The 63,141-nt window shown below is 36.8% G+C and overlaps 2 protein-coding genes and 1 long non-coding RNA gene across 3 annotated transcripts; 1 reads left to right on the top strand and 2 right to left on the bottom strand.

Annotated features, from left to right (window-relative positions):
- Positions 1-37,834: 37,834 nt before the first annotated feature.
- On the bottom strand, positions 37,835-38,668 carry LOC134332501 (claudin-23-like). The gene has a single exon (XM_063014170.1). The coding sequence runs from the start codon at positions 38,666-38,668 to the stop codon at positions 37,835-37,837; it is 834 nt and encodes a 277-aa protein (XP_062870240.1).
- Positions 38,669-43,616: 4,948 nt separating this feature from the next.
- LOC134332503 (uncharacterized) lies at positions 43,617-44,273 on the top strand. The gene is made up of 3 exons (XR_010015257.1): positions 43,617-43,664; positions 43,885-43,963; positions 44,242-44,273. It is a non-coding gene; the product is annotated as an uncharacterized LOC134332503 (long non-coding RNA).
- An 8,714-nt stretch (positions 44,274-52,987) lies between these two features.
- Positions 52,988-58,033, bottom strand: spp1 (secreted phosphoprotein 1). The gene is made up of 7 exons (XM_063014172.1): positions 57,930-58,033; positions 56,732-56,802; positions 56,131-56,187; positions 55,742-55,789; positions 55,560-55,634; positions 54,517-54,768; positions 52,988-53,516 (listed from the first exon to the last, which is right to left on the bottom strand). Exons 2-7 carry the CDS (start codon positions 56,783-56,785, stop codon positions 53,235-53,237), a joined length of 768 nt encoding a protein of 255 aa, XP_062870242.1. The 5' UTR covers positions 56,786-56,802; positions 57,930-58,033; the 3' UTR covers positions 52,988-53,234.
- Positions 58,034-63,141: the final 5,108 nt, after the last annotated feature.

The raw sequence follows: 63,141 nt of genomic DNA, 5'->3' as shown, positions 1-63,141 counted from the left end.
TTTTGAGTGTTTTGATGGCACAATGTGCGTAATTAGTGCTGCAGTGTGTGATGGCCGAGCCCAGTGTCCAGATGGGTCTGACGAACTTAATTGCAACCAAACTGTGGGCTGTCTGTCTGGTGATTGGAAGTGCGATAACCGCATCTGCATCCCGTTGAGGCTTCGATGCAATGGTTTCAATGATTGTGGAGACAGTTCAGATGAAGTGGGCTGTGGTGAGTGACCTTATTCTTTATGAAATATATTTTTTTATTTAAACATCCTGTTTTATTTGACAATTATGGTGCTATTAATCTTTCTGTTAGGGTCTTGTGGCGATCTGAATGTGCGATGTCCAAATGGAACGTGTCTGATGTTAAGAGACCGGTGTGATGGAGTTGCTCAGTGCTCTGATGGAAGAGATGAACCTGTTACATGTGGTAAGGCTGCAATGTGACATTACATGTTATACACTTGGCTGGGAGTTTGGCTTTGTATGTATTCTGAGTCTTCCATAAACAGTAGCAAAGATGATATCTTATTGTCCTATTTAGGTCAGACTTGTCGAAAGAAAAATGGTGGCTGCAGTCACACCTGCACAGACCAGCTTTGGGGTGCATTGTGTTCTTGCCCTAGTGGACTGAAGCTTGCAGCTAATGGAGCAAAGTGTGAAGGTGGGTTACTTTTAAATTGGCCTTAACAAACCAAAAGCATTAAGTGGAAGCCTTCATGATGTGGATATGTTTTTTATGTTGCATAGATGTTAATGAGTGTTCCCAGCCCTATGGACCCTGCATGCAAATGTGCATTAACACTAAAGGATCTTTTCAGTGTCGGTGTCAACCAGGATTTAAACTCCAGGGTGGAAATATTTGTCAAGCCCAAGGTACTTGTGAAGAGTTAAATGTTTGGTTTGTTTAAATTAGTTTGTTACATAGTTTTAACTGTTTTAATTTTGTCATTTTAAGGAAATTACACCAAACTTCTTACCACCAAGAAGGGCATCATTGGATTGGTCAACGTAAAGGACAGAGGTTTCAAGAACCTTTTTTCGATCAACACTGACTCAGTGGCTCTGGCTCTGGATTTTGCTAGGAACCTTATATACTGGGTTGATGGAAATGGTAACATCTATAAAGCTCAGGTTCAAAAGAGTAAACTCATTTTTTCAGGTGAGCACATTATGGTTTGTCCTGCAAGGGAGTGCGTTCATATTCTGCAGTGGCAGAGGTTTATAGACAGTTAAACTGACAGACAGAAATAGATTAGCATTAGTAAAAAGCAGTCTTATTTGTATCTTTGTTTAAATTTATATATTGGTTTTACTTTTTATATGTAGACAACATATAGGGTTTGTACTAGATTTTGAAACATGGCTGGCCGTTTACCATTAGCATTAGTAAAGTTGGGCAACTGATGTTGGCTAATAAGGCTTGGTTCGCACTTGACATTTTAATCTGTCATTCATGCAGTGTGTTTACGCAGTACAATACCCAACTGCTATCTATTACTTTGGACAATTCATGGCACATTATGCTATAACCTTAGTGTATTCTCTAAATTATTTGCAGGTTTATACTGGTTAGGATTATGGTCGGTCTGACATAAGGCAGTAACACACCCTTGGTTTGTGTTGCAGAGCAAAACTTTTCACTTCTTTCATTTTACATATGTCTGGACATTTAGTATGCATGGATAATTTAATTTTAAACATTCTGTACTCTTATCGATGCTAAGCTTGTGCATGTGACAAAGTACAAATGTCATATTGCTCACAATTGAATTGCTCTATTAAACATTACATCTAATGTCCATTACATTTTTAATGTATTTTTATTCTATGACTGGGTGATATTTTAATGTTTTTGCTTTGCTTTGTTTTTAGGGGAAAGTGGAATTAATTCTTTAGCTGTTGACTGGCTCACTGAACAATTATACTGGACGAACTCAAAGCTGAAAGGAATTTACACAGGAGCATCTGATGGCAGTGCTGTGGGTTTAGTCATGTCAAAAGACACTGATCCAACAGATTTGGTCCTTCTTCCCAATGAAAGGTGTGTTCTTGTATATATTGTATGCCTAGAACCTGTGTCTAGAACTAACAATTAATGCTTTGTGTTTTTTTGTAGCACCATGTTTTGGATTAATAAAGGAGTGAATGATGCAATGACTATAGAAAGAGCTGGGATGGATGGTTCTTTACGGACTTCACTGGTTGTAGTCACTGCACAGAGACCAAGAGGCCTTACACTGGATGTGGCAGCTCGAAGACTGTATTGGATAAGTGACTTTAAAATGGTAGGGATTAATTACTCAATTAAACCCAAACCACTATGTGGTGATAAAGCTATAGTTATGTGACCTATTTACTCTGAGCATTACATTTTAAACACTAAGGTAATTGTTTTTTGTTTTGATGTCTTCCTGTCAGCGTTGTCAAGCCGCATGTATTATGTAGTTGTATGGTCTGTGTAGCATTTAGGAAGGTAACCATAAAGTTACCTCAGTGAGGCTTGACCACTTGTATTGGTGGGAGCCCCAATTGCTGTTTTGGAGATACTGCAACTTACTTATCTGGCCATAGCAATTTGGACCTTATCACTTGGGTATTTATGCCAGATCAGTTTTGCATGCAACATGTGAGCTATGAGTGGGTAAATACAACCTTTTTTTTATTTTTTTTTATTCCATTTATGTTTTTGTTTACCCCTCTAGTTGTATCCAATTACCCAGTTGTATCTTTTCTACTCCTGCAGTCCCCTACCCTGATTGAAGAGGACACACAGCCCCTCTGATGTGTGTCAACTGCCCCCCTATTTTTTTATTTTTGTTTTACATCTGCATGGATCAGGTTCACACAGTAATCAGTATCTTATATGGAGTCACACACTTATTGCCCTTATTTCCTGTCTGTGTGTGACCATCTGTTGACCAGTCAGCAGAGGCATTAAAATAAAGAATACACTTTCTAAAACCAAATGGTTAAAAAAAGACAAACTAAAAGTATTACTTTACCGATTTCAAACAGTTGTAAAAGCAATAGTTTTGTTCAAGATTCCTGTCTATTGTGTGTTTTGTTGTCTTTAAATGGTACTAAGAGATTTTTTTAATGTTAATTGCAGTTAGTTGAGACTGTTAAGGTGGATGGCACTGGACGGCACACCTTGCAGGACTTCTTTAAAGGAAGGATGGCCCAGAGTCTGGCTGTATTTAATGACTGGTTCTACTGGGCTGATGACCGACGTCTATGGCAAGCCCCTCTAAATCATTCTGGTGACAAGAGGTTTGTTTTGAAAGCAGCATTGCCAATTCTAACCGTGTATCATGAGCTACAGCAGCCTAGTGGTAAGTCTACTTCAGCTATTTGACTTTTTACAGACAGAACCTATTATTCATTCATGATAATGACCATAGCAGCTGATATGGTGTTTAGTAATCAATCAAACATCAGCTGTTATAGATTTTTGCACAGCTGGTCTAGATGTACAGTCGAGTTAAATAGTTGTTTTTTCTCTTTAGGTGTGTCTCCATGTAGGAAATCTGGCTGCAAGCTCTGCTTGCCTTCAACAATAAATGCTGTTGGTTTCACTTGCTCTTGTCCCAAGGGAAAGATTCCTGTATCAAGTGGCTCATGTGAAAGTATGTGGTTGTTTATAAGGGCCAACCTGACCCAGTACTGAGTATCTACACCACTGGACCAAATATTCATAAAAATTTATATTTCATCAAAATACTTTGATTAATAGTCTTTTGCGTTTGCATTTCTCCAATTTAATAGATTTTAAGCTTGCCTATGCAACATCCAAAAGGGTTTTCACACTGGAGTATACATCAGATGGTCCTGTAAAGTCTTTGCTCTTTTCCTCGAATGAGGACATTCAGTCTTTCGACATCTCCTGGAAAAGAGGATGGGTGATCTGGACTAATGGTACAGGCCATGTGAAGGCAAAACTGCCCAATCAGGATCGTTCAGAATATGTTCCAACCTCGAAGCCTGGTATGCAACAAAGTTTGATTTATTTATTTGTCAAATGCATTCTTGTATTTTTTTTTAAATTGATTGTCTGACTTTTTTAAGCATGCATCATTAAAGTTGACCAGAGGACTGGCAATTTGTACTGGGTGTCTTGTGATGGACTTTCTATTGGTGCCACTCATGTTAGCCTACCTGATCAGAGCATTTCGCAGCAGTTGTACCAGGCAAGGGAAGAGATCAACGGCTTATTTGTGGATTGGAAGCAAGGCCAGTTTTACTGGATGGAAGATGGTCAGATCATCAAGATGAAACTAGGTCTACTGGGTGGAGATGCAAAAGCCATATACAGCTTCAGTGAGAACCGCGTTAGTCGGCTTGTATTGGACAGGAGGGCAAACAGCTTCCTCTGGAAGTCACAAAATGGTTTGTATTCAGATTTCTTTAGTTATCTGTAAACTGTGGGACTGATTTTAATCTTTATTCGATGGTTTAGAATTGCAGGTATTGAGCCTTCTGAAGATGAAAAACTACTCAGCTGGAGGAAAATGGAGTAGTCCAGGCTTAATTGTAGATGCCTATGAGCCCTTTATGGTGACCCTGCACAATGATGTCATCACGCTTTGGAAACGGCAGGATGGTACTCTTGTAAGGGCAGTTGCTGTGGAAAGTGGAATTGTTGATGTTGCTGTAGCTATAAATGAATTTCAGCAAGGTTGGTATTGCTCTTTCATTAGTTTCAGTTAATGCACTTTACAGAATGAGTCAGTCTTGAAGAAACTAAAGAACAATTACTTTGAGTTCGTGATTTTTTTTTTTTTGGCCAAGTGAATTTCTAAAACATTATGTTGGTAAGCATAGATATAGTAAGCTTTGGTAAGCTGCTTATTTAAAAGACTATTTGATGGTGTCATTTGAGTTTTTCCCCTTAGAAATTTCCAAAATTGACTTAGGAAGTTGAGTCCTAAGTCTCCCAAGATTTGACGCTCTAAGCACATGCAGTTTTTACTGAACACTAAATGGGTTAATTTTGCAAAACCTATTTCTGGAATATTTAAGACATTGTGTAAAACAATAAAACAAGAATATGCAATTGAACTTTGATGTCTTCCACTGTTTTTGCCTTATCCCAACTTTTTGTGTGTGCAGGCATCAAATTCAGAGGTTATTTAAATTTTACAAAAATACAATCAAATTGGTCACTCAAGACTTTGTACTTTTGTCAGTTAAATTAAATGTTAAAGAAAACGAACAAATTGCAGATTCTGACGAATCACAGTTTTATTGCATTTAAAAAAACATTTTTCTGGAACTTTCCTAAATCCTTTAGGAAACAGGACAAAACTTTTTGGGAAAACATTTGCATTACAATTTAATAACAATTATTTTAGTAATCAGACATTGGGGGTATATTTATTAAAAAAGAAATTCTAATTTTCTCTTTTTTACCCCTCCATCAGAAGCACTTGTTTCTGCTACCCAAACAAGCTGCAGAAATCCCTCTTTCTTGTGTAGTGGGACAACATTGTGCATATCACAGGCTCAGCTATGTGATGGAAAGAGAGATTGTCCTGATGGATCAGACGAGTCATCGTGTACACAGCTGTGTACAAAACCAGGTACATCAAAAACAACAATCTAGAGCCTGGCAATAGTTAAAGCTTTCACCTATATATTAAAGCTTTCACCTATATCACCTATATATATTTATGACATATAACATTACTTACTGTAGAACTTGATTTGTGATGAATTACACACTAAGTTTAGCTGCTACAAAGTATTTTCACATTTTTCCAGATTGCCATTATGCTGTTAAACTTCTGGGCTTATTCTTGGGAATTAGTCTCCACTGGTTGCTGAACACAAGCTCCTCCTTGTTGTAAATTCATATAAAACCTGTAATGCCTGTAAGAGAGGGTTTGCTCAAGGTTAAACATTTATGAATTCTTTAATGCAAACACATACATATTTAACTTGGTTAAGTATACCTTGTTTTCTTATTACTCAGCATAGTCATTGTGGTTGCATGCATCAGTGCACTCATAGCTTCGGTTCCAAGAAAGAAGTGTTCAGGTGGTTAGTGTGACAGATGATGTTCAGGACAGGGAAAGTTAAAGATTCATGATCTGCTGTGGTGACCCCTAATGGGGAAACAGAGATTTCTGCAGTTGATCAGAGAGCAGTACTGATTTGAGACTGATTTCTTGGTATAAATAATAAAGCTAAATCTTTACTGGAGTACACTTTGCTAACATCAGATGTCAAATTACCCACTACTGGCTTGTGTGACCTGTGCTCTTCTTCCCCCTATTTAGATGATGTACAATGTAAGGACAGGGCGACGTGTATTAAAAGATATCAGATGTGTGATGGCCATCTAGATTGTAATGATGGCTCTGATGAAGTGGATTGTCCAGTTTCTACAGTGTCTATAAGTACAGGTCCTCTGAAGTGCCGTTTGGGCTCAAAGCCCTGTAACGATGGAAGTGAATGTATTCTGTACAGTCATGTGTGTGATGGAGAGGTCGACTGTAAGGATGGATCTGATGAGCAAGGTTGTGAACATCAGTGCCAAACATGTAAGTAGTCATTTTGTAGTAACATTGTTAAATCCTGTCTGATGTCTACATGCGCAGTTAGATGTGGTGTTTCTTCAGACCAGTTTCAGTGTGCACATGGAAAAATGTGTATAGACAGAAAGCAGGTTTGTGATGGGACTCCTGACTGTCAGGATCGCTCTGATGAAATGGATTGTTTTACACGCACCAAGAGCTGCAGCCATCGCTGTGACAATAAAACTCGCTGCATCCCAGAAAGCTTCCTGTGTGATGGGGAGAGAGACTGTACAGACGGAACTGATGAAGCAAACTGTCGACAGAGACGTAATATTTTTTTCATTTTTAAATGTTTTACTTTCTGCCACATTTTAGTTTAACTTTATTTGGCTACATACTGTTATGTTTTGTATTGAACTATATTTTGATACTTTGCAGGTTTTGGGCAGTATGTTTTTTGATCTACAGAACCATAGTTCTTGGTGGCAGGATTCTTCTCTTCAAAGTTTCCTTTCTTTTTAAAATTCTGGTCTATGTTAAAATGATTACAATATAATTGCCTCAGATTTGTTGGCTGCTCCATGATTCTGCAATTGAACATGGTATTAGGAAACCCAACGTGTGACGATCTTTACACACACAAGTTATATACAATAGATGTAGAATAGGCCATTCCAGATTAACACACAAACACTTAATACTAGAAGACCCCAGACTTTGCATAGAACGTCACATACCACCACCATAAAACATGTCCTTAACGAATGCCCAAAATACAACAGTAAATGACAAAGTACATATGGCCAATACATTAAGAAATCTTCTTCAGAAATAATCCTTAATTTCCTTAATAATATAAAATTATGATGACGTCATTATAAAAACAAACATTGCACACTCCAGCACCTTAATTGTTTGGCACAAAGCAAGCTGAACCCGAATCCATGGGTTCATGCTTCATACATCCAATTCTAACCCTTTTATTTTCAGATTATGATGTTTTTCCCATTGTATAGTCCTAGAACTGATTGTAAGTTCTAGGATGGCTTTCAAAAATGCTCACCACAATTGTAGTGTGGTTATTTAGCTTTAACCTTTATGCTAGCTTGAACCAGTCTGTCCATTCTCATCAATGCTTTTTTTTATCTGAAATTCTGTTATTTGATGTAAACGTGTGTCTGTGATTTTATGTATTGTGCTGCTGCTAGATGGCTGACTAAACAACTGCATGTGGGTCCAAGTGTTTTTAATAAAGTTGCTAGTAAGTGTCAAAACAATCTTGTTCATGTTCAGATTCTATTTTTTTTCTTCAGCCTCTGGTGCTGTGGCTCCTACAGAAAAACCCTCTGCTGCACCAAGCTGTGAAAGTCCCCTTGTACTGTGTGAGGGCACATCTTTGTGTATTAGTCAGTCTCAGCTGTGTGACGGGATCTTGGACTGTCCTGATGGGTTTGATGAGCTCCATTGTTTACATGCTTGCTTTGTTCCAGGTGAGGAGTAAATAAGGTGCAAATCAAAAACACTGATTTAACTTTGAACACAAAATTAAACTGGTTTATTTCTGCTCGGTAGGCCACTTCATGTGTAAGAATCGGAGAAAGTGTCTTGAGCGGGTGTTGGTGTGTGATGGTCGTGCGGACTGTCCTGATGGTTCAGATGAGTTGCAGTGTCCCACCTGTCCTCTGCACTGTGATGAAGGGACGGTGTGTCTTATCAAAGAACAGTTCTGTGATGGCCAAGTAGACTGTGGAGATGGCTCAGATGAGATCAACTGCTGTACGTTCTGCTTCAGTTTGAAGTGTTTATTTTAATGTGTTTAATTTGTGGTGCATAATTTTAAATTTGTGAATATTTTTTTACAGACCTTAATGGTGAGAAACCTACAGAAACATCACCCCTTAAATGCCCCCTGGGATCTAAACCATGTGAAGATGTCAGTGAATGCATCCTCTACAGTCACTTTTGTGATGGAGAGAAGGATTGTAAGGATGGATCGGATGAAAAGTACTGTGAGCGTAAATGTAATAAAGGTAATGACTTGATTTTGTCCATTTAGTTGTAACTTACACTTTTGTGCTTCAGAAATGCATTTTCCTTAATCGACTGTTGACGAATGAGTAATTGAGTGGCATTGCTGATGACATCCTGATCAGTTGAGTCCTATGTCAAATGTTCTACAGGAACACTGCATTTCATAAATGTTCATTTAAGTTTAATCAACCGCCTTATCATTGTCAGGGTTGTGGCCTGACTGTTCCACTTGGAAACACTGGGTGCAAGTGCCTGGCTGGCCTATAGCACTCCTGAAACCTGGCTCTCTGTGCTGGTGGGCTAACATAATACCACTGCAGCATCGGAGTGCATGCTCATATATCTGATTTATGTTGGGGGTTTTATTTTTATTTTTTTTTATTTTATTTTTTTTATCCAGTTTGTGTCTGATTTTTACTACTTAAGTGGTGTTTAAAGTAGCTATGGTTAAATGGGTATTTCCTAAACAGTAAAAGGTAAGAGTTCCACCAAATTCTTTTGACTAATAACCAACAGTTAAGTCAGTTGTTATCCAAAAAACAAGGGATTCATTGCCAATTAAAATATTTCACATTTATGACATGGCTTTTGGATCTAAAAGGAAAAATGGCCAGATATAGTTAATGTGGCAGCAATTTAGAAAACATACATGCCATAACTAAAGCTATTTTAGCATCTGTAGTGTCAAAAGGAGGTTATGGATGGGTGCAGCTTTATGTTGAGACTTTTTCTGATACTTTTTCTGATATCATTACATCCTTGGTGGATTTTTAAACATTTATTACAATAGACAGGAAGTTGGTAATGTTATAACATGGTTTTTGTATGAATTTTCCCTTTCTAGGGCAGTTCCAGTGTTCTCATGGGATGATGTGTATAGATAAGAAGCAGGTGTGTGATGGGACACCTGATTGTCAGGATCGCTCTGATGAAATGGACTGCTTTACACGCACCAAGAGCTGCAGCCATCGCTGTGACAATAAAACCCGCTGCATTCCAGAAAACTTCCTGTGTGATGGGGAGAGAGACTGTGCAGATGGCTCTGATGAAGCAGTGTGTCAAAGCATTAATAAAGGTTAGTTTTCCAAAAGTGCTAGGGCTTATTACTGGTAAAGTGATACTGACTGAATTTTCATTACACATCTTTGTCTCATCAGTGTCCGCTACTGCAGCCCCTACTGAAGAAATCAAACTTTCTACTGCAGCAGACTGTAGAAGTCCTGCTGTACAGTGTGAGGGCACGTCTGTGTGTATCAATCCGTCTCAGCTGTGTGATGGGAAGATGGATTGTCCTGATGGGTTTGATGAGCTCTACTGTTTACATACATGCTCAGATCCAGGTTGTGTGTAAATATCGACCTTCTGGAGAAGATTATCTCTAGATATGTCTTAACTGATTTATTTCTGGGTTTCATGTGTAGGACACTTCTTGTGTACAAACAAAAGGAAGTGTATTGAGCGTGTGCAGGTGTGTGATGGCCGCTCCGACTGTCCTGATGGTTCGGATGAACTGCAGTGTTCTACTTGTTTTCAGCGTTGTGATGAAGGGACAGTGTGTCTCACTAAAGAGCAGCTTTGTGATGGACGCATGGACTGTAAAGATACCTTAGATGAACAAAACTGCTGTATGTCAGCCTTAGACATGGAACTTTTTTATTGAAGCAATGTCTCAATAAGCATGCAAATTTAATTTCTGAGTGTCTTACAGACTCTGACAAGAAACCTGCAGAGGCTTCATCATTAAAGTGTCGCCTAGGATTCAAACCGTGCAGTGATGGGAGTGAGTGTTTTCTTAATAGTCATTTTTGTGATGGCGAGAGGGACTGTAATGATGGATCTGATGAGCAGGACTGTGAACACAAATGTAAAACAGGTATATTGATGTGGCTTTTCTACCTAACTAGTTAGTGTTTTTACAAATTAAATGTTTTAAGATGTATATTGAATAGAATGCCTTTGTCATTTATACATATACAGTTCAACTAAATTCTTTCTTCGCATATCCCAGCTTGTTTGAAAGCTGGTGTCAGAGCGCTGGGTCAGCCATTGTACGGCGCCCCTGGAGCAGAGAGGGTTAAGGGCCTTGCTCAAGGGCCCAACAGTGGCAGCATGGCAGGGACAGGATTCAAACTCTTAACCTTTCAATTGATAGCCCAAAGCTCTACTCACTAGGCAACCACTGTCCCTGTTTATATGCTGACAAGCCTTTAAACATACTATTTATCATTTCTTTAAATAACTTTCTGCAGTGTTCACAGAGTTGCATGCTTTCATTGTCTATTTACAAATATGAATTGCCTCAAACAGACTTGTGTATCTTGGCCTACTGGTTTATTTTTTAGAGAGGCTCAAATAGGTTGTACATTAGCAGTGATGGTACAAATGCATAGATACCAGTAATTTGTTTTTATTTTATCAAGCAAGTAGGGATACTCATCAGTACTGGAAAATATTTTTTCCCAATGGGCAGTGGTCTAGTGCACCAAAGGGTGCATTTTTAGTTTTCTGGTTCCAGTATTTCTTAGTAAAGTTTTTGGTTCTTGATGCCTGTTTTTTTTTTTTTTTTTTTTAAAGATCAGTTCCAATGTGCTCATGGAAAGATGTGTATTAGCAAGACCCAGATGTGTGATGGGACTCCAGATTGTCAGGATCGCTCGGATGAAATGGACTGCTTTACACGCACCCAGAGCTGCAGCCATCGCTGTGACAATAAAACCCGCTGCATCCCTGAAAACTTCCTGTGTGATGGAGAGAGAGACTGTGCAGACGGCACTGATGAAACTGGCTGTTGTAAGTTAAAGAAATTGTTTCATTAATTTGCAAATAGTAATTGCTGGTTTCAGAAATGCAATTTGTTTTTTTTTTTGTTTTTTTTTACAGTTACCAATCATGGTGTTAAAGCGGGCAGTAATGTGTCTTCTGCAAGAGCATCAACAATTTTATCAGTGAGTCTAGACTGTCAAGGCCAATATGTGTTGTGTAAAGGCACAACATTGTGCATTTCTCAGGGTCAGGTGTGTGATGGAAAGTTGGATTGTCCTGATGGTTTTGATGAGCTCTCCTGTTCGGGATTATGTCAGAAAAGAGGTAATGTGCGTAAACATTGATTTTAAGACTAGTTTGTCATAAAGCATTATAGGGTATTTAGGTAAAAGTTCACTTTTTTTGTTTTAAGGTGACTTCCTGTGTAAAGATAGAAAGTGTATTAAGAAATATCAAGTGTGTGATGGTCAGCTTGATTGCACGGATGGTTCTGATGAGAGAGACTGTGCCACTGCTGTATCAACCTCAAAAGTAGGGCCCCTGACTTGCCGTTGGGGCTCGAAGCTTTGTAATGATGGGAGTGACTGTGTGATGTACAGTCACATCTGTGATGGAGAGGTTGATTGTAAGGATAAATCTGATGAGGAGGGCTGTGACCTTCAGTGTAATCCAGGTAGATTTTGATAAAATAACATATCTTCATTAGAGTGTAATAAAAATGTTATGGACATGTATAAAACATCTTAATGTAATGGTACTCAAAATATTAAATTACAAAACAAAAAGCTTGATTTAGGTAGGATGCTACTGTCCACATAGTCAAAGTCTACAAAGTCAAAATCTTCAATATGGATTGACTACTATAGATTGGGATTCTGGACCTGTGCTCATTATATTGACACTTGAGCTTAATTTAATCTTGTATATATTAATTTTTTTAATTTTTTACATATTTAAGTCACTGACCTTTACATTCAGGTCAGTTTCAGTGTAGCCTGGGCAGAAAATGCATTGACGAGAAGCAGGTGTGTGATGGGACTTCTCAGTGTCCAGATAACTCTGATGAAGCTACATGCTGGAAACCCACAAGGAGCTGTGCACTGCGCTGTGATAAAACTAATACATGTATCCCTGAGGTTTTTGTGTGCAATGGAATCAGGGACTGCTGGGATGGATCTGATGAAACTGACTGTGGTGAGTCTTCTCTGATATTAGTATTACTCTGTCTAATTAGTTGAATGAATTTGCTCATTCAAGACCCCACTGTGGAGTAAATGGTCTTGAATGCAAGTGTACCTGATCTTGTATTTTGAAGTTGCTTGGTTTTGGATAAGCATACCAGTTATTATATAAGTTATTATATAAGATGGGCTAGAATTAAAATTCCTAAGAGGATTTTGCATTGGTGATGGCCATTTGTGAAACATGCTTGTACTAGATTAAAGACTTAAGACCTAAGTTTATAAAAGCTTTATAAAACCTGTTTAAATATTTTACAAAGCTAACACATCCTAAGCTATACGTGTTTTCACACTTTAGCATCTTGCTCTTTTTAGGAGGTAATTCTGCACCAAATTCCTGGTGCAAAAGCCCATTTATACCCTGCCTTGCAACATCACAGTGTATCCTTCAAAGGCAGCTCTGTGATGGACGAAAAGACTGTGGCGATGGTTCTGATGAAAGACCTTGTCTTCAAAACTGCACCTATAATGGTATGAGAGATTTTTAGATAGATTGGATATAAAAATAATCAATATGTGTAGATAATCACATCCACAGTATTTTCAGCCAATGCTTTTCTAATTGTTTTTCTCTAGATGACTTTCTGTGTAAGGATAGGAGGAGGTGTATTGGAAAGAATTTGGTGTGTGATGGTCGTTTGCACTGTACTGATGGCTCTGACGAAGTAAACTGTCCCACTGAAGCCCCTTCTACCTCAGAAGCAGCTCCACTGAAGTGCCGTTTGGGTTTAAAGTCCTGTAAGGATGGCAGTGATTGTATCATGTACAGTCATGTTTGTGATGGAGAAGTTGATTGTAAGGATGGATCTGATGAAGAGGACTGTGATGTTAATTGCAAAGCTGGTAAGAAAACATTACAGACTAAGCAGTGTTACGTGCCGTGTTTCATTTTAGGAAATCTGGGGGTTTATTGTTGTTTATTGTTTTATACACAGGGCAGTTTCTGTGTGCTCATGGGAAGAAATGCATTGATGCTAAACTTGTGTGTGATGGTAAGCCACATTGTCAGGATCGCTCTGATGAAATGGACTGTTTCACTCGCACCAAGAGCTGCAGCCATCGATGTGATAATAAAACCCACTGCATCCCTGAGGGCTTCCTGTGTGATGGAGAGAGAGACTGTGCTGACGGTACTGATGAAGCAGACTGTGGTTAGTCATTCCTGTGCTTTCAAGACAGTGATTTGAATTAATTTGTCCATTTTAGTTTTAGTTTATTTAATTCCTGTGATGCTATAAAAAGTTGTAACAGGTAACATTAGATACATTATTTTACTTTGTTTGATTAAAAATAATACAAACGATTCATATTGTGCACTATATGAAAAGCAGCTAGTCTGTAACAATTAATATCAGCACCTTTGGTTACAGTTGGATTGTTGTGCATATGCTCAGTAAAAAAAGTTCAACAATATTAATTAAGTTTTTAGCTTTAAGGCCACTTAACTCTGGCATGGGCATGTATAAACTAGCACATCTCTTCAAAGTGGTGTGCTAGTGAGTTAGACTGCTGCACCACCTGAACATTGTGTTTACCTATTATACGTTTAAGATTATTTAACAACATAAGAAGAATAGGACACTCAAACCTTACACACGGACACTTATTAAAAGGAGAACAGGCCCCAAAGTGCTCTCATTGCTCAATTACTTTAACAATTAAACATATACTATGTGAATGCAAGCTTTTTACCCAGGACAGAAATCTGTACCTAACTGGATCAGATATAAAAGACATTTTTAGAAAAACAGCTCCTTCTAAGATTTTAAAATTTCTTAAAAGCATAAAGCTAAAACATCTTTTATAACCTAAACCTCTGTAAACATTTTTTATGTAGTTAAAGTACTCTGAAAAATATAAAAATGGCATGCCATAGAGATGGCTCTAAATATAGAGCTTATAATGGCGTTAAAACCCAAACCAAACAACATAAGATAAACAAGGACAGCATCTAGTTTAAGACACTTAAGTTTGAGGCAGATAGTTTGGTACAGAAATTAATGAATACCATCAGTAATGTGAAAAATATTGTGACGGCTTGGCATCAGTTACAGCTAAAGCTGGGCAAAACTTCCAAAAGTGGTTTCTTTAGTTTTAACTGGTTTACTCTCCCAAGCACTGTCACACTTGTATTTTACAGCTTGCTGGTATTGTTATTAAATGCAAAGATTTAGGTATTTTTGTGGAAGGCCTACATTTATTTAAAAATATGCAATTCTGTCCTTTTACTATTTAGAAGTAATTGTGATTAATGTAGAAATCCAGGTGTTCAAAACATTTTGCCCAGAACTGTAAGATGGAAATGTTTGTATCAGGCTTAAACTACTTCAACTTTTTGCAGGATACCCAACACAGTCCCGGAGCTGTGAAAGCCCCTCAGTGTTGTGTCGTGGGGAAAAATTGTGCATCTCTAGTACTCAACTTTGTGATGGAAAGCGTGATTGTCCAGATGGTTTTGATGAAGAATCTTGCATTAAAAGATGTCCAAAAAAAGGTACTGGTATTTCTGAAAAGATTTTTGTAATAGTGTATAGCTCTAAATATCTTTTTATGAATTGTAGGAGACTTCCTGTGTAAGGATAGCAGCAAGTGTGTTGAGTGGCGTCTGGTCTGTAATGGACGAACAGACTGCGCTGATGGCTCTGATGAGAAGACTTGCCCCACTGTTCCTGCAAAAACAAATGTAGCAGCTCCACTGAAGTGCCTTTTAGGTTGGAAACCCTGTAAAGATGAAACAGAATGTGTGCTGTATAGCCATGTGTGTGATGGAGAGGTGGACTGTAAGGACCGATCTGATGAAGAGGAGTGTCAGAACCAGTGTCCACCAGGTAACATGCACCTATCTCTAAATTTATGTTAAGTGATTAAAAAGCTTAAGAACTTGTTTAACATCAGACTGTTTTCTTCAGGTCATTTTCAATGTGCGCATGGAAGAATGTGTATAGAAAAGAAGCAGGTCTGTGATGGGACTCCTGATTGTCAGGATCGATCTGATGAAATGGACTGCTTTACACAGACCTCGAGCTGTAGCCATCGCTGTGATAATAAAACTCGCTGCATCCCAGAAAACTTCCTGTGCGATGGTGAAAGAGACTGTGTAGATGGCTCTGATGAAGTAAGATGCAGTAAGTACTTTTGTAATTAATTAGCATTTTGGACAAAAAGAGTTATTATCAAATAACACAGTAGCTCTCAATCTTTATTAAGTATTGTGTGTAAAGTTTGCTAACAAGACAAACTCATTTGTGGTCTTAGCAAAGGAGCAGTGTTTGCATGGGCAGATTCAGTGTGCCAGTGGGCAGTGCGTACCCCTAGGTCTTCGCTGTGATGGTCATGCTGACTGTCGTGATCACTCTGATGAAAAGAACTGTCGCAAACCTCCACACTGCCCTCTGAAGCAGCGCTGCCCCAACAGTCACATGTGTCTACTAAAGGAGTGGTTCTGTGATGGAGACAAGGACTGCAGTGATGGATATGATGAACAGGTCTGAGTAGATTTTGTCTTGTATTCTTTATAGAAACCATCAACTTTAAAATTGATTAAATGGCTTCAGTGGTGAAAGTATAAATGAACCTTATTAATGAAGTGTATCATCTTGTCGACTTTAATTTCTGTATTTTATCATGTTTAAGCCTTTAAGATTTACAGTGTTACAGTGCATTACATTGTCATGGTTGCAGATGAATACTGGTTGGTTTAAAACTAAAGACACAAACTTACAATTCTTTGAATAATTTTAGAACTGCAAGGCGTCGTCTTTGCAGTGTGGACCCTTTCAGTGGTCTTGTGCATCTAAAAATCAGTGTATTCCCAAATCTTGGAGGTGTGATGGTGAAAAGGACTGTACAGATCAGAGTGATGAAAGTGGATGTAAGTATATCTTGATTTCAGGATGATTACATTATCTGTAAGGCATGATGGTAAAGATTGTTTTTCTTTATTTAAGGTAACCCTAAAAAATGTTCAAAGGATCTGTTTGAATGTGGCAGTAAGGAGTGTGTGGACCACTGGCTGTTGTGTAATGGTGTATCTAACTGTACGGACGGCTCTGATGAGGGTCCGGGGTGTTTAGAGAACAATTGCACCAGCATACACAGACCACCATGTGAGCACTACTGTGTCAACACTCCACAAGGATCGGTTAGTCCTACATTTTGTGTCTCTTGATGCGTAAATTGTGGCTGAAACTGCATTTTATCATGGCTTTAAGTATTTTTTATTAAGTTTAGGTTAAACCTGGTCTTAAGTTGTAGGCTACAGTTAATAATAATTCCTACGTTTTAGATCATTTAACATTTAGTTTTAAATTGTGAAGTAGAAGTCGAGATGGTTATTAGACCATTTGTCTTTTTAAGAGTCGAACATCTGTTTATCTGATGCATATTTCACTTAAGGCTGTTTAGCGTTGCTATTTTAATAATCTTATCCAGTCTTATCCAACTATTTTGTGTTAATCTGGACAGATGTTTTAGATCATTGTTCTGCTGGAAGATCCAGTGATGACTCATTTTTTGTTTCTAGGCAAAAGCAAACAGATTTGAATTTAAAATGTACCTAACCCTAACAGACCGTTGGAGGAAAAACGGCACCACAACATTACAGACCCTCCGCAATTCTTAACAGTGGGCATCAGGTTTTGTTACCCACCTTGAGATTAACTTCAGTGTTGATTTATTTCCACTCCTCTTTACTAGGGACTTTTTCATTTAATTAAAATGAAAGACCAATTTACACTTTCCAAACCTTTTCCCCTACAGGACAAAATGGATCACATTTTGCCCAGTGAGTTATGAATAGCATTAACAGTAAAGCATTATTCCTATTCCATCTCAGTAATGCAACTATACTTAAACTGCCTGTCAATACTGTGGAGGTATGTTGAAGAGAAGGTAAAATAAGCTAGTTCAGCTTGCTTTGAGCTTACCTGCGTATTTGCTCAGATATCTTAATATTGCCACCTTAACTCATTCAAGTTAAAAAGAACCTGATGGTAAGTTTGTATGAGTGTAAACACAATGGCCTTAAATTTAAAATGCCAGTAAAAACCTTGTAGCATTAAATATGCCAGCAAGTTTACTGTTGGGCATTTAAATACCCTTAATTTAAATGTGGTGTTCCACAACTTTTCCATAATTTATAGATGAAAATAAAAGGCCAATGGGGGAAGATTAGATCACTTATCTATTGTGTGTAATCCAGGCTTGACCAGGATCTTTTATCTAAGTAAATGACTGTCTCAGGATTTCAGCCCCAAAACAACATTGAATTTTAGTTGATGTTTAGTTTTGCTCTTTGTTTAGTTTTTTTAATGTATTTGTAACCCACATACTTTTTAGAGGTGTGGTTGTCGTGAAGGCTTTGAGCTCCAGGCAGATGGGTTAACCTGTGCGGATATAGATGAGTGTAAAGATGTTCAGCCTGACGTATGTAGCCATAATTGCAGAAACACGCATGGTTCGTATGTGTGCCAATGCCACCCGGGCTTTATTCTAGAACCAGACAGACGCACCTGCAAAACCCAAGGTATGTGCAGTAAGCTTTCACAGACTTCAGAAGAAAATTGATTATTATTAGAAATGTTAATAATTAACCAACTAACCGATAACCAACAAACATATTGTTTGATTTGCAGTTTCTCTTTTTAAATTCATTTCCAACAGCCTACACTTGATTTCATATGAGATTGCAGCTACAGAGTATTTACAATGATTTGAAACACAGCCCTCCCCAACCTCAGTGTGCTTGTGTGATATTACTTTTGAAACGTAATATAATCAAACATCTAAATGCTGTGCATCAGAAAATATCTTAAATTTCATTACAGATGAGCCCCATCTTTTGGCTTCAGTGTGGTATGAGGTTCTAGCAATGGGTTTGCGAAGCCACAATCTCCATGTGCTTATTTCTCCTAACAAAAAGCCAGTCTTCACTCTGGATTATGACTTGAGGGAACAGAAGGTGTTTTGGGTCAGTCTGCAGGAGGAAAGCATCAGATATGCTGTCTATGGAGAAAAGGCCAATGTCAGGACATTTGCTAAAGGTGAGCTGGAAACAAGATGGTCCTTGTAGCAATAAATGTATTAACTAAACAATGATTTTTTTTTTTTCTTTTTTTTTTTTTTTTCTGTCAATCTATTTCTCTGCCATCCCTAAACAGGTGTGATGTCAGACTCGATTGCTGTAGACTGGGTTGTGGGGAATCTGTACTGGATTGATGGCATTGCGGGGCAGATTTTGGCTGTAAAGATTAGTGACAGTGTTGTGAGGCCTCAGAATTTCATTGTAGTTTTGGATGAGGACTTAGAGAAGCCTCGATCTCTGGTGCTCCTTCCTCTGAAAAGGTGAGAAGGATGTTTAAATGAACAGATAACTGATACCAAAGATTTGAAACAATTAACATCAAACTCTTGATGCTTGGCTTAGTGATGCATTAACTAAACAAATAGCAAAATCAATGTTTTTGAAATTACTGACATTAAGATACTGACATTTTCTTAGTGTTTTCATTTTAGGGCACACATGTAAAGGTAACTGTTTTATTTTGTTTAAGGACAATAAAATACAGATTATTACTGTTACTCATTTATTTCAGGTTGATGCTGTGGTCAGAGGTTGGTAGTGAGCCTAAGATCAAACTAGCTGGCATGGATGGTTCAGCAATAAAGGTGGTGCTTGCCCATGGTCTAAAATGGCCTGTTGCTTTAGCTGTGGATATGGTGACTGACAGAATCTATTGGGCTGATGAGAAGCTCAAATGCATCGGTTCAGCCACTATGAATGGAGACGACATCAGGGTAAATGGAAACTATAAGGAGCTAAAATGACAAAAATAATTACAAAATATAACATTACAGTGATTTTATAAAAGCTATTGCTATTGCAAAGAGCAGTCTTATACAAAAGCCAGGTCACATCTGCTCAAGTTACCTATACAGGAAGTGACTGCACATTTATGTACACTTAATAGCAAATTTATATGTACTATAATTTTTGGGTGTACAAATCAGGCCATAGACGTTAACCTATGGGGCTACTACAGTTTTAACATTTGTCACTGTTTACAGGCTTGTTTTAATAGTATTAAATGTACCAATGTGTAATAAATTAAAATTATTTAGCTCATATTACTCGTTTCTTATTCAAACTAATGATTTTTCGAACGTTGTTCTTCAACCCTCTGTTATTTGAAGCTGCTGCAGCTTACTGAGACATCAAGGCCTTTCTCCGTGGCAGTGTTCAATGACATGTTGTACTGGTCCGACACCCAAAATATGGCCATCCATGGGTCTAAAATATCTGGCAAGAATCACAAGATAATTCTCAAGCGACTTGGTCAGCCATTTGGGCTCAAAGTAAGCTACATGGAATAATCCTTCAAACCTTTGAATATTGATAATGTTCTAAAATTATTGGCTTTTTTTCTCCCCCAGGTTGTCCACCCCATCTTGCAGCCCAAAGTGTCTAACCCATGTGACAAGCTCAGATGTTCCCACATCTGTTTGCTTTCACCAGAAATCCAGGCAGTATGCCGCTGCCCAGCAAGACTGCTATTGGCCGAGGATGGACTCACCTGTAACCCACCCAAAGACTCTTCTGACTCGTTCCTGCTTCTGCTTTCTCCAACTAGGCTCACACAGGTATTTACAGCTGATTTAGGAAGAAGACAGTGTGTTATAATGGTCTGCTTAGTGGTAGCCAGTCAGTGATAAACTATTATGTAGCAAACAGCATTAATCAGTGTAGTAATAAACAGGACTTTGTTAAGTAGGGCATCTCACCTGATGCTGTTGTTCCTCTCATTTCCTGATGTATATAAGTCCCTCCAGAACCTACCTGGTTAGTTTAGAGCAGAGGAAGCTATAGTATAGCTCTGCCATTCTGTTCAGAAACAAGTACTTTTGGATTAACTTATTTAGTTTATTTGATCATTTGACTGATATATAAGAGGACAAACATGCTCTCAAAATTCTCAGCCTTCGTTATTGCTACTGGCAAGATGGGAAATCTGATCAATAGCTTAACAATTAACACTTCTGAGAAAAGTAGAGTCATCAGAAAGTGAGGGTACATTTTATGCTTTGACTACTGTAATAACACTCAGTTAAAAGTCACACTCACTGACACTGCTTCAAAGGAATTTCTAAAAGCATTCACCAAATAGCTGAATACTAAATGCTGTTTTTGCTCTGCATAGATCTTCACTGGAAGTTTGCGTGCTAAGGACGGTCTCAAACGTTGGCCTGACCACAGTGCCCTTGCACTTCCTGGCATCAATGAAGCCTCTATTCTAGATCTGGTTGTGGGTGATAGCTTGCTGTATGTGGCAGATGCCAGTCAAACTGCTGTGGCTCAGATTAAAGTGGGTAACTCCAACTTGATGTCAGATGGTTACCCACTGCACCTCCCAGGAGACATGGTGACTGCACTGGCTGTAGACTGGATAACGCACAATTTGTACTGGAGCAGCAGCAAAAAGCCCCAGATCTATGTCACCTCAGCAGGGGAAAAATATACCGTTATGGTGTTGGATCCTGGGTTTCAGGACACCACATCCATCACACTGCACCCGCCTACAGGTAGACTGTGCTTTACTGCTATGGCACTGTCAGGAAACGAGGCCCTGCCCCAGGTGGACTGTGCAGCTATGGATGGCCGGAATCGCGTGGTGGTTTGGAAAAAAATGCAGATGCCCAGGTTTTTGACCTTCTCCAGCCAGGGAACAACACTGTACTGGGCAGATATTTGTAAGTTTTAGCCATGTTTAACTTCCTTACTAATAGACAGGGGTGGAGTGTTGTTAGTAGCTGGCTGCTGATTGACTACCTGCTTTTTCTTCCAAATTAATCTGAAGTGTGTGGGACCAGTGACTTCAAAAATTGGAGTTTAATCTTATGCAGATCAGAAAAGGCAGACTAAGTTCTAACAATTACTGTCAAAATATATGCAAGGATGGTGCACTGTCTGATGCATTGTGTAGAGAAATCAAGATGCATACATACTGCTGTACTAATGTGTGTCAGATTAGTGCACCATATTGTCCTTAACAATGATGGCATACTCAACAGTAAAGCAGTATGTGATTTAGGAGGCAGGTCATGTGAATGTCAGTGATGCGTTGCTTAGTAAGCCTCCTACTTTCTTTTTGACTACTTTATCTTTATATTAGGCACTGTATGACTTAATCTTTCTGGACAGAAAAGGGAGTTTATGCTGTAGCTGGGCATCACTCATCTGAATTAGAGTTTGTTTCTGATTAAATAAAAATGTACTAGTGACTAGGGTTTTATGTTGTGAAAAGGTGCACATGGAGGGTAGCGGCTTTGTTATTTAGTATGCTGCTCTGGCATTGTATTGTGTTCAAACTTTGCTAACTGATCTGCCCCCTTTCTCTTCCTTTTAGCTGCTGAAATGATTTGCTCTGTGGATATTGATGGCTCAAATTACAGGGAGTATAAAACTGGAGTAGGATCTTCCTTAATTGTGTCTTTAGCCAGAAGTGAAGGTATCCTTTTCTGGTCCACCTGCTACAATGGTAATTACAGTATCAGCGACTTTAATGTCTATAGTGAGCAGTTCTTTGGTCCCACTAGAATGTTATAGTGACTTGTAGCTATTCCTGTACACATGCAAATACATACAGCTATATATATTTGTGAAGGTGTTTGGATGCTAAGATTACTGTTATTCCAAGACTTAATTTTTGAGGATGTGCTGATCTAGTGTCTAATTTTTTATTTTTTTTTACTATTTGGATTTCTTGCAGGCACAAGCAAAGTGTGGTACAGCGATGGCATCCAGCCCAAACGACTGTGGTTTGAGGTGCCAACCAACATTGTGGCACTAAAAGCTTACAGCAAATACAGCCAGAAAGGTATGCACAAGGTGTACAGTACTGTTGGCATGTAAAAACTTAATTTTCTATTTTTTCCCTTATTTTTAGGCCTATTGGTAATTAAAAGAAAAAGTGCACTTTTGTTATTTAAATATTAATATACACAAATTTCTTTATGACCTTGTTCAGTGATGGGCTATATACCAGAGATTGGGTGGTATCTCAGTCTTCGGAATAAAGCAGCTTTAGCAGTAAAAAGTTCTCTATTATTTAAATACTGTCTAAACTCTAGATTCAAGTGCAACTTCAAAAATGTGACGTGAGAAATTAGATTACTAAAATTCAGCATGATTTTTCCCCCAGCAGTACACTTGTGTAAAAACTTAATCACAGAAAATGAGGGTACCTTAGACTTTCAAACAATACTGTGCTTCAAATCAGGCCTTTTATGTTTCACTTTGTTTGCTGCGCCTTTTTCTACCTTTTTTCATCTGGGTAAAACCCGAAAAGAGGACAGGTGATGTTATCTGTTGGGAGAAAACATTTGGGATGCAAAACTAGTTCACTCTTACAAAACAGCCATTAAGAAAGCAGCCTCTTTTACCCAGCCTCTCCTGCTCCTGAATAAGTCCCTGCATAAGTGGTTGGACTAGTTGTACAGCTGTATGCACACTTTGCATGCACTTTTGAATACTCTTGTTAACTTATCCAGCTAAATGCTAAAATATTTTTTTCTCTGTACAAAATAAAAAACAAACCATCATGGTGTCATCGATATTTGTCTCATTATGTCTTGTAACCAGGATCCAACCTGTGTGCTGAGAATAATGGGGGCTGTGACCACCTGTGTCTGCCGTATCCTGGAGGGCGTACATGCCGCTGTACTCAAGGCTACATTGCTGTTAACAATGTTCAGTGTATGTCAGACATGCAATGTCCAGCAGGCACAAAGCCTTGCAATGACAGATTCAACTGTGTCTCCAGCACCAAGTTTTGTGACAAAATCCTAGACTGCCAGGATGGTTCAGATGAAGAAAACTGTGTTCCTCAAAGCGAAGTGTTCAAAAGCACAATGGGTAGCCAGACCTGTGACTCAGAACTCTGTAATGGTCGTGGCCAATGTGTTATGCAGGACGGGAAACCAAGCTGCGAATGTGTGAATGGTTACAGTGGGCAGTTTTGTCAGGACGGTGGATTCAGAAGCATTCCTGTGGTCTTTGCCGTCATCGTCATCATTGGTCTGATCATCATGGCTGCTGTGTTCCTGAAGTTGAGGTATGGCATCTGTGTTAAAGGGTTTTTATTTGCCACATTATATGCTTTGTCCCTTGTGTGTTTACAAGAGCCAGTTTTCCAGCTCAAGGGATTTGGCGTGATATTAAATGTTATTTATGAATTTTCCCAATTACCTAATCTAATTTTGCTGCTAATGCTGCATGCCTCCACTCCTGACTAAGGAAGGCCATTATTAACTATTCCCCCTTTGATGTGTGCTGTAGCGCTTCTTTTTACCTGCATGAGGCAGGTTCATATGGGGATCTGTAGCATGCACAAAGTCATGCACCAACCTCCATTTTCCACTGTATCAATATGCGGGCACCATCAACCAGCCATCAGAGGCCATAATAGCAGTGCTAATAACAGCAAAGCTGGGATTTGAACTTGCAAGTTCAAAATGTCAACACTGGAGGGCCACCGTGTTTTATGGCTGTGCCACCTAACCACCCATATATAAAAATTCCATTAAAAATTGTTTTTGCAGACATAATATTTAAGACAACCTATTTTAGATACATTCCGAACATGGCAAAAAGACCTTCTGGTGTGCACTGAAGCATTGCCTATGTTTGCAGGTCAAACACAGTAGAAATGGAATAAGAACAGCAAACTTCATCAGAAACATCAGTCTGGCTGTAAAGTTCACATTTGTAGACCTTTTTTCCTTTATCTGGTGCAATTGGGCTTGTATATGTGCACCAAATTTAGTTTTTTACAATTAATTCTGCACATGCATAACTTATAAGAGATGCTTGTCTAGTCAAAAAAAACATACTACTTGTACTACACTCAGTTTAAAGGCACTCTAAACAAATGTTTTTCAAGTCACAATAACTTGCATATTTACCTCAAAAATCTATAGCATTCAGTTAGTAAAAAGCATCCTCTAGTCAGGCAGTATTGTATGTGACACAATACAACCATCTATTATACTTTGGACTATATCTACGTGCTTGTTTTGTTATTTGGATGGATGATTACTTGCCCTTATGGACATATCTTGGTTCATCTGTGCAGAAGAGAAAAAGTAGCAAGAGGCCGATCCATTGATAAGGAAACGCTCATGAAGGATCTGGAGGAGCAGGAGACCCATCCTGAGAATTTTTCCAATGAACTTTACAACCCAGAGAGAGAGGAGGTGTATTTAGTTTTTTTTTTTTCCCTCAAGCAGTGGTGATGTCATGTTAGAAATGCTTAGTCTAATCTAAATCATGAATTAGAGTGGTCAAATATTTGAGCTGTGTTGTACTAACTCTTTTGTCTCTCTTCCACAGGAACAAGCCACATCGATCAGCTGATCATTTTAAATAAATATGTATTGTGCAGAAAATGTGTGGAGTTTTTATTTCTGCATACTATCAGTGTGCAAACAGTAAAAGCATAAGATTGTAATAAAAATGCACAGGTTTTAATTTTTATTTGTGGTATTTGGCAGATGCTTTTATCCAAAGTGACTCAGACCAAATGGTGGCAAATTGGCAGTGCTGGGGCTTGACCTAGCAACCCCCTGTTTACTAGTCTAGTAACCTAACCCCGCCCATAGCTTTTCCACACTTGACCTGAGTCATGAGTTTAAGGTCCCTACTTATGTAGTGCAAAAAACAATATTTAAAGCAGGGCAGTAATCAAGGTAAAATACAGTGCAAGTAGCTGAAGGTTAGGGGCCTTATTCAAAGGACCAACAGTGGCCAACTGGCAGTGCTGGGGCTTGAACCAGTGACCTGATCAGTTATTTGGAGTAAATGTAATACTTGTGGCTTTACAATGCTATGCATTTGACTTGGTGTGTGTAAGTGTATTTGACAAGACTGTTTTGTATATACTGTTAGAGACGGTTTCAAATTTACTTAATCTTGATTTACAGTATACACAATACATGTACTGTATTGTGCTGCTCTGCTGCTGACTCATAAAACCTTTACACAAGTTTTAAACATACTTTGTGCAGCATGTATGGTACTCGGTCTAACCAACTTGTAGTGCAGTTTAACACAAGTTTTGTCTGGTCATGCAATGTGAGACCTGCATTTATTAGTGTTGCAGCAGAGGTGTGTAAACTGAGAATTAGGTCACCTTGAGTAATTACTGGTTTGTGTGCATAGCCTAGAAATAGTAAACTCAGTAAAGACGTTACATGTAAATGTCCCCTTTCTGCAAAATGATTTCTTTGTTTTAAATAGCAAATGTTATAAACCAGGTTTGATTTGCCAGTACTGTAGATAGATGAGCCAAATGTGCTAAACAATATTATAAAATGTCAGTATGGGTAGTAGACATTAATTGCAAAGCAGGTCATTCTAGATGCAATATTCAGGTCGATTATAACTGTTTGATCCAATCTGTCAGATCTCCTTAACCTCCTTCATTGATCTAGCATTATCATTTCAGACAATGTGATAATAATATTGTTTTTATAATGATGCGGCGTCAGTACATCTGATGTGTAGCTTGGATTTTCAAATGCTCATGTTCATTTAGCATTCTGTTGTCAGAAACTAGCAGGGAAGTAGAGGATGATTAACACTACCTGCATGGAAATAGAAAAATGGCAACAATATGATCACTTATCTACAACCTGTAGGTGTGTCTAAAGTACATAAGTGCTCACACTGTTCACAAATGGCAGACACATTGCTGTGCTTATCATTTGTAACAACGGCCACTATATCCACAACTGTTTGATGGACTACTGTGTAAAAGAAATGGCATGTCACCCAAGTAAATATAAGGTCATTTGTGGTACGTGCATTCCTGCACTGAAAAGGCATTTTATTCCTGCTCATAACTAATGTGGTAAGAGTTAAGATAACATTTTCTTGAATTTATATAAAATTCTTTTTGAGTTGATGTTGAGTTAATGTACTTCATGAGCAATACCAACTATGCAACCATTTGTAACCAGAGTATGTTCTATTTATTTCTTATTGTGTCATCTTCTTTAGGATTGTGGTTGGTGTGGTGCCACCTGAAAATGCAGATGGGGTCAGAGCAGGAATATGATCTGGTTAGGGCACAAAGTACTGATTTGGACATTTACTTTCTATTTAAACAAACCATACAAACAGGTTGTGCTGCCAGCCTCTTCACACATGACTGAGAAACTGTGTGCTAGCCATACTGTGTTTGTTGTGCAATAGGCAGAGATTGCCTTTGTGCACATGTACACCGAGGCTATCCAAATGGAGATGATGCACAAAGAAGAAAATAATTGTGAAAAATTTTAAAGGAAGTGATGATGGTGGTAAACATGCTACTGTCCCAACTTTTAAAAATAAAGGTTATAAGGTAAAACTGCAAATGTGTTTCTTTTTTGTATTGTGTTTATTTTATGAATGTAAATAATATACAGGTCCTTCTCAAAAAATTAGCATATTGTGATAAAGTTCATTATTTTCCATAATGTAATGATAAAAATTAAACTTTCATATATTTTAGATTCATTGCACACCAACTGAAATATTTCAGGTCTTTTATTGTTTTAATACTGATGATTTTGGCATACAGCTCATGAAAACCCAAAATTCCTATCTCAAAAAATTAGCATATTTCATCCGACCAATAAAAGAAAAGTGTTTTTAATACAAAAAAAAGTCAACCTCCAAATAATTATGTTCAGTTATGCACTCAATACTTGGTCGGGAATCCTTTTGCAGAAATGACTGCTTCAATGCGGCGTGGCATGGAGGCAATCAGCCTGTGGCACTGCTGAGGTGTTATGGAGGCCCAGGATGCTTCGATAGCGGCCTTAAGCTCATCCAGAGTGTTGGGTCTTGTGTCTCTCAACTTTCTCTTCACAATATCCCACAGATTCTCTATGGGGTTCAGGTCAGGAGAGTTGGCAGGCCAATTGAGCACAGTAATACCATGGTCAGTAAACCATTCACCAGTGGTTTTGGCACTGTGAGCAGGTGCCAGGTCGTGCTGAAAAATGAAATCTTCATCTCCATAAAGCTTTTCAGCAGATGGAAGCATGAAGTGCTCCAAAATCTCCTGATAGCTAGCTGCATTGACCCTGCCCTTGATAAAACACAGTGGACCAACACCAGCAGCTGACATGGCACCCCAGACCATCACTGACTGTGGGTACTTGACACTGGACTTCAGGCATTTTGGCATTTCCTTCTCCCCAGTCTTCCTCCAGACTCTGGCACCTTGATTTCCGAAAACAGTACTTTGGACCACTGAGCAACAGTCCAGTGCTGCTTCTCTGTAGCCCAGGTCAGGCGCTTCTGCCGCTGTTTCTGGTTCAAAAGTGGCTTGACCTGGGGAATGCGGCACCTGTAGCCCATTTCCTGCACACGCCTGTGCACGGTGGCTCTGGATGTTTCTACTCCAGACTCAGTCCACTGCTTCCGCAGGTCCCCCAAGGTCTGGAATCGGCCCTTCTCCACAATCTTCCTCAGGGTCCGGTCACCTCTTCTCGTTGTGCAGCGTTTTCTGCCACACTTTTTCCTTCCCACAGACTTCCCACTGAGGTGCCTTGATACAGCACTCTGGGAACAGCCTATTCGTTCAGAAATGTCTTTCTGTGTCTTACCCTCTTGCTTGAGGGTGTCAATGATGGCCTTCTGGACAGCAGTCAGGTCGGCAGTCTTACCCATGATTGCAGTTTTGAGTAATGAACCAGGCTGGGAGTTTTTAAAAGCCTCAGGAATCTTTTGCAGGTGTTTAGAGTTAATTCGTTGATTCAGATGATTAGGTTAATAGCTCGTTTAGAGAACCTTTTCATGATATGCTAATTTTTTGAGATAGGAATTTTGGGTTTTCATGAGCTGTATGCCAAAATCATCAGTATTAAAACAATAAAAGACCTGAAATATTTCAGTTGGTGTGCAATGAATCTAAAATATATGAAAGTTTAATTTTTATCATTACATTATGGAAAATAATGAACTTTATCACAATATGCTAATTTTTTTTAGAAGGACCTGTATAGGATTGAATTTGGGGCTTCGATTTCTGTTCCTAGATAGTCACAGAGCTAAATTCTGCCTATTAGGGACTGGCAATTAGCTGATAAGTGCAATCAGGTGTGTTAAATAAGCTGGGCGGGTTAAACTCAAAATCTTGATGCGTCTGGGAAATCTTACAAACTAAGATTTAAACAAAGGTAAAAACTGTCATCATGCTATAAAAGCTATTTCCTTAAAGATACTTGGAACTTATTCAACAAGATTTGTTTTACTAATATCAGATACATTACAATATTTTGCAAAAATATGCTCTGTAGTTTGTAACTTTTATAAATATTAAAGAATGCTGTTGCCTAAGAAGCCTAGGAAACAAATTTATATTTAGAAACAGGTCATATTTTACATTGTTTTATGAGCTCTAGTTGACTATGTAAACGTGTATTGACCTGCCTGATGCAAGTTTCTTTCAGGAATATTTCTGTAAGAGAGTTTTGTCAGATTGGCCTGTGCCTAAAACTTCAAACATACACACTCATTGAAGCTAAACATGCAGTATTTGAACTGATATTGAGCTTTTTTTTTAATTACCACATGAAATGTCACTAAAAACATCTACCATCTAAAGTGTATTTTAAAATGTTTAAAAAGTTAGTTACTTACAATACGTAAAAAGTGTTTGCCCAACTGTTGGCACATGAGATTATTCAGATCTATACATGAGCCAATGAAACTGTTTCGATACTTGATATGGCATTAAGGAATTGCATTGTTGATGCTAGTTTAATAACATATCACAGGTGTCATTTGAACAAATTTATAGTTAACAATATCACAAGTGCCCTTTACAGTTAATAATACACTTTATGGACAAAAGTAGTGAGACATCTCTTCTATTTAATTACTCAATTAATGTGCTTCAGCCACAACTAATAACAGGTCTAATCAATAAGTTATAAAAAAAAGGAGATGATATGTTTTCATCTTTGCAGTATTTCTGTGCACACAGCAAGGCCTGTGACTGTAGTTATAGCTGAAAAGATTGTATAGAGATTGCTATTTTAATAGCATTTGTTTTAAATTGGATGTCAAGTTCATGGTCAGGTGTACGCATACTTTTGGTTATATAGTGAACATGTCATGTTAAGAACTCATTTAATGATAACAGGTGTACTTTTTAAGACTAAAGTTAATATCACAGGTGTCATGTTAACTACATTTAGTATTACTAGTGTAATTTTAACAGCCAGTTAATAATATCACAGGTGTCATGTTAACAACTCTGTATTTAAAATTATCATCACAGGTGTCCTGTTAACAACTCAAATATCAAATTTTATTTTAACCATAGTTAATATTACAGGTGTCATCACTACTGTTATCAATAATAACACGGGTGTCATTTTAACAATTTACCACCTCTACTGTTATTAATAACAACATGAGTGTAATGTTACCACCTCTACAGTTATTAATTACAACATGAGTGTAATGTTACCACCTCTACAGTTATTAATTACAACATGAGTTTAATGTTACCACCTCTACAGTTATTAATTACAACATGAGTGTAATGTTACCACCTTTACAGGTATTAATTACAACATGAGTGTAATGTTACCACCTCTACAGTTGTTAATATTTTATACAACTCTACAGCTAATATCACCTTTATACATGTAGTTTCTTCGCACTCTGAGTTCCTTTGTTTATTCTGTATGTACCTGTGGAGGAGAAAGGTTGTAATTGTAGCTGCAGGTTTAGACTTGACTGTGTGGAGGGTGGTGCTTGGAGCTTTTTTCCACTTATACTGTTCATACATAAGTCCCAGATATCATCAGCTGTGAAAAGTGTTTTTCTTTCTTATTCTTTAACTTTAATATCAGTAAAGTTGTAATTTAACAGCGACTGACTTCATCTGATGACCTGCAGCTCGGCTTTGGATATTACACTCAAAGTTTGCTAAGTATGCTTTTTTATTTGTGTTTTTGGGAAGTTTGTCCGATGCGTTTTTCACAACCTAACTGAGCCAGACCAGTTAAAAGTGTACACTTAAGTTTTCCAAACATATGTTTTTGTTAAGTTTACAGCTTGAGTTATGCTGATAATTAGTTCTTACCTTCAGGCAAAAAAGTTAGACACACTAATGGTATGTTGGTAAAATAATCTGTACTGGGCAAAACTGTTGAGTTGTTTATCTATAATGGAGCTGATTCCGTGTTTTAGTATATTGAGAATTTGTACAAAGCAGCTGACCAGTTAGGTGTAAAAAAAAGTCTGTTTACAGCACTGCGATACAAGTTTATTTCTTCCGAAAATAAGTAAATCTACACAAAATCACTCTGCAGGATAAAACAACAATCAGATATATTTCAAAAAGTTTTTCTCCGTTAATTCTTAGTTAACGTTAGTTCTCAAACGATAAGGGAGCGTCTTAAAAGTGCACGACGAGAACGCGTTTAAAATGCATTTAAGGTTGTAGTAGTTACCTAGTGACGTGTTCACTTACTATACCTCTATTACAGAATAAAAGTTCTACATTATGAGTACAGTAATATAATATAGTAAATAATTTAATATAGCAAAGGTTGTAGTTAATCCTACAGTATCATTACAGTAATTGTCATAAAACTATCTAAAAATAAATAAAGGCATATATTAATATACATGTTGTGGTAGTTACATAGTATGGGTATTTTAATAAATCATTATAGTTGAAACGTTATTTAAAATTATTATATGTACATTTTAATGTAATAAAGGTTGTAGTATTTACCTAGTGTCATTTACCACTTACCACAGCTGCATTAAAACCAAGTCCTAAAGATGGGTACATTAGATATTAAAATTTAAAAAAATAAATCATTGTAGATCATTCCGTGTTTACTGCAGAGTTTTTTTTATAGATGTTTATTTAATAAGAATGAGAAGAAATTATAAAACTAACTTTACTGTGATGTCACTTGTTTATTTTATGTTTTGTTGTCATTAAAGTGGTTAATTTCACCTTCTTTTAAAACCAGTTTTAATTGTCTGACCAAGGAAGAAAATGCATACAATCTTAAAGATGTTTTCTTAATTAATCTGGCTCTTTGCAGAAGTTTTCCACCAATGGCTAGCCTTTCCACCAACCCACAAGAGAATATTCAAAGTCGGGTCTTGATAACATGTGAGGCTCAACAGTGTTCTGGCCACGGTGATTGTGTGGTTCTGAACGGATCGGCAGTCTGTAAGTGCTGGCTGGGCTACAGAGGCGAAACTTGTAGAGACACAGTAAACGACGGACTAGCTGTCCCACTAACCCTGGGGATCTTGTTCTTCATTGTTGCCTTTGTTATCCTGGCCTTTGTACTGGCATGTATTAGGCAAAAGCGTAGAGAACGCATAAGGTAGGTATGACCTTGTAAATGCTTTGCTTTCGATTTGTCTTTGATGCACCTGTGTGACTGCAGATCTTAAATTAAGTTCTAGGCATGCTTTGTCTCTTAGTTGGCTATCTATTGAGTACAGTTTTTAATTTGTCCGTTAAAGTGTGTGAGATCATGACATGAGTGCAGTTATGAAATCAGGAACTTGATCAGATTTAACTTTTGGTTTATTTTGCATGTATAGGGAACAAACGGAGCCCTTGGGAAAAAATGGTGATTTTTATTCCTCTTCAATTCACAAAATAGGTAAGTCACATCTAAAGCCATTCTCAGCAACACAAAATAATCACTATTTCTAAAGCCCTGTTTTTGTATGTGAGTGTTATGAGGATTTTGAGTGTGAATAACAGTTATTTTAATTCTAGAACTCATACAAAGGCACAGTAAGGGTCATTATTCAGGCTGATCTAATGTGACTTTTGGCTAACATCTTTCTGGAACCAGTTATTTAGGCTCTGAAGTCATTTGGTGATGTCTTAACATTTGCAGATGATCTAGTATTAGTGAATTAGTCATGGGAAGATATGGTGATAAATCATAAGATGCCTGAATTAAATGTAGGCCTAAATGAAGAATTCTGCAGCCAAACCAAGTAAAAAAGTCACAGTTTACCTGTTTAAATCACTGTCGGGGTCATATAAGCTTATTGACTGCTAAGTTGCTGCTGCAAATACGACCTCTGCTGGCTGGTTAAGGCAAGATGCCTGGGAAACTTGCAGAGAAGCTAATTGTATTTTTCTGTACACACAATATGTCTGTCTGTGAGACTCTGCCTCTGGCAGGGGAAAAGAAATGGATGGCAACTACATGTGTGTCAGAGGGGCTTGTGATAGTCTGCTTCTCTCCTCGGTCATGGCAGAGGTGGTGCAAGGAGTAGTGGACGAATTACAACCAGGAAATTGTAAACGATTAAAAAAGGCAAAAATGCAAAAGAAAAACACTGATTTTTAATTATTTAAATTTAGCATGTGAGCCTTAACTACCTGGCCTGCTAAGCTGCTAAAGCTAAAAGGCTTGTTCTATTGCAGTCAGAGCACTAATTTGAGATTAGTGGTTTAAAAAAAGTGGTTTTGGGCTGGCCTTCTATAATGGGATGGCAAGGGCACATAAATGTGTTTTAACTAGCATATTCATTAGTTCTAAAAGTTTAAAGGCTAAAGATTTAGAGATGTTTTTTACTTTGTTTTAGAGGCACTTTACTTCTGCCAACTTGTTAGCATACTGTTTTGGAATTTTCTTAGGCGCTGTTAACTTAATAATTGTGGTGTTTAAAGTAAAGTACCCTAATAAATCATCAAACATTTAAACATTTAATATATGCAAAGTAATGAATTCATGTTTTTAATGTCTAATTACCCTTATTAAAAATGTCAGAATCTGCCAGCCTATTATTCCTAATAGTCAACTTTTTGCCAAAAGGTGACAATTATATGAATTTGTTATTTGGTTTCTGCTGGTTTAAGACTAGTTGTAGTTGATGAAATACTGCAAGTTTTGTGCTAGAACTTGAACAGTAAGTAAATGAAATTACTTTAAGCTTTGCCTGGATTTTTGCTTGGTTTATTAAATATGGGGTTGATGCTAACCAGTAAGCAAACTCCACTGATACAATAAGTTTTAATACTAAGAAATCATGCTTACAATTCATTTGCATATTTACAGTCTCTGTCAAAATAATAAGCTGGCACCTGTAAGGCATGGGATCATTTCATTTTAGTTTCTTTTTTTTCTCTCAGAAAAACATGAGACTCCATGTTTGTGAATCTCCAGCTCAACAGATTGGATCATCACCGGAAGTGTTTGCATGCATGTTATCTTGGAGGCATTCTTGGAACTTTTGAGAAGCCTTTTATTTATTTTAAAACACCACACTTATGCTTTTAGGCTGAACAGAGGAACATGTGTCTTGTGCTTGGATACTGCAGTGTTCTGTAAAAATTGTGAGTCTTAATTTAATCTCAGTACATCTGGGTTAAATGGACAACAATTTGAGAAATTGTGTCTCATATTACAGAGGCAGTTTTATTGATGTTGAAAATGCATTAGTCACTGAGATAATGAGTGGTGCAATTCACTTAAAAATGCTAAGTATTTTAAAAATGTATTACACTTTGTGTCTAATCTTTGAACCTGAGTGGTTAGTTTAAAAAACTCAGCGATCTGATTGGTTTCTTAAACTCCAGGCTAAGTATCAGGTGATTTGTAGAGTTGTTGCATGTTTAGGGTAAAGTAATTTTACTGTGATGCACTTAGGTCTTTTAATAATCAATGTAAAATAAAATGTCATGGTCCTCTGTGTTCAATATTTGATGAGAACTGATGCCTTTAAAAGTCTCTCCAACACATCTAAAACATGGTCAAATCAAATCTGGCCATGTACATTATTTAATGACATCTTGTTTTGTTTCAACTTTGACACTGAACTGTCAAACCATTTACTAAATTAAAGAAAAAAACTTTTTTTGGTCTAGTTGTCTTGTGTTTAAATTAGGATCCAGTTTGAGGTAGATTTGTGTAAAATGCTACTCATTTTAACTTTACCATTCTTTAGAAAAAGACTCCATTCCAGTAATTGTTACACACAGTTTTATTTTCTTTGAATAATAGTATTTTGATTAAAGGTTAGATTTCTATTCTGGGATTAAGCTAATTAAGGACATTATTCAAAATTATTGAATTATTGTACAGTTTTTATTGAAATACATTTGTTGGTTTTTTTGTGTTTTGTTTTTTTAACTAATAGGTGTGTATGTCATTTTTTAATTAGCATTTAAATAAAGTTATATAACAAGGATGTAACAATTATTAACCAAAGAGTGGGCCAGAATTCATTGCTGCTAAAGGTGACACATCCCACCAGTAGATGATGTTACACATATTTACACATGATCCTAAAATGTACAAAAAGATCATTAAGAAAATTAAGCATAAGGAGGAAATTTAATGAAAGTGAAAACAAGTTTGTGCTTCAGGAAGAGAAACCGGTGCGTCTCTTATGAGGTGTGTTATGAGGCTTTGTCTGTGGTAAAGTACCTGTAGAACAATATAAATGCAGAATTCAGCCTCCAAGAAAAACAGCAATGTGACTGCAATCACAGCAGGATACGTTACAATCGGCCCTTTGAGGGCCACCATAATGCTGATGTGGCCCTCGGTGAAAATGAGTTTGACACCCCTGCCCTAAAGGATAAAGGAAAGGGAAGAAATAAATTCAGGCTCTGAATATTATTGGGGAAAAGGCAAGCAGGCCATTTTGCACTTGCTATCTTTAATACAAAGCCATTCTGTTGTAAATGCTGGCAAAATTTGGTTTGTCCTTTAAATGTCAAACATCTAAAGAAAAAAACAATTATATCAACTGCTTATTGAAGAATATTGTTTTATTTGTATATACTGTTATATTTGTGTTTTGGCACAGCTTGAGCCATTTTTTCAGTTTAAAACACTGATGCTCACGTACAAAGCCAAAAATGGACCAGCCCCAAGCTACCTTCGCGGTCTAATCAAACCCTGCTCTGTACCGCGCAACCTCCGAGCCACCAGTCTCGCTCGACTTGATCCTCCACCCAGGACTAAAAGAAGACAAGCATCAAGGCTCTTCTCTGTTCTAGCACCCAAGTGGTGGAATGAACTTCCTCTGTCTGTCCGAACATCTGAGTCTCTTGCTGTCTTTAAAAAACGATTAAAAACCCACCTTTTTACTAAACACTTAAGCTGACTTGTACTTATTTCGAAAAAAAAAAAAAAAACTGGTTCTAACAGGTTTCAGCAGATTTGTGTTCTTCGACTGTTGTTTACTTAAACTAGAGAAATGTAATGTTTACTATGGAAGCACTTCTGTAAGTCGCTCTGGATAAGAGCGTCTGCTAAATGCAGACAATGTAAATTTTTGCTCTTAAAGGACTTGGCATTTTTCAGTGATGCTTTAATGCTTACGCATGAGTGCATTACATACAGTATTATACATTTCAAAACAAGTTTAACTTGTCTTCACTATTCTGCAATTAAGGTTTATAAATGAATTTCTAAAACGCACAGCCTGACAGACTAAATTGGCACAAGAAATATTCTAAACATTCTAAGTGTTTGTTTATAATGTCTACAATTTATTCTATAATGACTAAAGGATGTTGCTGAGTGACTCCCATAGTATTATACAATTTATTAGAAATCCAGTAATAGAATGTGACCTCATCAAAGATTTTACTCAAACATTTTATAGCTTTGTACAGTGTAAAAAAAATTTAAGTTTACTTCTGTGAACTTCGGTACTTTGTGTTTTTCTTTTCATCTTTTTTTAAACTTCCTTCACTACAAGGTGGAGTCACACTAAAACCAGTCAAACCAGTAGTTCTGGATTACAGAGAGTCTGAGTTTCAGTGTTTTCTATGTTACTGTTAGCTAAATTATTTTCACCAACTCTGTAAACTAATATGAATTAAAAGTTACACGTGAGGATGTGTTTACAGCACCACGATTAAATTAATTATTAAACTGTCCAAGAGGCTTAATCTGTAAAATGTGTTTAATGTACTTAAAGAGCTGACAGTTCAAGCATGACAGGACTAGACAATCAAGTCACCTGCTTTTAGTGTCAGTAAATTACGCAAGTTCAGCCTAGCACACAAAGCATCTGTTATGCCCCAAAAGTCAAGTCTTTAAATAGCAGAATATTGTTGGTTATAATTACAGATCATACAAAGTAAAACATGTTTATCCATCTGATCTTTTTTTTTTACAAAAATACAGAATGTAATTCACAGTAAACACTAGTCCTTCAGAGGGACTTCTCTCTTCATAAAATGTCAAAACTACAAGAGGATTACACAGATTGTTTAATTAATACTTCATTATAATGTGATTGTTTTATAATGTTTTTTTGTACTTGTAAAGAATCAGAGTGTTAAAAGTGTTTTTCTAGATTATATGAGATGAGGTGTGTGTGATGTGTGTGTGTGTGTGTGTGTGTGTGTGTGTGTGTGTGTGTGTTGCTTTGAATGAAATACCTTATATGCTAATGATTGTACTAATGAGGCCCTCATTATTTGTTTTCCTGTACTTATATGTGTGGTGCCTAAAGAAATATTCTTTAACAGAAAAAGAAAACATGGTTCTGCTATATTGCCCCAAAGAACCTTTTAAAAATACACGTCTGATTTTTATGCCATGAAACCTCTTTCATAAATATTACACACAGCACTATTTGGGACAGGTTATGGCACATTTTAAAGGATCTATATTTATAAAGGGTAGAGCCAAATATCTACCTAGAGTTTATTTTCTAATGTTAAACAAGAATACATTGTTACATCTCTGAGCCATAGATCTAGTGTTAGAAAGTTAAAAAAAATAGGAACATTTTGGTATAGAATTCTCTTATGCCTATTTTTACCCTAAACCTTTACATTTGTAAACATGTATTTACATAAAAAATCAAGAATTCATAACCACACAAAAATTACTGTCCAAAAAAAACTGTCAACTGTTATGGAATAAATTCCAAAAATGACGTCATTTACTTGAGTGGACATTAGCTGTTTATCCATAACAGAAGCTGTAGATACTTTCGTTAAATTATTAGAACTACCTATGATACATTATTCATTTATTCACACAGAAGCTCAATACAACTAAGCCATGGACTCCTTCAACCTGTTGCCCCAGTGCGATTGCCCCTACAATTCTACAACTTTTTCATATCTGTAGTGATCAAACCGAGTTTCTGTTGAATATAAAGTACTCATTAAATATTCGTTGACCTTTTACTGAAATCTAGTTCAGCAAACCAGAGATGACACATGAAAGTGCGCCATGTAGAAGTCCAGCAAGTCCTGCCATGCTTACAAATCCGCATCGTATGGTCTGCTGTTATAGGCCGGGTTTACCCTGCCTTTATTTCCACCATTGGCTCTCGGGTAATCATGTTCATCATTCACTGAGTAGGGGCTACTGGAGGAGGTGCTGCTGCTGACGCTCCTGGGTGGATTCCTGCTTTCGTACCTTGAAAGGTTGGAGCGCGGATACGGGGTCGGGTTGGTAATGCGGGGCACATCCCGCTGCGGGCGGCTTTCTTGTCGCTTCTCCCCGCGGTTCCGGCCTCCACAGCACTGGAATATCCCAATAAACAAGACGACGCCTGCGATCACCTCCAGGATGCCGCCGATGTAGCCAAGCACAATGCAATAACCCACGCGGATATCCGGGTTCTGCGGGTCAGTAAAGGTGGTAGTGGTGTTCAGTTTGGTCAGCAGGTGCGTGTACCAAGCGATCGGAATGATAGTGAGCGCTCCAGAGCAGAAAATAAGCACGCCGCCGACACCTACAACGATCCAGCGCGGCGACTGGTCGGTCCAGCAGCGCGCACCGGGCGCGACCACAGCCAGCCCGAGCGCAGTGACCACCAGCGAGGCCACCATCATGCCCTGCGCGACCGGAATGACCTGGTTGTTAAAGTACAGCTGGTCTGTGCTTCTTAAGTTGCAGTCATTCTGACTGCTCGATGAAGTGTAGGTCTTGCAGATGTCCCAGATGCCCTGGTTGATCACCGTGTCGGAGGGCTGGTTGCTGACTTTGTGCAGAGTGCGCCAGTTGGGTGCCACTGTGCTGGTTAAGTCCAGAACCCACCCGCACGGAGCGAGCACCAGGCCGATGATTATAATGCCAGGGGTCCGCATGCTGGAGACGGAAAGTGGCTGCGTGTCACCTAAGCAAATTCAGTTCAGGATATCTACGCGAAGCTTTATAAATGCATGTGAAAGTGAAACTCGGGGAGGATCCTTCAACCATTCCGTGCTTTGAATTGCTAGGGACCGGGTGTGGGAGGAGGATGACGGGCTCAGTGTACTGTATTCAAACTAAACCGGTTCTTGAAGGGTTTCGAAAGCGCTATTTTTAAAAGGAAGCGTTTACATGAGTTTCAGTCATGTCACTGCAGACATTTCTCCACGTTTGTAGTTAGTTTAAATGATAACATCTACCAAACTACACACTGTTCGCTTTAATACAATAAAAATAGATATAACTACTAAAATAAATAAAGGAAAAATTTTGCCTTAAGAACTAAAAATTGGCATATCTAATAAGTACATCAAATCATTCATTCATTTATTCAGTCATTTTTCTAACAGCTATACAATCTTGATAAGTGTCTTTTTGTCTTTATGCCTAGAGGCAATTTAGAGCAGACAATCCACTTACATGTTTTTGTTAGGTTAGAAAAACTGGATTACCTAGAAAAGACACATGCAGACAAAACAACCACAGGCAGTAATAAGATGTAAGGATCAAACCCAGGGCCCCTTGATCTGTCTTGCTGTGTGGCACATATTTTATCAGCTGCACTACCAATCAACCTGGGTCCAGTGCCAGCCAGGGCTGGAATGCACACACTCACACATCCACTCACTTCACCAATCTAAACAGTTTTTGGCCACTCATTACTTAATTTTACCCCCAAGAAGCCCTGCATGAGCCGTACAGTGATGTAGTGGGTGTCACACAGTAACATGGTTCCCGAGGTACTGGGTTTGATCATTGTTTCTGTGTTCTGTGAAAAGGTTATGTTTTTCCCCTGTCTGCTTTTTAGAGTTTTCTAAGTAGTGGTACTATTTTGCTATACAGTAAACCTGGTGGGATATTTTAACCTTAAAAAACTTGTTTTTCTTCTTTCAGACTGTGTATTAGGTTGGTCCTGCATTGCAGCTTGGATCAAGAACACACATTAATTAGCTAGATGAAGAGTTGGGTCAAGTACCCTGGTGCTTAATCTTATCCACAATGTGTTGGCGGTTTAGAGATGGTTTGACATCTAATTAATTAAATAAACTGAGTCAGGTAAAGCTTGTGCCTGGTTGAAATAAAAACCTGTTGCTACACCAGCAATTTGTGAATGAGATGAACTGCCCTTGAGTACATATTTTTTGTATTTTACCTTATTTTTAAATATGCTGTGTATACTGAGTTTATACTGCAGTGTCATGATAACATTGTAAATTGTCTAAGTATTTTAGTTGCTTCATTCAAGTTATTTAGGTACTAGCTCAAATACCACAGTGGAGAGGAATGCTGGCAAGGTGCCTCGAAACTCGCAGACATGCCTATAATTGCAGATAAGGATTCAATAGTAAAAAAAAAAAAAAAAAACTTCATTTAATACAACCCAGAAATAGTCTTTTTACACACATACAGTTGAGGTAACAATTTACATACTTGTAAATGTGTAGTCTTGGGTTTAAATCTCTACTAATTTTGTGTTAATAATAACAACCCGATGTAATTCGAGATCTGCCAATAAATAAAGGCTTCTGGAATATTAGGGCCACAGACAAGTGGGGCTTTAGATCACCACGGACTTAAACGATGACTTGCAAAATTAGCACCTTGAAGCTTGATTGATGTTTGTTGCTGATTACATGAACATTGAAAAAGTAGAACAAATGGCAGACCAGTTGTTTTGTGATTATTACATTATGTCTGACCGTCTGAACTCATTTTCTTTTAGCATAAGATGGCAATTTAATTTTTCTTCCTATCCTTGAAAGACACAACTCAAGAAAAGCAGATGAGTTGTGGGTAGTTATTATCTTGCCAAGCAGGTCAGGTCAGCAACTTTTCTTATTGCACATTACCATAGCAATTTGCATTGCGGACTTTGTCAGAAGTAGTTTACCCTACCCTATTTAGATAGTGTTTTGGCATGCAGGTTCACAGTACTGTAGAATAGTGGTGTGAAGGAACTGTGAACCAGCTACCTTTAGATTACTAATCCAGTACCTTAACCACTAGGCTACAACTGCCCATTAGCTGTATAGATGTAATAAACTAAGGCCGTACCATAGTGTTTCTCATATTTATGTAGTGAACTAAGTTAACATACAATGGAGAGAAATATATCTAATGTTACATGTTAATTAAGCTTTCTTTCTTTTTGTGACTGTTACAGTCTTTGTTTATTTAGGAATAACAATATTTTGAAGTGTGTCTTTGGGAATTGGTGCTTATTTAATCAGAAGAGTATCTGTGAAGGAAAAACAAGAGACCCAGACCCAGGGGTTTTTAATTGGGGTTGAAGTCAGGGCTCTGTGCAGGCCACTGGAGTTCCTCTACACTGTACTTTGTCAGGACCTCTCTATGTGCACTGTATGTGTGGAGTTTTGCATATTCTTTCTACAACACCCAAAGTTTCCTTAAGGTTCTTTGTACGCATTCATATAGATTTGTCTCCATCTTGTGGTGATTTTACTACAGAATCCGTTCAATGCAAAACTGATTTTGCTCTTGCGTTTTAGCAACAATGTTCTAACAATAAAATCGTCGTAGGTAATAAGCTGTTCATTACCGTGTATAATGATGTGTTCAGTGGTCGTTGACTGTCTGTAAGCATCTAAATTAAGAATAAAAACAGTCCTGAAGATGTTACATTCGTGTTGGCTTGTAACGGTTTCCTGCTATCAGTGCAGCTTCAGACTTGGATGAACGTTCAGCACGATCAGTTCACTGTAGCTCACCAAGAGAACCAGGAAGATGAAGCGTTTATTTTGTGTTCTGTTAGCAGGTAAGCTAACCATTTTATACTTTTAATAATCTTTAAAACCAGCCAAAGTGGTAAAATTGTCTCTAATAGAAATGCAGTTTAAAGTTTGTTGATTTATTCAGTCCTCTTTAATGAACATACCGAGGTAGCGTTTTTTAAACGTATTTCACTGAAGTTGCCTCATTTCATGATGCTTCTGGTCTAATATATTGGTATAGTGTAAAACTCTTCTCTCTCCAAATGTGATTAGCTAAATTCCTGCCAAAGAGGTCAATATTTGTAAGTATATAACTCTAAAAGTGTTATATAAAAGTGTTGACCACAAAACTGTTAATCAGTGACAATTCACCTAAAGCACTGTGTTCAGGTAAAATCTACAGACTGAAGAGCTTTATAAGAAAGTCATATAAATAAAATCAATCATTGTCATACCCCAGTTAACAAGTATAACACAGAGTTTCTTACATTTACACATTACACAAATATTGACCAAAGAGATCAATATTTGTAAGTACATAACTAAAAGTGTTTTGATGTGTCAAAATGACACTATGTAGATTTTAGATGTACATCTCTTGTCCTTATTTTTAACCACTCGGTGCTTGGTGGATCATAATTTTGCCGAGATAATCTCTAATAAAAGATGTTTATAAAGGGATTTAAATCTGGAAACTGAGACACCACTTCTTAACCAAGTTTTGGTTCCCTTGGGATCTTTGTCTTGCTGGAAAGTCCATTTATCAGCAAGGTTCAGTTTCACCACAGAAGGCATAACATTCCTCCTCAAAATGCCTTGATATTTCTGTGATTTAATGATGCTATTCATACAGCTTTGATAAGATTGCCAGTTCCTGCAACAGAAAACATCACATCTTCAGATGGTACAATATGGTACAACAAAGTTTTGATTCTTCACCCAATATAATCCAATTGAAACTCTGCAGGTCTGTCCAGATTCCTTCTGGTGTGTTCCAGTCGGCCCTTCCAGTGCTTCATGGTCTTTTTATTGCAACACACCTTGAACACTTTAATCTTTTGGTGGTGTTTATATGACATAGCACAGCTGAAGCAAACTAAGGGTGTTTTCGAGTTCCCAATGGTTTATTCTTGCTGTAACCCAACTTTATGTTATATAGACTAGGTTCTTAGATTAGCAGTATTATGCTGGGGTTGAATAATTGAGACATGGCAGTTTTTATGGAATATTCTCAAAATGTTTTAATCAGTGAAGTTGATACACATTAAGATAGAAAACATTAAGTTTAACTGTACCAGTTTAACCTGTGTCAAAGTTTTCACCAAACTATTTCCTTTCAAGAAATAATTAACCACGTTAAAGTCAAAATTTATAAAGGCTCTGACAGACCATGTTTTTCCATTTTTGACTAGTTAAAACCTGCATGTTGTAAAGTTGCTTTAAGACAATGTCTATTGTGAAAAGCACCATACAAATAAATTTGACTAGGTTTGACCATGTCAGACCAGATGACATCCATAATTTACATATTTTTTGTCATTAAGGTCTAACACTCAGTGTAGGATGTACTGAAGACATGCACATGACATCAAAGTCGCCGAAGACACTATCCTCAACTGCAAAACCACCAACTTTAAGTAACAACTCATCTATACTTAAATCACCTCAACAGACAAGTAAATCCACTAACAGCACTCCTTCTCAATCACCTGTTAATGCAATTTCTTCTCATTCACAACTTGCAACTACACCCGTCAGGACAACTACAACTTTGCCATCCATCTCCACTCACACTACAAGTTGTACCACCTTAAAGCAGAATGGGATGACTTCTAAATCAAACACAAAGCAGACTGAAAAACCAAGCACGTCAACAGAAACATCTACAGCAAGAGAAACCACTTCTGCAACCACCATCATGCACACTGCAAATACCACCTCTGTGAGCTTGAATTCCTCAACATCACTTCCTGCTTCACCCGCAGCAAAAGCTTTCAATAGTTCTACATCCATAACTCCCTCAGATACCCCTCAGCCCTCTGTTTCAACTTCCCAACCTTCCTCTTCAGTCGTTCTTGTAACAACAACAACGAATAAAATGATGAAGACAGCATCAACAAGGAAACCATTATCAACACTGCAGCATCAGACCACAAAACTGGTAATCAGTAACAATACACCCAAAGCACTGAGTTCAGGTAAAATCTACCAATCTATGACTAAAGAGCAATTAACAAAGGTTTATCAAACAAAAACATGACAGTTAAGCTGCAAATCCACATCCTGTATGTTTTAGAAGGATTGAGTAAATAATACAAATTAGAACTGATGGCTCTTAAGTTGTCATTTGGTTTAAAGATGTTTGTGTTTTTCTTTCACAGCAACTGTTGCAGCCATAGTAATTGGGTTCATTTTCCTAGTCATTCTTCTACTGGGTGGAGCATATTATTTTAAAATGAGGTAAGTATAAGTGTAATAAAATTATTCTCTTTCCATATTATTCTTATTCTGCTGTACAAAAAATTGTAGGCATTTGGTTAAGGATAGGAGAACGAACTGAATGTCAGATGTTATTTTATGTGCTATTAATACAGTGGCCAATCAAATCATATTTTAGGGAAGGGTTGCATGTCACAAAATATTAGCACCTGCTACTATATTGCAGTGCAACTATGGAGGAGTTTTTACCAACGGTGAGTGATTAACCAACGGTGCGTGTGTTTTTCTCTGTTTGCTAGGCGCCCTTCCTACGGCCGCCTGCTAGATGACACAGAATACGGATTATTGGGCAATTTCTTTAACCCTATGTTTAATGGCTAAGTAAAGTACTTTTTAGAAGATGTTTGAGTATTAACAATTCAGACAGTGGGATCTGGACTAGGAAGGCTTAAATATTGAAAAAGGATTTCAACATAGTAGACAGTGTGTAATCTAATGGTTAGTGTTCACTGTTTCAATTATGAATACACAGTCTGATATAAATGATTGTTTCATCAGCCTACAACATAGAAGGTGTGATGTCTAAGATTTCTTGAAAGAAAAAAAACCTGATTTGACTTGAGAAGTAATTTCTGGTTATACATTACATGGCAAAAGTACATGTATTATTCAAACCTGTGAATAAATAAATCCTTGCATGTGGAAACTGCAGATATCAAGGAAAAACTGTATGCTTTCTGAGCACTTTATTAAGAACACCAATTTGGTACATACATAATTTTTTTGTAGGCTACACCATCTATACTAATGAGCTTTATAATAATTACTGTAGGCTCTGAACACTTTGGCACCCCCTGTACCCTATTTAATAATTAAATGGGATCCCCAGAGGACTCTCACTGACCAAATGTGATGTGATACTAACATGGTAATGCTATGGTGTTGTTCTGGTAAGAACTTACTGGAAACACGTACCCTGTTAGCACCCATTGCAGATGTATATCTTTTATCAAGCACAATGTGTTAATCTAGTCCTTTATCAGTGGACACTTTCTGATCACAGAGTGCTGTTGTCTTTATATATTTTTTCACATTAAGGGGTCCTACGGGGCTTCATTTCGATTGCTAATGGGGTTCAGGGGGTGACAAAGTATGACTAACAGATTGGCTACAGTTAACAGTTGTATACCCCTAAACTTCATCTATAAGGTAGTCAGAGCTTAAAAAATAAATGCTAAATGCACATACCAAACAGGTGTTCCAAATAAAAAGCTTGGTAAGTAATTGTGGTATCTTCTGGTAAAAATGATCTTATTCACTTACAGTGTCTCACCTTGCTTTGATTTTCATCATGTATCTTGATCTTGATATTGTGAATTTCCCCACTGTGGGACTAATAAAGGATTATCTTATCTTATCTTATCTTATCTAAACTGCAACAGTGATTTCTAGTAACTTATTTATTGACCTTGGTTCCATGTGTACAAATTTGAACCTTTATCAGTATTACTATTTTCCTGTAACCATTCTTTTCCCAATGTAGCGTCATAATAGCTTCATAATTATAGCTCATTGCATTTTTACTCTCTACCCGCTATTCATTTTAACTTCCTTTGGATTTGTAATGTGTTTTCTATTATGATGTCTTTTTGAAGGAACTTTAAAATAATGAAAATATACATATATATATATATTATTTTTGTAATGTTTGCTGGTCAATACAATAGTGACAGTGAACAGTGAAGTGTGCAATTACTCATGGAAATGGTCAATGATCACACCACTAATTGAGAACAGGAGATAAGAGTCACAACATCTGGCTAATTGACTGACTTGATGCTGGTTGCAGTATTCAGCAGTTACATTTCTAGTGTGATGGAACAAACAATGCTTTTTCTTCTTAAATGTGACTTGAAAGTCACACTTTCATGTACTTAGATGTAGGTTACAAATGTTTAAATGTTTTAATTTGGTAATGGGTATACTGTATTTTATAAATTTTTTCATACTTTTATGTTTTTTTATTCTGGAATATTGAAGGAGGACCACTAAGCATGACTGTTTTCTGTTGTGAACTAGTTATCCTGACACATTTCCTGTAAGCAACACAGGATATTATCTTTAGGTTTTGTGGTCTAAACATGTCATGTTCTACATAGAAGGGTGTAAAGTTTTGGCACGTAACAACTATCACCACACGGGGTTTAGGTTGTTTTTTAAAGTTATTTGATATTGTAAGACGGTGGTAACAAAGCCAATGATGCACCACCATGCAGTTAACAGCACTGATACTCAATGTATATAAGTTCCTTAATAAAATAAACCAGACACAAAAATACAGCTGTGTTCCTCTCGTCTTTCTCTAGTGCAAGCGTCCATGGCTGTAAGGGTTAACTAGTTTTATCTCTACCATTATCAGTTTAACTAAAGTAGCATTAATAAGTTCCATGGGGTAGAGTCAGCAATTGTATACAGTTTATCTATATGGTAAATACAGTGGAAGAATTGAAATTGTATGGGTAATTTTACAATTACAAGAAAAATATTTAGAAATAGTAATGTAAAATGTTTAATATTTGATTAAACAATACTGTTGTGGATTCAATTTAACTTACTATAAAATTTTATATTTTTACCCTGCAGAATTTACAGATGTTCTTATACACATTCATCTTCCACACCAGCCCTTAAAATTTGCTGACAAAATAAAATGCACAAAAATCCCTTAAAGAGGTATCTGTGTTATCTGAATAATTTCATAACATAGTACCAACATACTGTACAGTGAATGTATTTTCCTAAATAACTTTTTTCATTTTAATAGGTGCTTCACTGAATGCTCATGCAAACACATTCTATCTACTTGGTGCCTTAAAATGACAAACTGATCATTTCATAATGAAGATAAATAAATGTAGAACAGTGGTTGCTTTTAAATGAAACATCCTGGGTTAAGCAGCAGTGCTTAGATTTTTGGTAGTAAAGTGTAAGAATGGAAACACACTAATGTGTGATAGAACAGTATATCGGCCAGTGTATGCTTTAAAATGGTACAAGTCTTAAAAGCTGGACAGAAGTGCCAGTGGATATACATCTGCTAAACTACACGTGGTCATCAACCGTTTAGGGAAGACATGTTAAACTAGCTTGGATGCACATCTGGCTGAAATGTTTGTAGTTTGACACAGTGGTTTGTAAATGTATGCTTTCTTTTAGATATGATAGGCTCACCAGGAGCTAATGAATGGATGTCAATGTGGGTGAGAGATAAAAAGTGGGTGCTAAAAAGAGAGCCTCTAATAACCATAATGATGAAAGCCATGCTTTTTTCGTCGTTGCTGTGCTTCCTCTGTTCCTCTAAGCCTTTTTTTGTAACACTTGATAGGAATGGCACAGATTTAAGCAAAATCTACAAACAAAAGCCCAGTATTTTGGCATTTAAGGTGTTTTCAAGTAAGGTGGGCTTTAGAGTAAGCATAATTAATCCTGTTTTAGTTTGAAAATGATTAAAATAATGTAGCTTTTAGACTGATTGTATATATGAAGATGTAAAGAGCTTCTTAGCAAAGAAATCAGTTTTGGAAATGCTGAAATATGTAGGCTAAATTGTAGCTTTGCCTATAGCGTAATTCCATGTCGACTTCATCTCCCTGTACTGACTGTGTTTAACCACCAGATGTCAGCAATCCCTTAAATCTCCGTGTACTGAGTTGAACATTACAACAGGTGATCTGGGAAAGATTCAGCTGCGGTTTGTGAACATTTACATTTTCGGCATTTAGCAGACGCTTTTATCCAAAGCGACTTACAATTATGACTGAACACAATTTTGAGCAATTGAGGGTTAAGGGCCTTGCTCAGGGGCCCAACTTGGTGGTGGTGAGGCTTGAACCGGCAACCTTTTGATTACTAGTCCAGTACCTTAACCACTGAGCTATCACTGAACAGGTCACATTCAGCATTAATGTGTTAAATCCGGGTCAGTATTCAACACATGGGGAAGATATAATACTGGACTAATCTGAATAGTGATATAAATTAGTTATTAAAAATCTGAGCAGACGTGAAATATACAATGCATTATAAACAAAATTAAAATGACAACTAAATGCAACTTCCCACATCTTGTCTCACATGAATTAATTTCGTCCTTTAAATTTTAAAAATGAATTTTAGGGAGCTGGTTGTAGCTGGGTTTCACTCAACTGCAAGGTATCACTATGAATTCTTTAGCATTTAAAGTCTACAATTTAATATCCAGCCTTAAAGCAAGTCCAAACCTGTTCATCAAATACTAATGTAAGTATAAGAAAAACACAAGTGTAAAGTAAACTGCATGTACAACAGCTTAGTAATCTTTAATGCCAAATAAGTAACATTATCTTGTGTCCTGCTGTTTATATTGGTCATGATGAAAAAATATAGGTACTTTTACAGGTAAAGTTACATTACAGACCACTAATTCCACCTGAACAGTTCACTTTCATTGTTCCAAAACCACATTACAGATGTATCTAATCCAGTCTAGACTTTATCAATTGCTGACTTTGTTTCTCAAGCGCTAAATGTTTTGCAATGATTTAATGTTCTAATCTTTTAAAAGGCCTTATGAAAGTTTTTAAAAATAAATGTTACAACGTTTTTTCCATATTTGCTACCAGCTTTGTACCACTGTATGGGTTTTTATTTTATTTTACAAATATACATTTTCAATTCATTGACTTTATCTGTGGGAGCAGCTTGATTTATTTTGAATGTTGAATTTCTTTGCATCTGATTGATGTAGATAATCAGAAATTTTGGACACTTCTAACAAGCTTTTTGCCCTCTCTATATCAGGTTATTTTGAAAGCTGTATCACTTGTCTACTTCCAAACAGTGCACAAGGGGAGTCAAATAAGTGCTTGGATTTCTACACAGTAATTATGGAGACTCACAGAAACATCTAGGGCAGGTATGCAAATATTGCTCAAAGCTGTGCACTTACACAGAATTACTCATTTAGGAGTCAGATATCCATCATGGTTATTCCTCACCTTACATCAGATCAGAATATTAAGCAGTGAACTGAAATCCAGGATACTGGTGTTACTCTTCAGAGCACTGAAGCAAGGTAATAATGCTGGTTCTATTCTAATTGTATGTTTTTAAATTTATATTTAATTATTATTACTGTTTATGCTAAATTTGTAAAACTGTGTGCAGATAACTTTCTCTACATAAAGAATGAGGGCATTACAGATGGCACTGCTGTTGTCATGCATGATTTTAGTCCTCTCTAAACCAGTAAGTTTAACACTTAACTGCTTTACTTCCTCTGCTGGTAATATTTTTTTCAGGGTAATAAAGCAAAGTGTATGTTGTGTAAGTGTAAATTTTGCTCAAATTCTTACTTTTTATACATTGATAGTAATGTAGTGACCAACAACGATGTATATGTAGTATATCTCTTTAAATTATACAATGTATTGTGTATATAACATTTAGCAAAAGTTATATTTTGGTTTAAATAGTGATGTCAAGGTTAAACATCAGAAGTTTCAAAAAATCACATTTATAATTTAATTTTTTTTGAATTATCGTTTAGTATTTCTTGGACTTTATTACTCTGTTCATTTATTTCATTCTTATTGTCCTGTCTTTAGTTTTACATTATTAGTATGCCTTAGTTACAGTAAGTCTCCTGCAGTAGGATTCATCCCTGCAAGGTTACATTTAATGCCTCTGTCCCTAACGTTTATGGAAGAACACACTACACCCACTGTATTCATTTACCATTGTTGGCAGTACCTTAACCAGCCACACCAGGTGCTGTTGCAGCAACAACATGAATCCACATCTGACTCGAACTCGGGTCCTACAGTGGTGGTCTAGCATATTAGACTGTTTTGCCACTTAAGTGTTTATTGGTTTAAAGACAAGACTTCTGAAGACTCACAAGCTATGTTCCTAGTACTTTGTTGGTCAGACTGTTGGCTATATGCTAATGGTACTTACAAAAAATGTACAGTATTTATTATGTTGTATTTAGATACATTTGGCTTTAATTAATAGCTTCACATAAATATCAGTTGTAAAACCGAAATCCTATTTGCATGGTTAAAACTTGAGTCTGCCCCTGTGTTTGTGTTTCCTGAAGTTTGTGTTGCATGGAGTGGAGTGTGGTCTGTCTTTTCTATTCTTTGGGCCGGTTTGGGCTAATGGTTTTGTTTTATTTTATTACTTTGTTTATTCATTTAGTTATTATTGTTCTGTCTTTGTTTTACTGGCATTTAGTGACAGTATTATTATGCCTTGGTAAAGTCTCCTGAAGCTGGGTTCATCCCTCTAATGTCTCAGGTGCAAGGTTACACTTGACGTCCTATCACAAAGTGCTCACTATTTATGACAGTATGAGATACTTTTCTTGCACTCAGCAGAATGAGGCTGTTTAGTCTTGGTATAGACCACTGAAGTTGTGTCGTCAGTTTGTAGTCCACACCATGTTGTTATGCCCATATTTGGTAACCCGGGTCTAAGAGAAATTTTGAATAGGAAAAATGAACGGAGATTTCGCAAATTGTCTCTCCCGCATCCTGTAGATATAAAAAATGTTCCAAAGCTGTTACGTTTTGTTTTATGGAGATTCTTCTGTCTATTATTATGTTAAAGAGTCAAAATATGAATAGTGTTACATGTAAGCTAATGCTACTGCGCACTGAATTGACGTCACTAGACAGGAAGCCTCTTAATTTTTTCTTTTTTTTTCTTTTATAAGCCTCTTAAATAACCGCACGAAGCAGTGTAACCAGTGTAACAGTGGAGTGATAACAGTGGAGTGATATTCACAAGTTTTAGTTTATATTTTTAGTAGCTAGCTACATTAAAGTAGAAAGCAATGATGGTGGTTACGCCTTTGGTTGTACTCAACAAATGCGAGCTGCCCATTCCGTCAATTCGATTGGTGTAGTTCAGTGACGTCTAATTAACGCGCAGTAGCATTAGCTTTCGTGTAGCATTATTAGTATTACGACCCTTTAACTACCTCGTAATTCAGAGGAACCAGTGGTGTACAGGAGAAAAATGTACACAGGACAAAATGTATAGGGTTTTGAACATGTTTATTTAGCACAGGATGCGTTAGAGCCGATTTTTTGAAAACCCTATTCATTTTTCCCATAGGAAATCGTGCTTAGACCCGGGTCTCCAAATATGGGCATAACGAGGACTACAGAATGACGCACGACTTCAGTGGTCTATATCCATCAATATTAATACGACCTGTTACTTTGTTAATTGGGTTCAGTTATACAGATGTTTCAGAACGTTATGTTCAGAAAAAAGGCAATTTATAATTCTTAACAGATTATTTTTATTGGTTTACAAAGCCTCATTAAATGGTACTTCACATCACCCTTTACAACTTGTATCTGTAGGTGAAAAGAAATTATTCTATATAAAAAGATTTAGAAAGTATATGCACATAATATTAGTTGATAATAAACACTAAATGCTTAATACCAACCCTTCTGACACCAACTCTGTTCACAGTTTCAATCATTATACAAAAACAGACATCGGATGCTGAACAATGGCTATCAGACATCTGACTCGATGGAATCCAGTGAATCGAGGGGCATGCCAGACTGGGAGGATAGACATTTATCTTCTGAATCTCAAATGTCTACATCCAGTGAGTTCAGTGGTTCAGATTCTTCAGACTCAGAATCCAGGTCTGCATCATCAGAGGAGGACTTTCTCACCACTGCTAAAGTGGACTTTACCACGCTTAGTGTGACCACACAACAACCACTTACATCTATTGCATGTTTTACTGAACAGCACACATATGGGCCTAGTGAATAAAACTGATGCAATACTTTTAAAAGTAACATACATATTTAGAGATTTAAAGATTTAGTAAGATTTAGAAATGTAGTTTGTGTAAATGTATCACTGTGTAAAAATCACATTTTCCATTAAACATTTGGGCAACAACAGTAAATCTCCAGCTTTGATCCAGTCACACCCACTGTAAGTTATTAGAACATGACATCCTCATATTCTTGTGATTTGGTTTATTACCAGTTATGGCCTGCTAGCTGCTGGCATGTTAGGTTGTTTTTCCATCAATAAATGAAATAATTTAAAAAGCACTTTTGCTTTTGTGTTTACTTTGGTTAAAACTAGTATAATGTTCTTAAATGTAGAAATGTAACAAAAGAAGAAAAGTGGGCAGAGAGCAAATACTTATCACTAGACCAATACCTTAACCACTACTATACTGCTGTGCTACTGCCTAATCTAATATACAGTATTTGATTGTACACACCTATTTGCAATGGTTCTTTGCAAGTCATACATCTGAAAACCATAATCAGGTGTCCACATACTTATAGCTATGGGTAAAATGAAATTATATACAGTTATGAAACTATATACGGCACTTTAAAGTTACTGCATATAGCATACTGTTTTCAAAAAGTTTTGTATTGTGTCACCAGTTAAATAAAGTTGTCAAATTTGTGGTGGTTTTTTCGCACCTTGTTATCGGTAAAGCTAATGAGGTTAGAATCCCAGTGCAAATATTTTAGGGGGCCTAATATTACTCACAGTGCCCCTGTCTGTAAAATACCATTTTAAAACCATTTATAGTACCATAAAGTAATATTTTAAACGAGTATTCACAAATATGTCTTGTAAGTTTAGTACATGTAAGCTAGCAATGAAAGGTTTTGTTAGCCTGCAGAGTGGTGCTATGAGTAAATACATACATGTTTAAAAATTCTACATAGAATTGTCTCAGAAATTTTACATTGTTTACCTTTGTTAGCTAGCTGGTTAACATTAGCAGTACATTTAAATATTAAAGAACGTGGCTTAAAAGTCCTGCTCATGTAGCTTATGTTAGCTAACTGGTTAAATCAGCACAAATATTATGAATTAAGTGTTTATTACTGAACAGCTGTCATGTGAACTCATTTCATATAGAGCACAAAGGTATAAATAAAAACTCTATATCAGCCAAAGGTTTTTCAAATGTTGAAATGAAATAACAACCAAGCATTTTTTGGAAAAAAACGACTTTATTATTAAAGGATAAATCACGATACAGGATAGGATAAAATATATTACATGGACTTAATGTAAATGTGCAAATTGATTTGCTTAGTTTTTAACAGGTAATAAAGAAATGCAGCTGCGGAAATGCATAGTGAACAATAACACTACATTCTGCCAATTATCACATACAGTGAAATAAAATGCTTGGCATAACTCTGGCATTCTTCACTGTCGGCAGCAGTTTTGGAATTTATTTAGCGAGAACTGCTTTGGGGAACTCAGCGCTCTGAGATGCAGAGTCGCTGGAGCTTGAGTTGGCGGGCATGGTTGATGTCTCCTCACTGCTCTCCTCACTGCTCTCCGGACTGTTCTCCTGACTGGAGGCAGAGTCATTGGTGTCATTGGCACTTGTGCTGGTCTTTAAGTCAACTTGTTCTGGTTCAGCTTGTTGGCTACCCATTGTCAGCTGGCTATCGCTCATCTCATCACCATCAGTACCACTGAAAGCACCCATTCCATGGTCAAGCACAGTCTGTGAACAAAAAGAATCCTGTTTCAAATCATATACATAGACATCCTTGTTTTCGGCTATTTTTTCTTTAAGGGGTGATTTATAAATAAGAATTATTATCATTTAAATCTGACAAAAATGATCACGAGCCATCAGATAGTATACGTTTCTGTAGAAGCCATCAGTCAACTGGATTTCCATTTAATTTGAAAGAACATTTACAAAGGTAATGTTAGGGATTTTAAGAAAGTTGTTTAAAGCAAACTGCATCCCAAAAACATAGTTATTCAAATATCACTGATATTTAGTATAATTACTAAAATACCTAAAAATCATTGCCCGCCCCATTGCCCTCCACTATGTCATCCATTATCAAGTGAAACACACCAAACATTACCATTAAAAGCCTGCATACTTTAATTTGTACCCATTGTTAGTAGGATATGCCAAACCCTGTTGCAACTCCAATAAAAGTAAAGCATTTACTAAAGATAAAATTATCGTGAAAGTCAATTAGACTTAAACAATAGTAATATGTAAAGAACTTAAAACTAGAACAATGTTAAACACAGTATACACACTGAAAAAGATTATCATATTTGTTCACACAGGTAAAAATTTGAGAAAAGGTGATTCCTTACATTCTTTACCTATGGAATAACAATCCTTTAGCATGTTGTACTCTTGCAATTTTCAATTTACAACTGTCTTTTTATTTAATTATTATGTCATAAGTTACTTTATATATAACTTGCTTGGCTCAATTCCTTAAATCTAAAAAAATCATGTATTTGGGAAAAAAATAATAAACAAAATTAAACAAAACCAAAAAGGAAGCAAAATGTCTAATTTACTAGCAAATTTATTAGCTTGCATTAAAAGCTTAATAAGCTTTTTTTGTCTTCTGAACTTGTCAGCGTGTCAGCTTTATCGCTCTGTTTCTCTGAAGGTGATACATCATTGAATTTGAACTTAATAATACCTACGTATACATTCGTAAATCTCAGATATTTCTGTTTACCTTGTACAACTTGAGGTCAGACATCTTTTTGTTGGTCACATCCACTTCCTTGTCAGATCCATACTCAAATTTGTAAGCAGAGGGTTCCTTCTCAATGTAGTTATCTTTCTCATAGTAGATGGTTTTCTTGTAGTCGCCGTAGTAACCCATGTTGTCTCCACGGGTATTTTCAGTAATGGGCAGTTGAGTGGTGTCTATCATAGGAGGGATCGTAGTGGTTTCTTCAGATTCATCACTGCTATCGTCTTTGTCCTGAAAAAAAGAACAAAAATATGAGAGTTGGTCGGTTGTTGTCTAGCATTTAATTCTGTGTTTACATGAATGTATGACATGTCAGTTATGTTCATACAGGTTTGTTGTAGCAGCTGCTACTGTGAATGGGAAAGCTTAAACCACAAACCCTCCCCAGACAAGTGTGCCACACAAAATTTTACAACATGCCCTTAAATTCCTGTTCCAGCACGACTGTGCCCCAGTGCACAAAGCAAGGTGCCCTGACTTCAGACCCTCTGAACAGCTGTTGAATAAAGTGACAAACATTAGTGCCCAGCCATACTAATGACTGAATGGGCACAAATTCCCACAGACATACTTAAGCCTTAACTGAGAAGCATTCTCAGAAATTTGTTTTTGGGATGTCCAACAAGCTAATGGTCAGGTGTCCAAATACTTTTAATCAGATATATACATACATACATACATACATATACATTTATACATTCATACATACATACATACATACGTGTGTGTCACACAGATGTATATGTTTAAAGAAATAAACGAAACAAACCATTAAAATAATTGGTGTTATCTGCTGATCATTGCATGTCCAACACAGCATTCTGCTGTATTAAGAACCAAAGTATCTTTATAGCAGTAGATGGTAATTCTGTGGTAACACTTTAATTTTGTAAATAAATAATGGTATCTAACCCCATCTAAAACCATCTAACCCCATTTCTGCATTTTTTTATAGTCTCACACTTAATGCTATGACTATGCATAGTTGTTTACTTTTGTATGCACAGTGAATTGTAACTTACATCATCATCCATTTTGTCATCATCATCATCACTGTCATCATCGTCATCATCAACATCTTCATTAACAATAATTTCCTGTAAATAGAAGATACAATATACGATAATAAATGACATATTCCACATTATTTTGTAGTGTGATAAGAAGGTATTTCATGCATTTAGCAAAGCAAGTCTGTGTTTACCTCAGTTGGGACAACAATCGATTTTGAAGCAACTTGCATGGCCTGAAACTGATCAAAACAGCAGTGAGAAAAGCAGACACTAGTGTTAAACTAAATGGCAAGCAGCAGTTCAAAGGAACTATAAATTCATAAATGCAGTGATAATATGTAAAATATAACAATAATAATCTCAGATTAGTAACTGTTCTGCATTTATTTTGCTGGAAGTTAGTTGAAGTTCTACCTCATAATCAGAGTTTCCATTTAATAGCTACATAATCAAATCTGTGGTTTTAGTTATAATTTTTTTTTTGTCTGAAAAAGTTTAATAATAGTAATTGTTATACTTGTAGTTTTTAAAACAGAATATATTTGTAGTCTTTTATATGGTAAGAAAAAACAATACTCACCTTCTGAGCGACTGGCTTTTCTTCAGAGCTCTCTGAGCTGCTTGACGAACGTTTCACCTGTAAATGAACCACATTAAACAACCATCAGACAAGAGGATTATGGAATGTAAAAACATTAAAACCCTTTTTACTAAACACAACAGGACTAAACTAAACATACATTCATCTTTACTAACCTAGTACTAACCTAGTACTAACTACTAGCTTTCTTTCAACTGGTTCTAACACCACTCAGAAACACATTGCACAAGGCAGTAATATATTATGGACATATCAATGCACGGCTATTCATGTCCTTTTAAACTATACACCATGTATGGCTATGACATGGTTGGGGAATAAACTAATAATTACAGATCACCTTTGTGGACTGGTAGCTGCCATGTTATAAATGACACTCAGCTTGTGGATGTAATTTAACAATGATTGACTTATTATTGTCAGTCATGGTGAATTGGTGAAAAAAGACAAGTTCATCCAATCTGTTTACTTACCCCTGTGTACTTCCCATTTTAGCCATTCATAACATATATATTTTTAATTTTTTTGTTATTATTATTATTTGATACTGGTGTCCAGTAGTAGTTTTTTGTTTACTTACTGGCTTACAGAAGACAACAGCAAAAAGCAGCATGAAAACAATGACAGCCTTCATTTTTTCTCAGGTATGTCCTAGAAAGAAAAAAAGGTTACATTAATATTTTAAAAATACATAATTGTATGTTCCAAATTTAGTGAACTATTATGTTTTGTATGAGTCATTTATGGGTTAAAAGAATAAGAAAATACAAGTTATTTTTCTGTTCATACTTAATGTGACTGTTCACATTCAGCTGCTTCAACCTTATAATGGTCAGACGATAAACAGGCTTAATGTGGCATTGAGGATTGTAGGCTTTTCCACAAACTAAACCATTACTAAAAAAACATATGCATATCGAGCTGACCACTGTGCTTTGGCAGTCTTTCCTGGGGCTTCCCTGCAAACTGCTACCAGCTTTTACCATCAGACAACCCTATGTTTTGATTTAAGCTACAATAACACTGCATAAAATATAATCTAAACGGGTTTAGCAACACATTTTATAATCTATTTCTGGTGTGTAATTCTGAGAGCTGGTGACCACAGGATTATATTTTGGGTTTTAGTTTCTCATTAAATGCTTTAGTATAATTTTCTAGTCCTTTAAATTCTGCTACGGTAATTCTGCCAGCAAAGTACTCTTGTTATTATTATATTGCATTAGTTTTTAACTGGGTGGTTTTGCTGGAATAAATGAATCAGCTGAGTGACAATTAGCGAAGGGTTTATGAGCTACAACCACAACTTCCTTCTCTGTCTGTCACATTTCTGCACTTTGTCATGAAGGTTGCTTCAGCCATTGTTGGCACAGGATTTCTGTATTGGGTTTACTTCAACAGCTGAGGAATTAAAATGACTGAAAAGGGAAATGAATTATATTTTAAGAATTTCTAAATTATACAATAAAAGTTACACTTCATTCACATACAAAGGTGCACCCTTAGAAGTAATACATTTTAGCCACCCTAGTGACAAGTGCATTTTGCTACCTTTCTTTTTAAAAGCAAATTACCCAGGTTAAAAGTGTTTAACAGCAAATTAGCATTGTTGGAATAAGATGGCTCGCATTATGATGAATTTTCAAAAGGCACTTGTGTTACAGTTAGAAAACCAAAAAAGTCTAGAAAAGAAAATAAACTAAATATTAATATACCAGTTTGTGAAGATGCCAGTTTTGGCTGTATTTTTTATGTAAAATACAAAAGAAACTGCTTACCTTCCCCAGCCGCTGTAATTGGAACTCTCTTGGACTGTGAAGATAGCTGGTCAGTCAAAACCTTTAAAGTGTTTTGGATACTGGAGGAGATCTCGTTTGTTTTGGGGACAAACCGGCTTGCCTTTTAAACTCTGTTTTTCATGAATTTAGCCAATCACAGGGCATGTTATGTCATGCCTCTAAGTGCTGATGTCCCACCTTTTCTACTCCCACTTTCCTGTGGCTTCTTTGACCGCTAGTGCAAACATTTAGCACCAGGCATGGCAGGCTAGGAAAAAAAATCCTGGATTGTTTTCAGTGTAACGTAAAATTTTAGGCTCTTTGCAGAATGTCATATTCGTTGGCTGCTGTAAAAGGTTTTGGATTTATGTTGAGAAGAGTGTGTAGAGTGTGTATCTTATATTCATGCACTTCCCTTAATGTTTCCTGATCTTATTTAAAGGCTAAATTTGCCCAAAATGTGAATGTGTGTGTGTTGTCTGAAGACTTATGTGTTTGTGCTGTGAATTGTACAAACCGCAATCCTGACCTGGATAAAGCGGTGATAAAACAGACATTAAATAAAAGAATTAATGTTTAATAAGTTTGTTTTGGGGTTTCTAAGAAATTTACTGGGTCAAAATAAGAAAAATTTACAAATGTTAATTTCCATAATCTTTGTAATCAGCCTTTAATACCCTTGAACCTTTATAAATTATATTTTAATATAATATGTGATTACATTAACTATTCAGATATTATCAGGAAAGGATTTTATGTTTTTTTTAAACCAGCACTAAAAAGTTCAGTTTGTTCTAGACTAATTGTGAGTCATAAAATTAAGCAGGACTCAGACTAAATTTACACCAGACCATGACACATCCTAGACATATGCACATTGGAAATTGTGAAATTCAATATACAATAAATGCTGAATGCTTTGCCTATTTACGTCTTAAAATCCACCCAGGAAGATTCAGTCATATAGTCTTGCCCTACTCTATTTAAAATGTCTTTTATTCTACAGTTTGGAAAAAAAAGTACTGAGATAAGTATTTACAGCATGTTATGTCTAACACACTTTATAACTAACACACTAAATTAGTAGTAACATGTACCTGAGATATTTTGCAGTCACATTTTACATACACTAAGTAAACTAGGGGCAGCATGGTGGTGCAGTAGGTAGCAATAAGGACTTGGGTTTCACTCTCTGGCTGGGCATTGTGTGTGTTTGCATGTTCTCCCTGTGTTTGTGTGGGTTTCCTCCAGATGCTCCGGTTTTCCTCCACAAGACCAAAGACATGCAATCAGGCTAATTGGAGCTACTTGACATTGTCTTAAGTGTGAAACCTCAGCTTGTTTTTACCTGAGGCAGGTAGGCTGATGAAGCATCTATTTCTAAAATATTAAATAATACATATTCAAATCATAAATATTCTTTATTGGTTAAGGTTAAGTGTTTTGAGACACTTAAAATGTGCTTATTTTTTGTAAGAGTATCAAGCCATGTTCAGCACATTGACACATTGCAGCCAAGCTTACAGATAACGTTTGGTTTGTCACCATGGGACACTGATATAACTGTATCAAGTTCTCTGGTGCTACCATTGTCCATGTACAGCAATATAATTTTCATACTTGTGTGTTATTGTTCAGAATGTGCTGTGATTTTATAGCAGATGAGAGAAACCAGACAGCACAGTAGTGCATTCCTGATCTCTAAATTACAGAAAATGGCACTTAGAAACTTCTTATAGTGTTTTTACGGTTTGCAAATTGCCAGCCTGTCACGTGTTCAACCTGAAGGCAATAATGAAGAGTCTGTCTCTGGGTAATAACTGATTTACTATGTGTGCATTTTTCTATCTGGTGTAAGCTGAGCTATAGAACTATAGACTTTATGCATGTTGTTGACTTAAATGCAGCTGCATGAAAAGCAAAGAAAAAACCTTCATCAGACACAGTAATCTTAGGTTGTCATCTAAAATGATTTAGACGCATCAAAACATGTTAACTAAGCTTCTGACTGAGGAGCAAAACAGAGAAGTGTTTTTCTTTACTCTGGTTCATGGCGCAGGCTAGAAGTCTATAGTTTGTGTCTGGGATTTTCAAATGTTAAAATAAGCATCTCGCTGAAACAACCCAACTGCCAAACCGCCCTTGATTCCCAGACGGATTAACAAAACGACACCAGCACACCACCACACCACCACAAGATTACAGAAACTTTCCCATTCTTCCCTGCAATATTTATACAAATAAGCTCGACTTGCAACACAAATCATGTTTACAAAATCTGCAAAGCAAAATTCACCTTTTTGTGACAAGTAATGTAATTTATTACATTTTTAATAATGACTTTCACAAGCATTTACATATGTAAAGGATTTCACTACTTATTTAACAAATGTAAGTTTTTTAAAAACTATTATGACAAAATCTCTTGACTTAAAAATACACATGTTGGTAAAGCCCTGAAAATCTAATCTAATAATAAAAATATACAAGCCAAGAGGATTTAACTGCTTTATACTTGACACTAAATGGGGTTAGATGTTAGCTGCTTTACTGTATCATGTATTACACATAGTCTGGATCATTCTGGATCATTCTGTCTCTCCAGTTATTCATCATATTTGTTTTTCTATTAGTTCTTGCTATTACCAACTTGTAGATTAAATCATTTCTTTAAACAGTTTTTGTAATGACCAGGGCTTGATTATTGCTTACTTATAAAGACAATTCCATTATTAATGCATAAAAAATCTTAACTTAGACCTGTCAGTAAAATAGACAGATTGCCACAATATTTAAAACTGTTAATTACTACTATAGTTAACTTTTTAAAAATAATCTTCTTGAGTTTATCATTAAGCTAAGAGCCTCAAATTAAAAGTGAATAACATTTAGGTAATTCAGAATTCATTAATTTGTAATTGGGAGATTAAATACAGCATATATTTGTCAGTAGAAGTGCTTTTTATAAAGTTAGTGAGGCACCAAAAAAAAAAAAAAAAAACATGCTCCTACTCATTAGTTTGACCATTATGGAAAATAGACCAATGGCTTCAGATAAGCTATCATCCAGCAGGCTAATGTTTATAAAGCTGATGTCACTTTTTTCAACTGTGCTATTAAATTTGACTGAAACCAGCAATCTCTGTGGTCAGTTTATTTGGAAATATAATGTAGGCTTCTGCATAGCCACACATGCTTGTTAAAGTACTGTTGAATTACATTATCAGCTTCTGCACCATAAACCACCACCAATTATGTGTGAGTGTGTGAAAGTATTAATAAATTGTAGGAAACATCAGATCTGGTTTGAGTTACACTGTTTTATACAAGGAAATAATTTGTTCATATTCCGATTGGTAGCCATGGATATGTCACTGCAACCCATGTATTTCAAGACCTTGTAAAATTTAAATATGTAACCCAATTGTACTTACAGAGAAGTCTTGTCATATGGTTTTTATGTAGTCATAAGTGAACACATGAGATTATGAACATGTGCAAAACAAAACATGTCGTGTTTAAACATTTACATGTTAATATTTACATGGATAGACATGAATCTTAAGTGTGAGCTTTTAGTAGACAAATGTCTGGAAAAAACACACAGAAACAGAAAGAATATGCAAAACACCTTACAGGCAATGACCTTTGAGGTTTGAGGTGAGGTTTGAACCCAGATCTTCAAGAGCCTGGTACTATGCAGCACCCATACTACCTGCTTGCTGCCGTGCCCATGTACAGTACGCTGGGACTCTCAGAATTGTTTCACTTTGTTTTGAAATAACCCACCAATAAATATTTAAATTGTTAAAGTCCAGCATGAATAGAGACGCTTTATTTCTCCTTCAGTCAAAATCTGCTGCACCTGGAGTTTAGTTGTATACATGTGAAAGTACAATTGTAAACTACTGCTGGAAACTGCTGCTTTTTCATAGACAGGAAGAAATTCATTTAGTGTAAATCCTCTTTAAGAGAAGTTTACAAAGAACTTCCCTGTGTTGGCTAACACTTTAAGGTCATACACAACGGATCCTGTACTAATGAAAAACATAAAGCAATATTCGAATAACAAAAGTTATAGTTATACTTTGTGTAAGGTCAGGGCAAAAATGATGTGACAGTTTTTAGTGATGTGCTATGACATGTGGATATATGACTTAAATCTCCCAAAATTTTGTTTCTAAAATTAAATAAATTTAAAATAATAATGCAGTAATTTTAGGGAATGTAAGTCCACTTACGAACATGGTTTATAAACTCCTATCCTCCTCCTGATGGTTTATAGTTGATAAAAATGAGCGATAAATGATCTTTTTTCCATTACTTTTTTAATGCTAAATTATTTTTTTTTCTTCTTCTTCTTTCATTTCCTTTATTTACTAGCCTGTAGATTAATCTTAAATGATTTCTTTTAAGCAGTTTCTGTAATGGTCAATTATTTAAAGAATAATTACACTGATCAGGCATAACATTACATAACATAACATTTTATCAGCTCCACTTATCATATAGGAGCACTTTGTAGTTCTACAATTACTGACTGTAGTCCATCTATTTCTCTACATACCTTTTACCCTGTTCTTCAATGGTCAGGACCCCCACAGGGCCACCACTGAGTAGGTATTATTTAGGTGGTGGATCATTCTCAGCACTGCAGTGACACTGACATGGTGGTGGTGTGTTAGTGTGTGTTGTGCTGGTATGAGTGGATCAGACACAGCAGCGTTGCTGGAGTTTTTAAATACCGTGTCCACACACTGTCCACTCTATTAGACACCCCTACCTAGTTGGTCCTCCTTGTAGATGTAAAGTCAGAGACGATCGCTCATCTATTGCTGCCGATTGAGTTGGTCATCTTCTAGACCTTCATCAGTGGTCACAGGACGCTGCCCATGGGGCGCCGTTGGCTGGATATTTTTGGTTGGTGGACTATTCTCAGTCCAGCAGTGACAGTGAGGTGTTTAAAAACTCCATCAGCGCAGCTATGTCTTATCCACTCATACCAGAACAACACACACTAACACACCACCACCATGTCAGTGTGACTGCAGTGCTGAGATCCACCACCTAAATAATACCGACTCTGTGGTGGTCCTGGGAAAGTCCTGATCATTGAAGAACAGCATGAAAGGGGGCTAACAAAGCATGCAGAGAAACAGATGGACTACAGTCAGTATATGTAGAGCTACAAAGTGCTTCTATATGGTAAGTG

Source organism: Trichomycterus rosablanca, chromosome 18, assembly GCF_030014385.1.
Source record: "Trichomycterus rosablanca isolate fTriRos1 chromosome 18, fTriRos1.hap1, whole genome shotgun sequence".
NCBI lineage: Eukaryota > Metazoa > Chordata > Actinopteri > Siluriformes > Trichomycteridae > Trichomycterus > Trichomycterus rosablanca.
This window is presented reverse-complemented; position numbering and strand designations above follow the sequence as displayed.

Bases quoted from the DNA above. Each gene is read 5' to 3' on its own strand.
- LOC134332501 (XM_063014170.1), bottom strand. From the start codon at position 38,668: ATGCGGACCCCTGGCATTATAATCATCGGCCTGGTGCTCGCTCCGTGC.
- spp1 (XM_063014172.1), bottom strand. From the start codon at position 56,785: ATGAAGGCTGTCATTGTTTTCATGCTGCTTTTTGCTGTTGTCTTCTGT. The intron at 55,790-56,130 runs GTGAGTATTGTT...TGTTTTGATCAG, and splicing joins AAAAGCCAGTCGCTCAGAAG to TTTCAGGCCATGCAAGTTGC. The intron at 55,635-55,741 runs GTAAACACAGAC...TTCTATTTACAG, and splicing joins CGATTGTTGTCCCAACTGAG to GAAATTATTGTTAATGAAGA.